The 72089-nt window shown below is 37.3% G+C and overlaps 2 protein-coding genes across 4 annotated transcripts; both read right to left on the bottom strand.

Annotated features, from left to right (window-relative positions):
* Window positions 1–44882: 44882 nt before the first annotated feature.
* LOC140162604 (uncharacterized) lies at window positions 44883–48334 on the bottom strand. The gene is made up of 4 exons (XM_072185870.1): window positions 48130–48334; window positions 47459–47644; window positions 46855–47029; window positions 44883–46584 (listed from the first exon to the last, which is right to left on the bottom strand). The coding sequence occupies exons 1-4, from the start codon at window positions 48212–48214 to the stop codon at window positions 46509–46511; spliced, it is 522 nt and encodes a 173-aa protein (XP_072041971.1). The 5' UTR covers window positions 48215–48334; the 3' UTR covers window positions 44883–46508.
* Window positions 48335–55487: 7153 nt separating this feature from the next.
* Window positions 55488–69992, bottom strand: LOC140162603 (uncharacterized). Of its 3 annotated transcripts, none has more exons than XM_072185868.1 (4): window positions 69788–69992; window positions 58329–58514; window positions 57720–57894; window positions 55488–57449 (listed from the first exon to the last, which is right to left on the bottom strand). In XM_072185868.1, the coding sequence occupies exons 1-4, from the start codon at window positions 69870–69872 to the stop codon at window positions 57374–57376; spliced, it is 522 nt and encodes a 173-aa protein (XP_072041969.1). In that variant the 5' UTR covers window positions 69873–69992; the 3' UTR covers window positions 55488–57373. The 3 variants fall into 3 exon arrangements, with proteins under 3 accessions (XP_072041969.1, XP_072041968.1, XP_072041970.1); XM_072185867.1 differs by lacking the exon at window positions 69788–69992 and adding an exon at window positions 59001–59212; XM_072185869.1 differs by lacking the exons at window positions 55488–57449; window positions 57720–57894; window positions 58329–58514 and adding exons at window positions 65699–67865; window positions 68118–68280; window positions 69018–69203 and having other exon boundaries at window positions 69788–69990.
* Window positions 69993–72089: the final 2097 nt, after the last annotated feature.

The raw sequence follows: 72089 nt of genomic DNA, 5'->3' as shown, positions 1-72089 counted from the left end.
ATGCCAAATGTAGAAATGCATATAAATGCTCTAAAGGTAAATTGGATTCGGAGAGTTGCCTGTGGTGATCAAAAATGGGTTAAGCTATTTCGTTTTTGTTTGAATGTAATAAGTGATGATATTTGTTGCTTTGGTATGAATCGTTTTAATGACATGAAAAACATGATCGATAACAAGTTCTGGTATGATACTCTGCTTTCTTGGTCCTCGCTTATAAACATTGTAAATTATAATAATATGGATTTCAATCGTATTGCAAAACAATACTTGTGGTGGAACGATAAAATAAAGATTGGTGGTAAATCAGTTTGTTATGCCCATTGGAAGAAAAGGGTGTGCTGTTTATAAATGATCTTTTAAAAGTAAACGGATCTTTTTTGTCTAGTGCAGAATTTACAAAACTTTATAAAGTGAAGACCAATTTCTTGGAATACAATGGTATTGTCAGGGCAATCCAATCAAACTTCAATTACAATGGTACTATAGGCTCCAAACTAGCCTCGCCTTTTCAGCCATATAATATGGAATTACTTTTTAAGCAACGGAAAGGGTGCAAAGTGTTCTATGATATTTCTATTGAATCAAAGATGAAGAATACAATGAGTAAGTGGCAAACGGAATTTGGAATGGACAATGATGATTGGAAAAAATATGTACCTTAAATTTTAAATTTTCTACTGATATTAAAATGAGATGGTTTCAATATAGAATTAATCAGAGTATCATAGGCACAAACACTTTGTTGTTGAAAATGAACACGAGAAATGATGACTTATGTACATTTTGTAAGACAAATCCGGAAACAATCAAGCATCTCTTTGTGGATTGCACTATTTCTAGAAATTTTTGGGATAACTTTAAAGATTGGATAAAAGAGAAGCTTAATATAGATCTAGCTATGACCCCTCAATTAATTCTTTTTGGATCAACACATGATTTTATTTTAACACTGATTTTGACTGTGGCAAAACTTCATTTGTATAGAGTAAAGATGACAGAAAAACGACCAAATTTCGATGTTTTAAAAGGGAAGTTAAATGTTATTACAATGTTTTGAAATACCAAGCAAAATGTAGCTTACAGTCACAAAAGTTTAATAAAAGGTGGCAATCCTGGCAACTGTTAATGGCATGATAAAAATTTAATCCCTGTGTATTTTAACCATTGTAAACTTGCTTCACTCTTAATTTTAAAAAATAGTAAAAATTGCTTAATGTTGAGTGAGGGGAGCAGGACAGCGGGTGAGTCAGGTGGAGCTCAGTGTTGATTGTTTGTTTGATAGGCCTACTAAATTTGAGTCGTGATCCAGTAGTTGTCAGCATTGGGCTCTATTCGCTTCATTTTGGTGCTCTGTTTCCCATTTTGCTCTGCATTGATTAGTTTTTATTTAAAGTGTTGCTTTTTTCCAATCCTCTTATAACTCTCTGTTAATGCCTACAAATGCATGTAAATGTACATTAAGGTCACTGATTAGTGGCAGTATTATGTATTAAGAAACTTTTAATAAAATCAGCTGTCTAAAAAAAAAAAAAAAAAAAAAAAAAAAAAAAAAAAAATTAATTTCTGGAATTGCCCATATGATTATACTTGACATAGGCCAACTGAATTTTAGCTTTCTTTGGTGTATTAAGTCTGAATCATTTCCTACTACTGCAGCCCTCCCTTTTCCATCAATCAATGTTGAGTATCCCTAGGGATTATTTCTTGCGATTTTACATTATTCAATGCGATTTTACATTATGTCATGCGATTTTATATATTTTTCAGTGATTTTGAAATTTTGGCTAATTTTTACAATAATTTTCAAAAAAATTTCATAATGTATAAATGATTTTTACTGTTATTTCACATTTCCTGCAACTACATATTTTTTCTTGTGATTTTATATTTTTTCATGTGATTATATATTTTTTCATGTGATTTTATATTTTTTCATGTGATTTTATATTTTTTCATGTGATTTTATATTTTTTCATGTGGTTTTATATTTTTTTATGTAATTTTATATTTTTTCATGTGATTTTATATTTTTTCATGTGATTTTATATTTTTTCTTGTGATTTTTAGTTTTTTTGCCAATATTTTATGCGATTTTGAGTGATTTTACTGAATTTTATAATTTGTACGAGTTTTTACCAATACTTTACAAAATTTTTCTAATTTTGTCAAAATGTTCCGACATGTTAAAAGAGTTTGCTGTTTTAATGTGATTTCCCATTTTCCCCCATGTGACATGGGGCCTACTTAGGCCCATGGGCAGATTTACTATAGAGCAGAGTGGCCCCAGGCCCAGGTGACACGGTCTTAACATGCTTAAGGGGCCAAAACTGGATACCCCATGCCTGTGTGATTTTGACCAACTTTTTTGTGCGGTTCGCGTGCATTTGTACTATCATAATCCCTGGATCATAATAGCCACGGATGCAAATTATGCTACTGTGCTTATGAACCTCAAAGGAGGATTTCGTGATCCTAGCACCCTCATTTTATGACATTTTTCAGTAGATCTCCACGAAAAAAGCTTATTCCAAAAATTTGAGTTTATTCCGATTTTGCGTTTGCGAGTTATGCATGATTTAGTTACTGATTTAATTTCGTCCTGGTATACCAGAATGAAATTCAAATCTGACGATATTTTTGCTTAACGAATTAATCTGCAAGACATTTTGGGTACATATAACATTATGTAGCCAGAGGTTTCTAGTGGTATAAAAATCTCATGATGAGGCTGTGGATCACGAAATGCCCTTAATAAATCCTTTCATTTATAAAATGAAAAAAATAATGTTTGTTATACGATATTAATAAAGGGGTGGGGTCAACAAAGTTTTGTCTGTCAAAAGAGGGGGTCAAAAAGTTTATTAGCCGTCCATGCAAGGGGGGTCAAAAAGTTATCTTGGGAACAATTTGAGGAAAACCAGCCCCCTACCAAAGTATTAATGAACACTCCCTAAATATCCGCTACTGCACTCACTTCCCTGCATAGCACCTTCATCATGTTCATATGTCATATCATGGTAGACCTGACCACATTTTGGGGTGTTTCCATAACCTGACCACCTTTTCTGACTACCTTTTCTGACTACCTTTTCTGACCATCTTTTACAGTGAGCCCTGTGATATTTGATTCTTACACTATAGACCACAATGGCCTTATCCCAATGGCATAGTCCAATAACATTAACTAAACAATCATAGTGCAAAATTTCAAGTTGCAGAGTATGAGGTTTTTGTACCCCAATTTTCAAAGGTCATTCAATGAATGTATTGGAGTTAAAGAACTGTGCACTAACAGATGATAAATGTTTTGGATCCTAGTTTTTTACACCATAATCATAGACAGTCATGCTGGGTGATAATTAGCAAGCTTTTCTCTGGGACTTGTTAATAGATAAACAACATTTTTTAAGGGTACATGGTTGTTATTTCTTTCTCACTTTAGATTATTTATTTTTATCCTTTGATTTTGTTTTGTTTAATACAGTTTTGTTTGTATATTTAATGTCTTGGATGCACCATCGGATCGAGTGCCACTGATGTAAAAGCAATTTCCAAATAAAAACTTGAAACTTAAAAACTACAACACTTTCATGGAAAATGAAATTATTTAAAACAAATAAAATAAAATTTTGCACACACATCCAATTTTCCTGACTTCATTCGAACGAGTGCTCCCTAGTGTTACCCTCAGCACTTCCCTCACCCTGTTCAGACTTTGTCTGTCTGATGGACAATTGTATACGATGTATTGTTGGTCGAAGCAGCAGAAAACAAAGTAGTTCACAGCACCTTGCAAATGGTAGTGAGCTTTAGCAAAAATTGCATTGCTCAATAAGCCCAATCGGCATTGGAAGTTTGCAATGCATTGTGGGACACATTTTGCAGTTTTCGGACACTTTGTCCTTTGACCTATCGGGAAAATTCAGAAAAATTGGGGTTTTGAGCGTACAAAATATAATTTAAAACGTGTTACTAGAATAAAAACAAACCCAAAAATTTGATTATTGTATAAATTAATTATTTTATTATTTATAATGATAACATTATTACAATAATAAATTAATGATTACAGCAATTTTCCAGATATGTCAGAGGTCAAAGTGTCCACAAAAACCTGAACGTTATGGCGATTGGGCTTATTCATAGCGAGCGCGTAGAATAATTCAAATATCACAGATATACTTTTGTAGGTCCTGTGGTTCTTGAGTTATGTTGTAGAGAGGGCTGAGACAACAACACTTTTGTAAAACGTACATAACTCATAAACAATAAATTAAGCAAGTTTTCCAAAGTATATGATTTGTATAATGAACTTGTGCAAAACACCAAAGTGTTATTTTTCAATAATATATTGATTCAGATAAATGAAAATCTGCTTTGACCAACAATACCTCCTATACCCTTAAACCCATATTCACATTCATGCTGCACCCTTAATATATCATTATCAGGGCATGTTTGACCATAGGCCTGAATGTGACCTTGTGAAGTGGTAATTGTGTTTACTCTATTGATTATTGACCCAGCACCTGAAATGATAACTGTCTCCTCTCTAAACTTAGAAGATAACTGCCCTGTGAAAACCATGGAAGTATGGAAAAACAAAACAAATTTCGCTTGATGATTTCAATTTTATGTCACTTAACATCCAGAATGGTACAACATTATTGTGCAAAGTGTAAAGATAATAACAATGAAGCAAACATCAAAATAATGTCAAATAAGATTGTCAAAAAAGATGGTCAGAAAAGGTGGTCAGAAAAGGTAGTCAGAAAAGGTGGTCAGGTTATGGAAATTCCCCACATTTTGTACTTGTAGATTTTTTGGCCTTGAATATTGAGCACTCCCCTGAAACTCAGATTAAAGTGACCACTATCCGGCAGGTGTAAAAGACAGAAAGCAGAAATGACAGAAACGACAGAAACAACAGAAATGACAAAAGACAGAATTTGCAGAAAGTTGAGGAATTTAAGTGAGAGTTCAAAAAATGAGGAGTTACACATAAATAAGGGGTAGGCCTATGATATTAGGTTGTCTTTGGTATAAAGGTTGGTTTTTGATGTAATAGGAATGTTTGTACTTTGAACTGGGCATAAGTATAATCTGCTTTTGTCAGATTCGAGATGTAGGGCTCTAATATCTTCCAAACAGACCTCCTTCTTGCTTGAACATGTTGAAGCATAGGGTCTATGGTTGAAGTCAAGATGAGAAATGGGATGTGAGGTGGATTCTTGTATCAGGACCATCATGCAGGTATACCACACACAGGTACACCTGGGGGCTTCCTGTGTTATGTAATGATGAGGGAGCTAGATGGAACCTTTTCACTCAACAATGACCATGATGACCACCATTAAATGGTCTATGCTTTAAGCAATGTGGGTGTGTAAAATGATCTAATCCCAGAATGCATTGCCTGTTTAACTTTTTTTAACAAACAACAAAACTATTTTTTTGTAGTTCTCACATCAATGAAACTCCAAACAATAAGCAACAAGAATACACAACAAAACATACACAGATTTGATTTGTGCATTTATCCCCAGCATTTTACTTGCCATCAATGTGATATGTGATCACGATCAATTTCAGTAGAGGTATAGACGAATCTAAATCCACGCATTCCTACACCTGACTAGCAGCCTTTAGTTTAGACTGGCCCCCAGTCTCGGTTCGGTTCCATCTCTGGATAATGTAACAATAAATAATTACGTAATGCCCTATGAAAAAAATGCCAACTCCCCCTTATTTTCTTCAATGCCAAAAACCCATTCCTCTTCATCCACAAATCGACGCCACTAATTACACCCACCACAGTCAACCATGCAGCAATATAGAAATATACTCGTATTATTAAAGTGAACGCGAAAGTCCATTGAGCGCTGATTCCGAGACTGGTCCAATCTGTTAGAGATCTCACTTCCAAATATTCGTTCAACGAAGCACGGTGATTCCGATGTCAATTACGAAAGCCCCGCCCCAGTTTCAATTCAAATATGGTAGCACAAAGCTATGCCGCGGGATGTGACGCAAGATCGGATGGGACACTTGTCAACAACTGAGAGGTATTGAGCTCAAGTGGCACGCGTCTGATAGACCCATGGTACGCGCAATAATAAAAGGCAGCCACTCGACTCGGACTTAGGCCTATTGTCCATATTGCGTACATTATCGCGTGCGGTTTGCAAATGTTTGCACATTATTTAGCTAGGAAGCCTTTTCAAATATCCCCGCGCTGCCAAGCTGCGTTGATTGGTCGGATACAATATCGTTGTTTAGTCGCTTACACAAACGTTAATGTAGTGAAAACATGGACGTGGTATATAGAAAGATTGCGTGACTCCAAATCCGTAAAAGTGAACTTCCAGCAGTTTGTGGGAGCTGGAAGTCAAATTGCCTACAGACTGGGAGGGTCCGTGTATTGGGTTGATTTTTAATGCTATGTAATCTACATTACCAGTCGTTCTCCACGGACCCGAGGGAGGGTCTACCTTTAGTTGGGTAGCCGTCGGCTACAATGCACTCAAAATGTGAAATGATTCGGCCTTGGCGGAAATTTTAAACTGCATTCCATCACCCGTTTTACACCTTAATACATAATAATCGGATTAACTACACGCGGTATCTATGCGATGTACTTCTCGTCCTTGCATCTTCTCTAGGTGCTAGGCGGCTTTTATTTGCACAATTGGACGCTCAAAACACTAGGTTGGTGCTAGCGGCTACCCAAAGATGTCCGACCAAATCCTGACCATGACTTGGCTCGTTGGATTCGTCTATATGGGATGTCTTGCTCTTGTCTTGATCATGGAGTGATAATTATGTTCATAGCCAGTTCTGGTTCATAGCTTCAATACCAACATAAATCAGAGGTCATTTTATGGATGTATGGGTATATTCAGGTTAAAGAACTGTGTCTTGATAGATGAGGTTCTATGATATCATATCATCATCACTATGGACCACAATGGCCTCCGGAATGGCCTCAACCCATGGCATAGTCCAATAACCTCAATTAAACAATCATAATTGACCTCAAGTCGCAGAGTATGAGTTTTTGTACCCAAATTTTCAGAGGTCATTTAATGACTGTGCAAATGTATTGGGATTAAAGAACTGTGCCCTGATAGATGTGCATGTCAGGAATCCTAGTGTATGAACCACAATGGCTTCATCCCAATGGAATAGTTCAATAACCTCAATAAAACAATCATAGTGCAAAATGTAACCTCAAGTTGCAGAGGATGAGTTTTTGTGCCCAAATTTTCAAAGGTCATTCAATGAATATACAAATGTATTGGGGGTTAAAGAAATGTGCCTGGATAGATGAGCATGTTGTGGATCCTAGTAAAATCCTTCAGAGTTTAATTAAATATATTAAATATAAAGACATATCTCATATTCCTGTATTAAAAGCACATGTTGTGTTGGGTTCCCCACCCTCTGGGTACAAGCAATCTCTTGTGCTCCCCTCCATGTCAAATACCATCAACCACCGGCCTAAGCACCAGTGGCAAAGGCCTACACCAGAAATTTCCATCATGGGGTGGTGGGGGCATTCGGCACCCACCAGAAATTCCCAGGGGGTAGTGGTGAGCGGGCCATTAGGGGTGTCAAAAATCATGACATTTCACAGAATTGCCACGAAGGTGCCCAAGCCATAGTCCCTCCCTGCCACACACTGTTCTACCGTGTATGATGACCCCCCCTCCCCAGGACCCTCTCTCTAAAAAAATATGCAGCTATTCTATCAATCGCCCTTGGCACCATATCACACTGTACATATACTATATCACAACATTCCCCACTCCGATAATCCTTACCCCCCCCACACACACATCCTAACAGGACCCCTCTATATATTGTGGGCCTGTAACTAAATACCCCCCCCACCACCACGCACCCACACTCGACAGCACCGCACATGCATGATCATGTATGCATGTACATACACTCCAACATTAATAAACATGTATAGGCCTAGTAAAGTTCTGCACAATGACTACAAAACTTTTAGAACTCCCCAAATCAATACTCTGTGTCTTCATTTCTGCATTTTCTGCAATTTCTGTCATTTATGTTGTTTCTGTCATTTCTGCTTTCTGTCTTTTACACCTGCCGGACCACTATCTGTTCCAAGCTTAGATTGGATCACGATGATCCGAAACATCTATGTACCTGCTGTGATTAAAGGCCACATAAAATTAATTTTGTTCTCGTCCGGAGGATTTTGAATTAATGGGAGGATTTTTTTCAATGTAAAGGCAGTATCGGTACATTATAGTTTTCGGTGTTTTCCAACAGTTTACATCTAATAGATATAACAGTGCTCGAAGAAACGTGGAGGCGTTTTGAACGTTTCGACAGTATTTTTTGTGGGACAAGAGAGCACATCAGACATATCGAATTGCATTCTGAATACGAAGAATGTCTTTCTGATATCATATAATTTTCATTTTTTGAAATTCACGATATAATACAAATTTTATGACAAGTTATTAAAATTTGATATTTTTCAAATTTTTGATATACCGTATAACAGTCCTCGAAGTAAATTTTATAAATCTAATGATATATTCTTAAAGCGTATGTAGCTGGGAGGAAAAGCCGACGATTAATTGAAAATTTTGACCTTTCATATTGAAGATATGGATTTTTTTCCCAAAAAGACCTATTTTTTTGTGTGTTTTGGGGAAAAAATTCATATCTTCAATACGAAAGGTCAAAATTTTCAATTGATCGTCGGCTTTTCATCCCACCTACATACACTTTAAGTATAAATCATCAGATTTATAAAGTTTACTTCGAGTACTGTTAAATATCAAAATATCAATTTTAATCATTTGTCATAAAATGTGTATTAGGGGCCTACATTGCGAATTTAAAAAAATCTAAATTATTTGCTATCAGAAGGACATTCTTCGTATTCAGAATGCAATTCGATATGTCTGAGGTGATCTAATGTCCCGAAATAAATACTGTCCAAACGTTCATACCCCAGCCCTTAATGACATAAAATTTGAAAAATATTGTAAAGATTACTCGGGGTTTTGACTTTTAAAACCTACACCTACCTTGGTCAAAAATAGTTTTTCTTTTATCCCGAGTGGAGTAATCTTGGTATTTCTACTCTTTCTGATCTTAATAGAGGTTACAATTTAGTTAAGACTTTTGAGGATCTTGTCATTGAGTATGAAATTCCAATTAGAGATAGACGGAAATACAATTCCCTCATGAATGGAACTATGATTGAATGGTTTGAAAATCCCATGAATGTTGAGGTGAACATTTTTGATAAAATTGTGGAAACTTTGTTTGAAACAAATAAAATGACAAATGTTGCATACAACATTTTAAAGACTCAGGATAGACCAGAAAATGCAGAGGTTTATTGGATTAACACTTTGGGAGTTGAAGAGGAAATTGATTGGACATCCATTCATGAAAATAATTTTAAATGTACCATCGAAACACACCTCAGGGCTTTTTACTTTAAAGTTTTTCATAGAACTATCTGCACAAATAATTTCCTTTATAAAATTGGTAGAACTGATTCGCCTTTGTGTTTCTTTTGTAAGAAATCAAATGAATCTTTAGCTCACATTTTCTGTGAGTGCGATTGTGTGTCTCCTTTGTGGAACAAACTTAAAACTCTATTTTATAATAAAACTGGTGAAAATTTTATTTTTTCTAATTTTGAAAAAATGTTTGGGACCGATACCACTAGTACAAAGCATTACACATCCTTGAACTTTTGTATTCTCTGTCTCAAGTTTTATGTTTACAGGTGTAAGTTTCAACAAATTATTCCAAATTTTCAAGCCTTTTTATATTTGGTCAAAACTAAGTTTAAAACTGAATATAAGATTGCAGAAAAAAATGGTAAATTGGGAAAACACTTTAAAAAATTTTCATTTGATATCTCAGGAGAGTGAATATCAATTTAGTTTTAATCATTTTGCTTTTTTACTTTCGTTTTTCCTGGATTTACTACTCCCATTTATTTTTCATGCTACACATATTCATGTAATCAGCTTGCATAATGTTGACTGTACTATTCACCATGTTCCATGTTTATGTGCCCATTTATGCCCATTTATACAGATAGTAGTACATGTATTCAAGAATACCATCATGAATGTTGTCTTTGTCCTCGGTCTTTGTCTATGTTGTCTCTCTTTGTACCTGTTGCTTTATAAAAAGTATTGATTATAATATTAAAAGTATAAAAATTAATTACATTTATATATATTTAATATATATAAATGTAACTGTTCATGATCGTTGGGAACTGGTGGTTCTTTGTGTATGTTTTTCTCCCTCCACCAGTTCCAAGCACAGGAATAAAAAAAATAAAATAATGTGCGTGAATAGTTCGTTTTCAACAGATTTACCACATTCGCATTGAATTGTGTCATCTGTTGACGTAATAAAAAAGTGTTTTTTTAACGGGAAGTGTTAGCTTTCGTTCGATATAAAAACTTTTCTGCTTGGATGAAGGGAACATTCGTTGTTTTGACAAAAAACACAATCATAGATGCCGTATTTTCCACCAGCTAGAGGCTCACACAGCTCTTATGATGCCATGTACTCAATCGTGTAGTGTAAACACGGGGTGTGTATAGACAAGGCTAACTTGCCGCCGCTTGGACACATTTGTGTATTCAGGTGTATCGAGATTGAAACGATATATTCGTTCGTTTATAGGCGAATGGTTTTGTAGCCAAACCTTTCGATATGGAAAAAAATGTCAAAACTGTCAAATCAGCCGTTTTTAGGTAAAAAAATCCCCAAACATGGGTATAGATATCGGAGTTCCAGCGGCACACCCCTGTGCTAATGTAATTCGAGTCCCCCCCCCCCCCCCAGTGTGCTCTAAACCGTTTATTATTATTAAGCCTATTCTGTATTAAATTTTACCAAAACATTCGAAGGTATTGAATTGATTTTAATCTGTTTTTCTTTCTTTTTTCTTTCTTTTTTATTTTTTGAATACCGAATCCTATAAGTTTTAGGAGCGGAGAAGTTGAGGAAGTACGAGAGCCAGGAAATAATTGTATACGGCCTAAGCAAGGACTGCCCTTCTAATTAAGGCCATGGACGCACTGGAAAGTTCGAGTTCTTCTCATGCAAGGTTCTTGCTATAGTTGCTGGGTTCTTGAAACCATTTATTAATTCCGTCAAATTTTAATTTTGTTATTCCTTACCCAAAATGCTGAAATGATGTTAGTAATAACTGTTGGGAAGACATTCTGTCCAACCAGGAAAAGTGAAAGAAACCCCACTGGCTATTTTGGTCATTTAACATTGAGTTCTATGGCGGACATAAAGTCATAATTATATGTCAAAATCGCTCTGTGTATTGAGCTACTAACACAACCAATTTGGCCGATTCCTTTAGGTGTAAGTTGGGACATGTATAAACATTACCAAAAGTTTCAGGTTTGAAAAAAAAAATAAGATCGTACATTATGGCTTTAAATTAAGACCATTCATGCTATTTGGCATATTATATAAATCAAACACATTGTTAATCATTTTTGTTCGTTTGTTTATGTCCGGTCGGAAATAGGCTTGGGTCCTAATGGGACCAGATTCAAACAAATTGCCAAATGAGCAAACGGGCTTTTATCATGTGTTTAAATACGCAAATATTGAAGAAAGAAAAGGAAAGACCATTTCTCTAGGAATTCTAAGAAATTCGATAAATTACATTTAAAAAATTCGATAAATTACATTGGGTTTATCCCATAGGCTATATCCAGCCTATTTATCATTTTTAAACCAGATGACCATGACCTGATGAGTGAAGCCTTCCATTTAATCAACTATGCATCTGTCACAAGGTCATCACTACATTTATGGCATAACATTTAATCTGACTAACTATATGATCGCGATTACTATTATATTAACACGGCACCATATTATTTCTGCCTAACTTTCCAAGGTTCAGGTTGCATCCAGCACATGCACAGTATCGTCTCATGTTTCATTGCTGGATGTCGCGATTGCTGGATGTCGGCCGCTTTTGCGAGATTGCTGGATGTCGGCCGCTTTTGCGAGATTGCTGGATGTCGGCCGCTTTTGCGAGATTGCTGGACGTCGGTCGCTTTTGCAGGATTGCTGGATGTCGGCCGCTTTTGCGGGATTGCTGGATGTCGGCCGCTTTTGCGGGATTGCTGGATGTCGGCCGCTTTTGCGGGATTGCTGGATGTCGGCCGCTTTTGCGGGATTTCGGGATAGCGGGATTTCAGCATCGCTGAATTTCGGGATAGGATAGCGACATTGCCATTGGCGCACTAATTTATCAGTTTAAGCAGGTGGTGCATTTTAGGCGGGTGGATAAAGTTAGGCGGTGGCACGATTTAGGCGGGGCGCATTTTAGGCGGTTGGCGCATGCAGTGCAGCGCAGCGGCCGCAAAGCGGTGTTTTTTTAGCGGGGTCGGCATTTCAGATGCGGGAGCGGTTAAGAGTTTGTCGGGTGGAAAGAAAACCCGCTTTTTTGAGACACTGTTTACTTTTCTCGGGTATAAAATCAGCGGAGGCGGCCGCAATAAGTGATATATCGGCTTATTTTCTGCATGTCGCTAAGTTACGGATATTGGAAACCGAAAGCCGCAATTTGCATTGAAATTACACGTTAATTTTTTGGCGGGTCGGGGGTCCGCTCTCGCTTTCCGTATTAATAGGAATACCGGCATGATACAGTGTTGCCAGAACTTCAATATAGCAACGAAATTCCCAGGCCTAATAGCGCTCCTATACTGATCATGTTTATAGCACGATGAGGATATTTCATCATCACGTGAGTGATTCGGACCAATGTGTTGAAATTTGCTTCTCCTCAAAACAACTTTGCCCGAAGGCTTACATGCAATTGGGCAATATTTTAAACAATACTTTCTTTTACAAAACATTATATTACGCTGTATGTTTTATGATCAAGCAAACTGTTTGGAACACACTTCCAAAGAAATAACCTTCGTAACGCCCCGGCGTAACGCCCCAGACTTTCGTTATTTAAACGCCAGAAATAGATTGTCCTTATAAGAACCATCAGAGATTGTGGCTTATAAGAACCGTTCATTATCATTGTTAACTTAAACAGGTTTTTGTTTTTAAACATCTTTATAAATTGATTGTTTTTATGTTTGTTTGTAAATTTCGTGCTTTACGCGCTTTGAGTTCCTCATCAGAGATTGTGCCTTATAAGAACCATTCATTTCCATTGTTAACTTAAACAGGTTTTTGTTTTTAAACAAAAACCTGTTCAAGCAATTATTTAAAATTGCTTGCCTAAAAACAGAATAACTTGGATGTTAATACTTGACGTAGTGTTTCAATTGTCATGAAGGTGACTGGGTATGGTGCCTTTTGTTTGTGTTTGTTTGAAACTGCTTTTGGAAACCCACCGAAAATCATAGGCCCTAATGAAACAGCCAAAACAATACCAGGTTAAACATGGAAGTTTATAATAAAAATTCCTTTAAAAAAGGAATGTGGCGCCCAATGTGAGCTGGACGGGATATGGTGAATTCCATGGTGATTAGATTTGGTATTATAATGATTTTTAGGGAAGAGTAGAAGATGATCAAATACGAGAGAAATGCTTCATGGAATGAAGCTTTCGTGTCAATTTGCGATTATGTGGGGTGGGAGTTCTGTTTTGGGGGCCGTTGTAGTGAGGATATTGCTTTGGATATTGAATATTGTTGAATTTCGTTATCAGGGCCTAGGCTATATGATGGATAACTAGAAGACACAAATAAGTAAGCTTCCCCCTAGTCATCTATACACTCATTCTTGTCACACGACGAATTTCGACAAAGTCATGTAAACGTAATTTCGTTTTTCACCCGACCTCCGTCCAGAAACAATCCTGAAATGTTGAAAACTTGGGGTCGGCGCACTCATGCCAGTTTATAAGGTATAGGCTACTCTGTGTCTTTTGTAGCCAACCATGTGGCTAAGAGAGGCTAGGAAATACTTAAACTAATACAAAACAATCATACCCTCCTTTCATATCAAACAATACCAAGAAATTGACAGGCCTGTTAAATCAAGGGTAAGATCGATCGTTATTCTTCATGAAACGGGCACAGCCCATTTTTATGTTATTAATTCTGCTAAAATTAATTAATAAATAACAAAATTACGTCATAATTATGACTTTAAGTCGGCCATAGAACTCTATTTTAAACAGACAAAATAGCCATTGGGGTTTCTTTCACTTTACCTTGCTAGGAACCCATCCCAGCAGTTAGGCATATTACAATAAATATTATTTTTGCAAATAAACTTCTGACCTTCAACACAGTCATGTCTTCCAAATTTATTCCTTTCTCTGCTGACCAGGGTTGATTTTCGTTAATTAATGTTTTGTTTTTTATCAGAGATAGTCACCACAAAGATACTGAGCTGTATTCAAGCACATAAACCATTAGTGATTTCATGTTTGGTCAGTGGTTGTGTTGATCAACTATAATTAATTGGTGTTTGTTTAAGGATTAGGTGCACTGTGTGCAATCACTATATTATCAATAACCTCAATTAAACAATCATAGTGCAAAATTTGACCTTAATTTGCAAAGTATGAGTTTTTGTACTCACATTTTCAAAGGTCATTCAATGAATGCACAAATGTATTGGGGTTAAAGAACTGTGCCCTGATAGATGAGCATGTTGTAGATTCTTCACACTGTAAACAACTAGTTCATGTGCAAACATGTTCAAAACATACATAATTAGAATGGTCAAATGTCACCGTCTATCGGGTTCTAAGAGGCGGTAAACTGGTTTAAACCATACAAAGGTCACGGGTTATTTGGTGTTTTTATAAGTCCATTAATTTTGTATTTTAAACAAAGAATATACACACATCATTTTATCCCGTGCATATCAGAAAACAATAATAAAATAAAATCCTAGCATATTGTGGTTTTATTTCTGAGCTGGGCATAATTTTAGCAAAACAATTAAGGAGTAAATCTAGCAAGACTGAAATTAGAAGATTTCACAAAGTACATGCCTATATGTGGCCCCTCCGTAGAGGGCGCCACAAAAACTTATTAAATAACCGTAAGGAAAAAAAACCATTTGTGGCAACAATAAGCCTTGCATTGAAAGTCATGGTTAAAGTGTGTTGATTACCACACCAAAGTTTCCCTACATACACCCCCACTACCCACCTTACACACCTCTGCACCCACCCCACCCTATAGGCCTACATGTACATGATATTACATAATAATATATAGCATAGCTATACATTTAGGTATAGCGCTTAATTATGACAAATATGGTTAGGCCTATATATAGGCCTACATGTCAAATTAAAAACAAACCCGAACACTGATGAATCTCTACAGAAACCCGAACACAAGTCTGAAGGGTGTAATGAAAATGGCAACCCGCGATGGGGGGGGGGGGGGGGGGGTAGGTCATACAAAATTCACATGGAGATAGGAGGGACAGAAGATTAAAATCCCCTATAATAACACGCTAATTTTTCTAGGTTTGGACCGTGGATTTTCATGAACCTCAAGCGTGCGTCTCTTAATACGGACTAACCTAGGTAAACAAACACACAGACAGACAAAATGGTTTTAATAATCATGGAATGCATATAAATTGAAATTGCAGGCTATCACGGGAGCAAATTTTTAAAATTCACCTCATTTGCCAATTGGGGATTTGGGCTACCAAATCGCTAGTCGGGCAATCTTCATGATCTTTGCTTTTCAATGGAAAATTGCCCTGGATGACAACAATGAAAATATCGACTATTTCTGCTGGTTGCGCACGAGATAAAAGCACCGAGTTTGACATTTTCAGAGCATGAAGGGAAAAAGGGTAAAATAAAAACGGAAATTCTGACAAAACTATAATATATAGACCCACACGATGTGCTTTACAGAGGTGGGAAATATCTTTCTTTAGCAAACTATATTTGTTTGAGACGCTAAAAAATCAATTCCGTAAAAAGCTCGCAGGCGAACTCAAGGCCTATAAAAATCAAAAATATCACACTAAAAGATACAATTTGATGCTTAATTTTAACACCAGGATTTAAAAAAAATGTATATCCAAGCACCAAGTTTTTAACTGACATTACTGAAGAAAAAAAAATTGCTTTATATTTGACCGAGAAAATTAATTTCATAGCAAAAAGGTGTATCTCTGAATTGTGCTGATTTTAACATGTATCGATCGACTTTTAGCGCGACTAAGCATTTCTAAAGAATCGGTTGTCCAGGTAGGTGACTGATAGTATTTTGGTCAAATTAATATTTGCGTGCAATATGATGCTTTTTTTGATCTAATACTTTTTTCCCTATAAATGCAATTTTTGATGTCTTGTAAAAGGTTTCTTAAAGTGTTTAATATTTATATGTATGTTCAAATAAGTAATTTTACATGTAATTTGGCCGTTTGGCCACGATATATGAAAAATAAAATACCGAATATAATAATAATATCTGATTTCTCTACATACTATGTAGAGAAATTACAGATTCATGTAAAATAACTTATTTTGTCTTTAATACAGGGCTTAATGTTTGCACATCGAAACTAACAAAGGTGCTGGGCAAGGTGCTAAAATCTAAATTTTGCTGATTCATGGATTTCTACATTCTCCGGATGAAATTACTGAGCAATTTATGACCCTACTTTTCATACCCCACTTTTCATACCCCACCTGACCCGACTTATTTTTAAAGTTTTGTTAGATATTCGCAGTTTATTCCGTTGGTAATCAAATATTAAGCAAATACCATACACATTTCCTTAATATTATTGATAAAGAACAGCATTTTCAAGCATTTTCTCATCTCAAATTTCAAAGCCTCGTTCAGCCATATTTAGATACAAAATTGTGATTAGTATTGATGAGTTTTGAGCCCTGTGCAATTCTAATCGCCTGGACTAAGGGATTGTTTAGAAATACTTGGGGCTCTAAAAAGGGGGGAGTCAAAAAAGTTTTATGTCTTCAAAAAGGGGAGTCAAAAAGTTTTTGCTCCTGATAGGGCAGGGATCAATCCTCCTCCTCAATTTCTGGGATTTGTCAGATTTTTTTTTTTTTTTTTTAGATTTTTCAATTTTTTAGACTTTGGAATGATTTATGAAATCTTCATACATATAAATAAGTTTATTAGAGAACAAGCATCACTTCCAAGTCTTTTTGTGGTACTCTAGGGGTTTATCCTCAGAATCTCACATTTGAAAAAAAAAAAAAAAGGGCCTCATCGTTTCCTCTAGCACTGTTGGAGAAGACCGAAAACTACTGACAATGCTAATTTTACATTGAAAAAAAAAAAAAAAAAAAACACCTCCCTCCCTCATCAATTCATGAAAATCCTCTGGACGAGAACCAAAACATTAATTCTATACGGCCTTAAGAATGAAACATGAAAAAATTAGAATGCATACAATGAAATTAAACTTCATACAAGTCACCCTATAAAACTTGCATGTTTTAGTGTATGTATAACCATTAAAACTTAGTGTTATAATGTAAATTGGGATTGAGTTCGTTACTGCACAAATCATAAGTTGTTTTTTAAATTCTTGGAAAGGGTTGATCAAAAAGGTTTTGTATATGTCCAAATATGGGGAATCAAAAAAGTTTCAGGTTCTCTGGAAAACTGTGCACGTACGTAAAGCCTGTGCGTTGATACTCAAACTGTTGAGGTAAGCACGCATGGAAGGAAGGAAGAGAGGGGGTCAAAACTTTTTGACTCCAATTTCCAAGTGCTCAGCCCCCCCCCCCCCCCCAATGTTCTGAACACTCCCGATAGTCCCTAAACCTGTGGTTATAAAGTTTGCTCAAGCCAATCAATAAGTGTTTGCTTATATCAAAATGCATTGACCAATTTAATACCTGGATCAGGAGAACAAGGTCAATAACTATGCCTTGATATGCTAACTTGATTGAACTTGCTTGGAGCAACTGAGCGGTACATTGAAGTCAATACTCAATTAATCTCAAATGTTGGTAGCAGTGAAAGGGCTGAATAACATGCAATGACAATATTGACGTTTATAATGTCACCATGCGTAGATCTGAATGTGGCAGACAGATTTATACTTCCTCATGAAAAGCTAACTTATGAACGACTGGTTTGGAGATTATGGCTGCGCACGAGGAAGGGCGATGTTTATAAATAATAATTTCTAAATCATACTTTTCACCAATTACACTGATTTAGCCTTTTCAATTCGGTAGACTTCATTTACACTTTATTTATTATTCATTGAAATATCTAAAATGATTTATCATAACAATAAAAAGTTGGGTAAAGTGGGGTATGAAAAGTCGGGTATGAGAAGTAGGGTCACAAATTGTACCAACCCCTTTTTACAGCCCTACATAGGCCTACTACGCATCAGTCACCTTCGCCATCCTAGAAAATAACGCCACTGAGCTATTTATGGAAGTCCCCCCGGACAAGACAAATTTCAATACCATTTAGGGACGCACCATTAGATTCTCAGGGGGGGGCATGGGAGTTTGGGTCAGGCAGAATTTTTTTTTTTCGCCGCCGAAGGCGGCAGAATTTTTTTTTTTTCGCCTCCAAGAGCACGAAATTTTTTTTTTCGCCGCCTTCGGCGGCGAAGTTATTTTTTTTCAATTTTAATGTAAATTTGTATACAAAGTTGGGTGGGAGAAATTTTTTTTTTTACTCATCAGTGAGGCAAAATTTTTTTTTTTTTCTCACTAGTGGGCAAAGTTTTTTTTTTTTTTTCCTCACTAGTGGGCAAAGTTTTTTTTCAAAAACTCCCATGCCCCCCCCCTGGAAATCTAATGGTGCGCCCCTTAAAGCTCGAGGTACTTGCCCACTGAAGCATGATTAATAGCTGCTAGTATTGCATAATATTGTAAAGCGTTTTCTATCGGAAAAAATATAGTCTGGTCAGTACTAAAAGCGCAGAGTGATTTAAAAATATTACTATAGTCTGGTCAGTACTAAAAGCGCAGAGTGATTTTATTTATTGCATTTTTAATTAAAAGAACCACTTTTTAGGTAAGTTACACAGCTGAACTTGTGATAGTATTGAGATACAACAATATCATGGTATAAACAAGAATATGTTCCTTTGGTAAAAATTTCTATTGTCTCTACCCTTAATATAAACTTGTTGTGTAAACTCAATCACTACAAATTTACCCCATAGAAGACACACAGAACAAAACAAAATGTATTTTAGATTCTTTTTTCAGCAACTTAAATTTTTTCACCAAAATATAAATGTTTAGTTTTATAGTTCCTGAAACTTCAACTCTTTATTTTGTGATATTAAAATATCAAGTATGACTTTGCGTCCATTGCCCAACATTTAATAAGACTTCAAGGGACAAGGAAATTATATTTGTCTGCAAAAACAGACTTTTGCAAAAATATAAATGCTACATAAATTTAACCATATAAGTACTGGTATTCTGATAATAGCAGTCAACATGTTCAAAACACTGTGCTAGACTGTAGAAACCAGAAACTCTTGCTAGAAACTATTACATAATATGGCCTTGACCTGCAGCTATAAGACTCAATGCATACATAGACTCTGAATAGTCTATGATGCATAGTCCATGTTCCAATATCTGTGGTCTATCATATGACCATGGAAGAAAGAGATGAGTTAAGGAAAAATTGGGCTGTTTTCCGAAAAAATTGAGAAAATGTTGAAAAAGGACCCATTCATATACCAAAATAGGCTTTGAAAAAGGGGTCATTGATATACCAGAAGGCTGAAAATGCTACCCATGTTTGCGACACGTCCCCGTATGGTCATTTGTACTGATACCCCCCCCCCCCGGGGTTTCCATACGTTACTAAATTTAGACCTTAATCAACCAACATTTTATGGAGATGGTTTGGCTATATCAGATATATAGGTGAAATGTCAAGAACACTTGATGGACAAATTGAAGATCCGGGCTGAATATTAAAATAATTATACTTTTGAATTGAGTTCTACCTTAAGCAAAAGCCTCAATCTAAAAGACTCAAATGTAAACCAATTGTTGAAATATGAAAAAAATGAACATTTAAAAATTCCACACAAGGGCCTATATGGTGAACTAATTTGTGGGCCTTTCTCAAAATTACGAAATGTAATCATTCATTTCCAGTCAAATTTAATTCAAGATAGGGTGATTACATTCAGGTGAATACATGTAGGTCTACATAAAATGGTCACTAAAATTGACCAAATAAGTCTATTATATTTTGGGTTTTTTTAATTTTGAACCACATGTCATTGTCCCAAGGAAAACGATATTATTAAAGGCGTTTAAAAAAAATTTTTAAAGGCGTTTTAAACATTTTTTTTTTCATGCGATTTTACATTATTTTTCATTTTTATATACTTTTCAGTGATTTAGAAATTTTGGCTAATTTTTACAATGATTTTTCCTATTATTTCACATTATATCCTGCGATTATATATTTTTTCTTGTGATTTCATATTTTTTCATGTGCTTTTAAATTTTTGCCTGTGATTATTTTTTGCCAATATTTATTTAGGTGCTTTTGGGGAAAAAATCTATTATTTTAGTATGAAAGGGCAAAATTTTCATATGATGGACGGCGTTTCATCACAGCTACATACACTTTGAGTACATACAGGACTGTTAAATTTCAAAAATAATTTGACAAATTTTGTCAAAATGTGTCAACATTTTCCCTCATATGACATGTCAAATTTGTATTTGTTTACAAAACTGAGCCTATAATAAATATAAATCATGCATATCACTAACGAAAAATTGGAATCAACTAGAATTTGGGGAATTATTTTTTTGTGAATATCTACTGAAACATACCCGAAGTTAAAATAGCTGAAATGCAAATCTGCTGCACATCTCGGCCCAGCAAACACATAAACGTTTTAAAAACGTTTTAAATAAGTTATATTTTGGCTTTTGGTTTAGGTAAAAACGTTTTAATAACATTAAAATGTCGGGTTATATAAAGGTCATGATAACGTTTTAAAACGTTTTGTATAAAAACACACTACAACATTATTTCTAAATGTTTTCAAAAAACGTTATTGTAAACTATTTTTGCAAACATTTTTACCAAATATTGTGTCAATACTTAAATAACATTATGTTAAAACATTTGAACACAGCAAACACAGAAATGTTCTTAAAATGTTTTTTTCAAAACCTTTTAATAACATTTAAATGTCGGGTTATATAAAGGTCATGAAAACGTTTTAAAACGTTATTGAAAATATTTTGGGCAAACATTTTCGCAAAATATTTTTCAACCCCAAAATAACATTATGTTTAGAATGTTTTGTATATCAAGAATGTTTTTGGAATGTTATTAAAAGTTTTTATACCCTTTATATAACCCGACATTTAAACGTTTTCTGTAAAACATTTTTGTTTGCTGAGCAGTAGATTATCAAAAAATGTTTTTTAAGGTTATGAAAACGTTTTATACTCTTAATATACCCTTTACATAACCCGACATTTAAACGTTTTCTAACAACCTTTTATAACCTTTTGCGAATGATGTCGAAAACGTTTTGTGTTTGCTGGGTACCCACCTTTCCACTAGGGGTCTTAATTCAGAGAGAAAAAAAAAAAAAGGGATCATTCCATGAGACTGGGGAAAATCATACCAAAAACAAACGCAGGGGTCTGGCATTCGGTGAAAGATTATCAAAAATGTGTCCAAAATTCATGAAAAAAAGGAATCTTTTGGTGACAGGCAAACAAAAAGGGGGTAATTGGGTGAGAATGAGTTCAGTTAAACAAATAAGGGGGTCATGTGGGTGAGAGGGAGTTGAAAAATGGGGGTCAATGTAGTCCTGCAAGCAAGACACCCCCCCCCCCCATTTAGGGTGGATTTCAGGTTTTTCGGAATTACTCTGGGCCAAAATTTAATTTTTATTTTGATGTATATGTGGTGTTTCCAATTTTTTTCCTAAAATCTACAAAATTCTTTTATATGTTTTAGCAAATTTTTGCGCAATTTTGTCCATACTACTATAAATAGTTGGGCAAATTTACCATAATTTTAAACAGAAAAAATGTTGGTCACCTCATCAAATTTGGTTTATTTTGTGTGTATTTTAAAATCCCAGCCGCATACCCCAACCCAAATCAAAATCAAGAACTTTCCCCATCCCTTTTGTAAATACTAACTCAGGCGACTATTAGTATTTTAATTTAATTTACTCATTAGTCATTTTTCTTTATTGTTGTGAAGTTTATGCAGTTTCCTTATAAAAAGTCTTGGGATATCTTTTATAGAACCTATACATTTTCTCTTGCTTGAGTGTAATCTTTATTTGTCTGAGCTGAGTATTTGAATGGAAACACTAGGTTATGCTCCCCATCCACAATATTTTTCCGCAGTTAACATTTGCATGGCATACATAATGTACATTAGTATTATGAGGTTAGAGATTCCACATAATGCCATTATTATTTCCCCTTACCTAACAAAAAGAAACAAAATAAAGTCTGCACAAAAAGTAACACAGCTGTTACAAAAATACGTCTATAGCTTCAGAACCAATAACTGTTTTCAAAATATTTTAACACTGAGGAAAGGATGAATTATTTACGCGCATTGTGATGCCCCATTTGTCAAATGCCGTTCAATATTAACAACACAGTAGTGTTTTAAATAAAAATATCCGAATTTAAAAGTTGCCGTTTAGAGCGATCAATGGTTATTATGCCAGCTCTGTAGCACGTAAAGCTCGCCATTATCTTCACGTTTACTTCAAATCAATACAAATAACTGCAATTTTTAAATTCAAATATTTTTCTTTCAAAACACTGCTGTATTGTTAATATTGAACAAAATTGGACAAATTGGGTATCAAATGCGCCTTGCGTGTACATAAGCATGCAGACACGCTAAACTGAGCAACAAAATAAAAATAGGTAAAGTTCAATGGCCAAATATGATCAATTCCAGGACCCACAACAGTGCCAGGTATAAAACAATAAAAAAAAGTACAATGGAACAGTGAAATAAGTGAAGAAAATCACTGTTTGTGCACATAAGCAGACAAACCAATCAGAATTGACTAATATGTGAATGTTGCAATTTTTGCTATCTTCAGTAGATAGCAGATGCCTGTCCCAGTGCTGCGGATGCTAAAGCTTAAACAATTTTCCACAAAATGTCAAGAGTCCCAAAAGATCATGGAAAATTAGTTTTCAAGTTTCCAATATTTGTCTTGGCCCTTCAGAGCCATATTACGCGTAAAATAAAGGAATATGACTGATGATGCAAGTCCTGTTGAAATGACAGCAGTGGCCTTTTTCAGTTCTTCGAATTTCAGAAAATAATTGAAAAAAATGTACCTGCCTGAAAATTCTAAAATATTTTGTTCTCATCATAGCATAATTCATGGGTAATTAGGTGGACACTTAGAGTGAAAATGCCTTCTTTGAGTCACTTTGAAAACAATTATAAGGCTTTGTAGAAATACTAAATTGGTCAATAATATAATTAATATAAATTTTACGAATTTAGAACAAATGGCAATTTATTGTACCTAAAAATGTTAATATTGTCCATGTATAGGCACACTTTATCTCATATTCTATGACTACACCTACATCTCAGTCATTTAAGGAAATGTAGTCGAGCTGAGAAAATGTCATTTATCGAAGCCATTTTACACAGTAAAGGGGATTGTTTTGGGGTGAAAAAATTGGTGTCACTTTAATAAAAACCTATAGCACAGGGTGTCCCAAAAATAATTTTTTTGTAAAGAAACCTTTAATCATTAGCTTTAATAGATTGAAAAAAAATCAATCAGCTCACAACTTTTGAAGATTTGCTGTTTTTTATAGAAATGTACCCTTTTCCCTCTGTCCACGGAGGAGGTTTGGCTACTTCAAAGATTAAAAGAAGCACACGTATCATGCATGAATATCAAACATTACTCCATGATAACTTTATAAAAAACAACTTTATTTGGGGAATGGGCTTTACCGGTGGGCTTATGGGCTATGGAATTGTGGGCAAAATGGATGTGGAGTAGCACTTCTTTTGCTATACTTGCAGTTACTTATTTTTTTGTTTATTTATGCCTTTTGTTTATTATGTTTCTTACTTTGTTGTTTATTGCTTTCTTTTTATTTACAACATAAGTCATTTCTCTTTTGGGATTAAAAGGTAGCTCTGAAAAGGGCTGTTTGGGTTGTCTTTGGTTCTTCTGAAGTGAGTTTACTGTGCTGCTCTGCCCTTAGACTATGCCACAGTCGATTTTTGATAAATAAAAGCACATTATTAATCATGATGAAAGCATTCAGCTGAACTCGAAATTATACTGATATTTATAACATCAAATACTAGTATAAAATTGTTATGAAAAAGTTTATATAAATTTATTAGTGACAGTAAAAGTAAAGTGTAACATATCATAATGTCATAATTATATTGGCACTTCAATACTGAACAATTCTGATTTTAGAATCTACCAGTTTATTAATCGCGAAAGTCCGAGTTAAAAATCGACTATGTACTTTGACTTTGAACGGGCAAAGTCCCTAACCCACACACTGTTTTAAAAATAAGTTTAAAAACTTTTTTTCTTTAACAAATTAATCAATTATCAGGATCAGGGCCTATGCTATACAGAAAGATAGCGGCTTTTCTCACATGGCGAGGAACAACAGAGTCAAACGCACCCTCACCAAAGGAAAATTAAGAAAACATCACGGTGCTCAAGACTAAACCACAAGAACACGCAGAAATTAAAGAAAAACATCAAGAAATAGAGAGAGCCTCGGCTTTCATTACTAACCTATCGGACTATGAGCTTTCGGACGACCAAATCCTAGCTCTATCCAAAGGTCTTGGGTTCATCCCTACTCCCGACAAACCGAGCAAAAACGCCATCATGCGTGATTGTAATGACCTCATAAGAATTATGAGAATAAGGTACCACGCCTCACTCAGTAAATGGCCTAAAAGACACAAGTTCAGACTTCCATCGCAATGGCAACCAGGTCCCACCATGTGCAATGACCTGGTTTTTTTCGAGAATCTTAAAGTGGAACTGTCCGAAATCCCAACCAAGAAAGTCAAACCCAACTATAACCCAAATGAGAAAAGGGCATGGGAAACTCTGAAGAAAAACACTCAGATAATACTCAAACCCTACGACAAAGGTAGAGGTATAGCAGTAATATCTAAGCAACACTACCTAGAAGAGGGATACCGACAACTAAGTAGAAATGACCAGTACCTAAAACTAGATTATAACCCAACAAAGGCTACAGCAGACATGCTACACAGTCTAGCCTGCGAAATGTATGTTGAAAAACAAATCGACATAGCTTTGACAGACTACCTGGACCCATTTAATGGGCAAATGAGAACCCCGGTTTTCTTCATGCTACCTAAAGTCCACAAAACCCCTCCACCAGGAGTACGATTTGTAGGAAGACCAGTTGTCTCCAACTGCTCCTCTCCACTGGAGAGGGCCTCAGAACTCATAGACTTCTACCTTCTACCAGTGGTGAGATCCCAACCCACTTACCTGAAGGATAAAGGGGACACCATCAGGAAGATCGAAAACTTGACTCTACCTTAGCCAGTCTGGATGTGGTTTCGATGTTCACATCGGTCCCACAAGATCAAGCTTTTCGAGTTACTTTGGTGACACTCGCAAATCTGGACCCTTTTGATTACGACCCAATCATTCCAGATATGAAATACATGGTAGAACTCCTACGCCTGGTGTTATACAGGAATTCTTTTGAATTCAATGACGAATACTTCCTACAAACCTCAGGGGTACCTATGGGCCAAAGATCATCAGGTAGCATATGTAACCTTGTAGTCCATGAATTGGAAAACAAGATCTTACAATCGACTACACACATCCACACCTTATACAGGTATATGGATGACACGTTAGTTTTCTGGACGGGAAGTTTAGAAGACCTACAAACTTTCGTCCAGCAGGTGAACACCTTCCACGACACTCTGAAGTTTACATATGAAGCTTCCGAGGACACCATCCAATTCCTAGACCTGGTCATATACAAAGGCAAACGCTTTAAAGAGAAAGGTATCCTGGACATCAAATGTCATACAAAGAAAACAGAGACAGGACAATTCTTACATAGATCATCATGCCACCCACAGCCAGTTTTCGATGGTTTCGTACGCGCTGAAGTCATGCGATACGCAAGAAATAATAACAACTATGAAACATTCTTGGGAAAGAAAGATTTCTTCATGGAGAAACTTTCCACCAGAGGCTACAGCGAAGCTGAACTTCTCAAGGCGGGTTCCTCAATCAACTTTGAAGACCGCCATTTATTCCTCGAGGAGAAACCAAAATCTCGAGAAATACCTTTGGTTTTCAAAACCAAATATGCCCCGCATTTCGCGGGCAAGCGCATAAAACAGGCTATACAGAAACATTGGAATAATATCAGCAACAATCAGAAGCTGAAAATAACATTCCCCAAACCACCAATGATAGCCTACAGCAGAGCTGAGAACCTGCGGGACTCACTAGTAAAGGCCAAACTTCCATCTCCAGAAGAAGATGATCACACTTATGAGGACTTCATGGGGTACGAGGGCACCCTCCCGCCTCACCCACCTTACAACAACTTCAAGAACTGGAAACAGAGAGTAGGGGTTTCAACAAATTTAGTAGCCATCGAGGATTCAGATACTGAATCCACCAACATACAATAGATCTCTCAATCTGAAGATTTTGAAGAGACGAGGTACCCAGCAACTCTTCTTAATTGTAAACATTAAGAAAATATGCACGAAGACATATAGGCCTACGCAACGCCTTGTTAGGTGACAACATGACTCCACCACCAACAAAATAGATAGCCTATAACTTCACGAAGATCTTTCGAATATACACAGGAAGAGGCAACAGATATAGGCCTACGGACCTATACCAAACACAAGGTCACCCAAGCATCCACCTAAACCAGGAATAGACAAGCTCTCCAAAGAGGTTCCAAAGAAATAGGGCCTCCAGCAAGCTACTGATGAAGGACCATCGTATTCCGTTTACATGGTCCAGAAACACGTGTCTAGCAAGCTGCTATATAGCCTGGACCCTGTTAAATATTACAAGGTAACAACCCCTAGTGAATCACATATAATTCATGCTTCACTGAGTAACAGTTTTCAGACTCCAAAACGGAGCCTGAGAGTCGTAGTATCCCGCTATACTCCGGTCACATGTCTCAGGACATGCGACCCACCTTGTCTTAATCATCAAGTGGACACAGAAACCGAAGATCCCCTATCACAAGAAGTCTCGTATAAAAAACTCAAATGACGGGGATTTCCCATCCTATGCGTCTCTTCTATTTCGGAGCTAACTATCATAGTTAATTACTACGTGTTATCTCCGTCTCCGACACTAGCGTGCATGCACGCTGGATTGCGTCTATACGCACCATACGCGAAATACGTGCACATACCTCTCACAAAATGGTCAGAGATGCAGCATCATAACCAAAACCCAACAAGGATGACAACTACACTTTTTTCTTTAATTTCTATGAAATTAACATTTGAAATTTCTGCATGTATACGACACAAAAAGGAGAACAATATGACCGAATCTTCAAGCACATCCATCTATATTACTGCTTTGTACTGATAAACCGGAATATAGAGTTTTTAATGTATATAACCTACGGGTAGGCCTACGTTACGTTACACTCTTTTATGGGATAGAGAGGCAAAATACCGATTTGGACTTTCATCAGTTTGGCTGGACGTTCTGCTACCCCCCTTCACCCCTCTTCCTCAGTAATGTTTAAACCTTTTTTTTTGTGATTAGGGTGAACTTACCCCACCATATGGGCGAACCTGCCCCAATATGGGGCAAGTTCGCCACTTTGCAAAACTTTTTTTTTTTTTTTATCCTGTTGCTATTGTAAGGCCTATAGTTCTGGGATTGTGGTTGTATATAGCTAAGACATATGGCTTTCACATGAGCTAACCAGGTCATCCCTAACCTTAAAATTGACATCGCTAGGCTGGTCAGAAAAAATAGGGCGAACACTCCCCGCTCTCCCCTATGCACAATGGGCAAGTGGACTACGGGGTAGTCTAAGCGAAGAGGGGCTTTTTATTTTTATCGCAAAATCGGTGTAGCCTAAATACCCATAATTAGAGCTATTTTAGCGTGTACAATAATGCCTGGAAAAAGGAGGAGGACTCTTTTATTTGTTGTTCTGAGAGATAGGCCCCTCTAACTATCACAAAACCTTATAAAAGTGTTACTTGTATATTAGCAAGGCTATAGAAAGCATACTATTTCCTAGACATATTTTTTGAAAAGTTATAGGCCTAACTGAATTTCAAAAAATAAAAATAAAATTGAAAAGACCTCAAAAAAGGAAGCGGGAGGGGACGTGAAACATGTTCTATTGTTTTTGGCCTTATCGGTTCCCACTGTGATTCGAATCAGGCCATGGAAGAAGAATAGAGCACGAAGTGTGTGATCAGGCCCCGGAGGGGCCACTTACATTACGTGATGGACACCATGCTCATGTATGGACTCTCAAAACGCACCCTAAACGAGTATTACTCACCTCGTGCAAAACATACCCTAAACAAGTATTTTGCCATTTTTTAACACTAATAAAGTAAAAATTCATGTTCATTTTGTTGTTTAATATAAGTAGTTTGAAGTTCCTTAATGTTTTACCCTACGATTTGTTCTGGTAGAAGCCAAACATAGCCTATTTCACCCATTTTTTATTTTGCCATTAAACTTTGGTACCCTAAAAAAGCCTAATCAAGTATTTTGCATGGAAAAGTATACCCTTTTTTCCCGACTTTGGCAATTCTGGCACCCTTTACACTGTACGCGCGTACATCGCCCGTTCGTGAAAAACTACCCTTTTACGCGTTTTTGTACACGAGCATGGTGTCCACCTTGTAATGGCAGTGCTCCCCCCCCCCCGGGATCAGGCTGAGTGGTGTCCGGTAATCGGTAGGCCTATCCTATCCCCGGGGGGAGGGAGGAACTTCCATACCGGATAGGCCTATTATAGGCCTACATCATGTAGGCCTACCTCGCTCGGGATAGACCCCCTATTTTAAAAACCGGCTTGTACCCAATGACCCAGGGGCGTAGCCAGCTTTTTTGGTCGGGAGGGGGGGGGGGGCAAATAAAATTTCGGGGGCAGACGAAAAAATTAGTTGCATTATACAATAGATGGACGGTGTACGCGTGTAGCGCGCAAAAAATTGGTGTTTTACACTATTTTTGTCCATTATCAGGATTGAAATGGACTTTATATTTACATTGTGCGAGCGTAGCGCGCCAAAATTTCGCATTTTACACTATTTTGGCCCATGATCGGGCTGCGGGAAATTCGGTAGAAAAGGGCTCCTTGCCCCTTTTCTTTTCTTTTGCCCTTTTGATTTACTCTTTTTTGTTTTGTCAGAGGGGCACTTTTTTCCATCATTTTTTGTCAGGGGGGGTACTCTGCCCCCACCTGCCCCACTGCACCGCTGGCTACGCTACTGCAAAAAAATTCAGATACTCAATGACTCCCTTTTTCTATTTCCTGCTACCCAATGACAAAGTTTTGCGAATGGTAGCAAGCTTTGGCAAAAATTGCATTGATCATTAAATTTTCATAGCGAGTGTGTAGAAGAATTCAAATATCACAGATATAATTTTGTAGGTCCTGTGGTTCTTGAGTTATGTTGTAAAGAGGGCTGAAACAACAATACCTTTGTATAACGTACATAACTCATTAACAACAATAAATCAAGCGAGTTTTCAAATGATATGATTTGTAGAATCAACTATTGCAAAACATCGAACTTAGGTGTTATTTTTCAATAATATATTGATTAAGATAATGAAAATAATAATAATAATAATGATAATAATAATAATAAAACACCATCCCAGAGCCCTCGGACCGAGGCTAATGACAATGTTGGAGCATTTAATATAGTATCTACCAAAGATACTTGATCTATCTTTCTTATTTTAATTAGAGGATCGATTGCATTAATTGATAATTTCGAAAGTTTCACTTAAGGGATCTAAAATGAGCGTTTATTGCGTTTCGACAGTATTTTTTGTGGGACATGAGAGCACCTCAGACCTATCGAATTGCATTCTGAATACGAAGCATGTCTTTCTGATATCAAATAATTTTCATTTTTGAAAATCACAATATAATACAAATTTTATGACAAATTATAAACATTTAATATTTTTCAAATTTTTGATATATAACAGTCCTCGAAGTAAATTATATAAATCCAATGATATATTCTTAAAGTGTATGTAGCAGGGAGGAAAAGCCGACGGTCAATTGAAAATTTTGACCTTTCATATTGAAGATATAGATTTTTTTTCCCAAAAAGACCTAATTTTTTTTGGTGTTTTGGGAAAAAAATCCATATCTTCAATACGAAAGGTCAAAATTTTAATTGATCGTCGGCATTTCATCCCACCTACATACACGTTAATATAAGTCATCAGATTTATAAAGTTTCTTCGAGTACTGTTAAATATCAAAAATATCAATTTTAATGATTTGCCATAAAATGTGTATTAAATTGCGAATTTCAAAAACCAAAATTATTTGATATCAGAATGACATTCTTCGTATTCAGAATGCAATTCGATATGTCTGATGTGCTCTAATGTCCCAAAATAAATACTGTCCAAACGTTCATACCCCAGCCCTTAACATGATTAAGAAAAAAATGTTTAATCTAATAAACGAGAGACAGGACGGAATTTGGCACCTTATATTTTGAATCATGAATGGTTTTTGTTAAAACATCTAGCCAAAATGATTTAAAATCAAGTTCGTCTTTGACTAAATTTGGACCAGGGAGATAAATAACATAGTTAACTGGGTGGGCAAATGCCCACCCAGTAAATTAATTTGCCCACCCAGTAAATTCAACTTGCCCATTGCCCAAAAGTGCTCACCCAGTAAATTATTTTGCCCACAAGAAATTGGGCACCATAATAATTATCATAAAACTAGTACCAACGTGCATATCTTGAAATCAACTTGCATTTTGAAATTAATGTTGAATAATGAAAGTGATGCATCTATTCTTAACATTTGCCAATTTATTCATTTACCATCACTGCAAAAAGCGTGTTTAGGAATTAAACACCTTTCTTGCACCACATTTCTAAACATGCTTGATTCCTAAACCCTATAGTGGCAGCCAGCCCTGATATATAGCTACTAACCGCTCCATCTCGGGGGCACTTGACGTGATGGGGGTGTGCAGACAGCGCACTGCAAAAAGTGTGTTTAGGAATTAAACACTTTTCTAAACACTATCTTGCACCATGTTTTTAAACATGTTTAAATGCTACACATGTTTAGGAATTTGATGGGTATGTGTTTAGGAATTTAACACATGATGTTATGGAATTTGACATTGGTTTTTAGGAATAAAACACTTTTCTTGCACCACGTTTCTAAACATGTTTGATTCCTAAACACCAATGTCAAATTTCCTAAACACAGCCCATCAAATTCCTAAACATGTGTAGCATTTAAACATGATTAAAAACATGGTGCAAGATAGTGTTTAATTCCTAAACACACTTTTTGCAGTGATGTTTACAACTTCGGAGTAAGAATAATTATCACACAGTACAAAATGGTATATAAGAAGCCAAAAAGTAATATACTTTTGAGCAATTTCAACACAAAACCTCAAAACATTCTTATCAAATCATGCTTATGAGCCCAGTAATATGAATATTCATGAATAAGGTGTGTTTTTAATAGACTTGGAGCATTATAATTATTTGAAACTTAGATCCAGATATACCGTATGCATTGTTCATTTCAAGTCTTTGAGATTGCACAAATAGGTAATAGCATTATGAAAATTGACTGAAATCAATCTAAATTTTAAATGTTGAAAAAATGCATGTTATTTTACATTATCATCTTTTTACACCTTTTGACTGTGATTCTGCATCCGTCTTTATTATTATTTTGTGCAACATTGGGGCCTATGTTATAAGAATTAAGAATTATAAAAATTTAAGGGGGCACAACACCCCTGGTCAATTTTTTGTCTATTTTTCTCAAAATTATAGCACAAGGACTACAACTACTATACTGAAAATTCAGCATCCCCAAGTTAGTAGTTATTGATGTATTGATCAAAAATTGTTTTTCCTTATTTTTAACTGTAACTCCACAACTGTTGTCTGTGCTGAAATAAAATTTCCAGTGCAGTAGTTGTAGTCCTTGCCCCTATAATATACATATCTTACTTGTCCCCAATGCGCTAAATTTTTTTAAGAAAAATGCAAAAATAGGCACAAATTCGGGCAGGGGTGTAGTACCCCCATAAGGTTATCAATTATTTTAAACTGTTGTGATTTGGTAGTTCACAGCATCTTACGAATGGTAGTGAGTTTTGGCAAAACTGCATTGCTCAATTCATAGCGAGCGTGTAGAAGAATTGAAATAAAACAAATTAATAGGTACTGCGGTTCTTGAGTTACATTGTAAAGAGGGCTGAAACAACAACACTTTTGTAAAACGTACATAACTTATTAACAACAATAAATTAAGCAAGTTTGCAAAGTATACGATTTGTAGAATGAACTTTTGCAAAACATCAAGGTATTAAGTTTCAATAATATATTGATCTAGATAATGAAAATCGATTAGGAAGAGGTGAGCGAATATGAAAAGGGCCTGTTGATCAAACTTGGAATGAACTGCATTGACGCATGCATTATTTAAACGCTCATTTCTTCGCAATTGGTCAATTGATTCAAGTAAAATTGACATATAAGATGCAAAATAAGATGGGCTATACGCTGCTTTTAAATTTTTGATTTGGTTGCTTAATTTTCAACTTACGGCCAAATTAGTTTGCCCGGTAATTTTTTCTGGGACACCCTGTACAACTTTAATGTTTACACGTTTAAACTTTATCAAAACAACTTGTTCCAGGTCCACCTGTTTTCTTTACGAATTCTATCTTATTCATTCTAGAAACAGCAATTTTTTATTTCCGACTAATAAGTACCGGGCCAGCTCATCCTGGCCCAGTCCAAAAAAGGTCTTTGGGTAGCCGCGCCTAAAAAAAGGGTCATCAGGGTGATCATCATCGTCATCATCATCATCAAATCATCCGAAGCATCATCATTATATCCAAGTCATCATCCGAGTCAGTGACTGAATCTGATGCATCGGCATCTTGTCATCCTCATTGTCACCATGATCATCTAAGTCCTCATTATCCTAGGCATCATCATCATTCTTATCTAGTACATCATCACCACCATCATCATCATCATCTGAGTCATCACTGAGTCATTATATGAGTCACCATATGAGTCATCTGAGAAATCATCATCATCTGAGTCATCATCATTATCTGAATCGTTATCATTATCATCATCATCATCATCATCATTTGAGTAATCCTCCTCATCCGAAACATCGGCAACATCAGGGTCATCATCCTCAGGTACATCATTATTTTTGGTGATACAATACACACTAATTTTTACAATTGTTTGAATTGTAGGCCTAATGATTCTAAATTTTATTTGCCCATATGTGACCGTACACCACGAATGAGCCGTAAATGTCCTCAATTGTATTCTGAGTTACAGTGTAAAATGGGCATGAAGGTCATATTCATAGGTATTTCAATTTGGTGCTACGTGTATCTCATTAAATGAGGTACACGTAGCACCAAATTGAGGTACCTATGAATACGACCTTCATGCCCATTTTACACTGTAACTCAGAATACAATTGAGGACATTTACGGCTCATTCGTTCGTGTGTCACATATTAACGATAGGCCTACTGATACATGGTTAGACCAGAGAAGATGTCATCTTCTCTGGTTAGACGGACGTGGTATATTGTGTCTCTTCGCATCGAATAAATGAAACCCGTGGTTCCCCTGGTTGGCGCAAATTCCCCGATTAACGAGAAAATTGCTACCGCAATTTACATTAGAAATACGTTATAATTGTTCTGGCGCATCGGCACCTCTTGACTGGTTGGCCAAGCCGGAAATCGACCCGTATCATTCATTGAACGGCGGAATTTCCACAGAAATTTGTCCATTGGCTTTTACGCAAACAAAAGACCTTGACCGGTCTTTGGGCAAAAACAATTATTTCAAAAACGCATAGGTTAAGGTGATACAGATATGCAAGGGAATAAAAAATTAGATCATTGGGATAAAATCATCGTGCTACACGGATAAACATAAACCAGTAAGCCGGTGGGGGGGGGGGGGGGACTCCCATATATTGGTACGCATCATGTGCCTGTCAATAGATCCCCATTTTTGAGGCAAATCTGCCACCCGATGACCCCCTTTTTCAGCAGAATACACCCAATGACCCCCTTTTTGTTTCAGAAATAGGACATTTTTTACATTTTAGTAGCAATTTTTGTTTAAAATGACCCAGTGTCCGTACTCCGGATCCGGTAGGCACAGATATGTCATTTTCATATTCGAATGCCCCCCAGGAATCTTTAGAGGATATTTAGGCTGAGGAAAGAGCCTGTCCAATTATTATAAGCCCTAATAAAATTGGAGGAGTCAATAAATATGTTTGCCCTCCACCTTTTGGGGCCAGTTCAAAAGGGGAGGGGAAGGGTTTGATGGCAGGCAGGGAGGAGGGAAAAGCAATTGAATATATGAATACAAAACCCACCCAAGTCCACAGTTTGGCCAAATTGAGTTAAGCATGGGAAATTGTTGCTATACATAGGCCTGTTATATGTATGAAAGAACAACTCCAGTTCTCAAATCCTGGACTTGGGTGGTTCTTTCATACATGCTATTTTTCACATGCTCAATAGACACAGAGGATGAATTTTTACGGAGATGTGCCACGCAGACTTTTTGATGCTGAATTTCTCTATAGGCCTACTTACTTTTTTGTTGGGTTTTTTTTAAAACCCAAAACCGTGGCACATCCCCGTATACCTTCAACCAGGGAGAACCCCCTCTGGGGAGGGGGCATGGGAGGGGGAAATTCAACCGGTCAGAACCCTTGTCTCTCTTCAAGCTAGCTTTCGCAGATAGTTATTTTTCATAAGAACTACAATAAACATTGACAGAGAAAATCATCGCAGGGCACACGGATGATCACCTTAAACCATGGACTGTAGAACATGTTCCGTTATATGCAAATGTATTAACCCATGCAATCACGACAGCCATACGGTAGCAGGACGCTAAGAACAGTAATACACAAATAAATAAATAAATATAATTAATAACAATTATAAGTATAAAATGCATGATAATGACCATGACGAACACACGACAAGAACATGAATACCAAACCATTAACGAAGAACTGGAATTAGTAATAAAGAAAATAAATATTTATAGATGTTCGAGAGCTTCGATCCCTGGCTTCGATATTCAGAATCCGGTTCAGAATATGGTGGGTTAATATCCAATCTATTACGATAATTCTGTGAGTAAACACCATCACTAGCATGCTAGGATCCACGACATGCTCATCTATCAGGGGCACAGTTCTTTAATCCCAATACATCTGTACACTCATTGAATGACCTTTAAAATTGGGGTACAAAAACTCATACGCTGCAACTTGAGGTTAAATTTTGCACTATGGATGTTTAATTGAGCTTATTGAACTATGTTATTTGGGATGAGGCTATTGTGGTCCATAGTGCATGCAGTTTTATATCAAGAAGGTTCAGGTTGCATACAGTATCTTCTCATGTTTATCTCGGCGCAGTCGGCATTGCTGGATAGCGGCCGCTTTTGAGCAGTTGCTGGATGTCGGCCGCCTTATCTTCTCTATTTCGGCGCAGTCGGCATTGCTGGATAGCGGCCGCTTTTGAGCAATTGCTGGATGTCGGCCGCTTTTCAGGGATTACTTGATGGATAGCGGCCGCTTATGAGCAATTGCTGGATGTCGGCCGCTTTTCACGGATTGCTTGCTGGATATCGGCCGCTTTTGCGCAATTGCTGGATGTCGGCCGCTTTTCAGGCATTGCCAGATAGCGGCCGCTTTTGCGGGATTTCGGGATAGCGGGATTTCAGCATTGCGGGATTTATATTTAGGCGGGCGGGTATTTAGGCGGGCGGATATCTAGGCGGGGCGGATATTTAGGCGGGCGGGTATTTAAACTTGCAGACGGCTGCATACACTAGGCGGGCGGGTGTTTTAGTTGTCGGGGTCGGCATATTTATTAAATAATTTTGTCGGGGTCGGCATAATTTGGGCGCAGGCGGCACAAATTTAAGCGGGTCGGTGCTAGAAACAAAAAGTAAAAGCACTCTTCAAATGGTCGGCTTTTTTTTGTCGGGTCGGCATATTATTTGGCGCAGTCGGGTGAAACTTCGTCGGGTCGGGGGTCCGCTCTCGCTTTCCGTACAAGGTAGAGAAGCGACACTCCGTACAATTAACGTGCAGACGGCCTATACCGATGTGAGGACAGAAAATGTGACTCTCCTGCTAGTCTCGGGCGCGGGCCAGACTGTATGCGGTATGAACAAAAACATAATTAACTGGTTGTGTAGGAGACTAGCAGGAGAGTCACATTTTTCTGTCCTCTGCTGTCCTCCGGAGAGTGTCGCGGTCCTGGTCGTGTTGATTTCAGGTTCAGGTCACTGCGCATGCGCTAAATGATCCCGATTGTGAAACGCCCTCTGTTGTTAAAAAGTTTAAGTAAAAACGTTAGCAGATTGCCACATTGCAGAGAGCGCTATCATCTGGTTGCCGTGTGGTCCATCCAGGAAGGTGTTCCATGTCAGTGTATTTTGCTGTTACAGGAAATACACTGATATAGTGCTGTTGTCAGTTGGACAACTGTTTGGTTACTGACCAGTGTTTAGAGTAAAGTATTGAAGTAAACCTGTATGCAATTGTTTTTTATGGAGAGGATTTCAAAATATGACCTTGTACAAAAATTATAAATTTCTTTTGAGGCCAGTTTATATCTGTGGAGGCGCAATAGATTACGAAACGCATTGTTCCTTTGTGCCGATTTGATTCACCGACAAGCTATTCATCGAGCTTCATCGAGAGGTATCTTTTGTTCAGAACAAGGGTACCACGATTAAATCGGTAACTAACCTGACAGCGTGACAAATTGACGAAATACTTGTAAATAATGTGCTTCAAACAACATCAAAAGATATTGTCTTGAAGTCTTTTACGAAGATCTTTTCTCAAGTAAAGAAGATGGTGAAGGTTATGACCAAGATATTGAGGAATAATTATTGAAATCAAATTGAAATTCCAAAGCTTTCTCCACAACAGCAAGAGCTTTGTGAAAAACGTTTGACTTTAGACGAATGTTACAAAACCTTAAAAGATATGTCTAAATATAATTCTCCTGGGACCGCGGGAGTGATGGTTTCTCTGGTGAGTTTGAAACGGGGGGCACTCACATAAATGGTCTGTACGCATACGTGACCAAAAAAACAAGGAAAGGAGGTGTTTTTTAGGCAAGGCAAGTTACGCGAAAAACACTGATTTTCAAGAATAAGGCCAAGGGTGGTTTTCTGAAACTGAACAACTTGTTTAGGGTACCTTTTCAAATTTTTGGTAAATTACGAGTCTAAAAAGGGTACACTTTTTCATTTTTACTAGTCAAAAAACTCATTAGGGGGTAAATTTTATATGAAATTACCTTATTAAGGGCGTAAATTTGCTGGTGGGGTAAAACTCGTTTAGGGGGTGTTTTGGTCACGCATGCACACATTATCGTACTTGAGTGCCCCCCCCAGCCTATGTTTCTGGCATATGCCTGGAAATGTTTTTAGTTGACTCTTTAAATTTTGTTACTTGAATGGTTAACTTTTAACAAAGCAATCACAAGCAATAATTTCTCTTCTACCTAAACCTGGAAAAGATCCAAAGCTTATCAAAAATTGGCTTCCAATATCATTATTAAATATCGATTACAAAATAGAAGGCAATTACCAAACGAACGGAAAGTGTACTACCAAGTATAGGTAATCATCAAACAGAATTATTTGTCAAAGGTGTATATATTGGCGAAAACATTCGGTTAGTTGAAGATATGCCGCTGCAGTACACAAATGACAACCACATTCCTGTTATGTTGCCGATTTGGAGAAAGCTTTTGATTCCGTTGAATGGAGTTTTCTTATTGCAACCTTGAAAAAATTTAATTTTGGTCCAAACTTGCTTTCATGGGTAAAATGTTTTTATTCAAATATTAAAAGTTGTATAATAAATAAGGGGTTTTCGACTGCTTGATTTGATCTGACGCGAGGTGTTCGTCAAGGATGCCCGTTATCAACAGCATTATTCGTGTGTGTGATAGAAATGTTGGCTTTAATAACTGGTCATAAGTGATCAAAAGAATGTCATGTGAAAGCACCAAATTGAGTGAGAGGTACCTTTTGTTCTCATACATCCCACAGGTGTGACTGAGTCTTCGCCATCACACAAAAGCACACTTTACCGTCGATGTACATTATGTACTACCCACCTTAATAGCTTTTAATTTAGGCATATGACTTTCTTGTGTTGACTTTCAAGATGTGTCTTTTTCAGAAAAAGAGATGAGGTTGTTGAAGAGAGTTTACGCAGATATGAAATGTGCTGTATGAAGGTTTTTTGTTCATGGATGAAATTTGCTTTAATCAACAATATCTGGTGAATGATTTTTCAGTCCAAATTGACACCTAACACATTCAAATCGGTTAAACTTTGACGAAAATAGGATATTTTCTTTTGAATTGATACATGTCCTACTTGTTCAATCATGGCTGTACGGAAAGCAATGGTACGGATGAAGCATGGAAAATACTCTGTTGTTTTGCTGTTGTTAGCCTCATCAATATATATCACAGGGGTTGATGTACATAGACTGCTCGATCACTTGTTCAAAAAAGTTTTTAAAAAGATAACTAAGTCGAAGCCAACCAATTTGCATGTACTATATGAACGATAATTGTACAAGGATTACTTGGCGACTTCAAAATTTGAAGAAAAAAATCGCCTTCGGCTTAAAAATCCGGTAAAACTTGAAAATTTATGAAAATTCAGCTCAAAATCCAAGATGGCGGCCGTAATGTGAAAATTGTCAGAAGAAGAAAACTAAATCGAAGCCAAGCCATTAACATGTCTCACATAATAGGTAATTGCATACAGATTAATTGGGGACTTTAAAAAATGAAGAAAAATTTGGTCAATTTGCTGTGCTTTGCCACGTGGTACAAGGACAGGTACAAAATGAGACTGTGCTTACGACCACCTTGGATCTTCCGAAAATAACTGAAGAAATTTATATTCTCGAAAAACGGTCGAGTTTCTTCAAGAAAACACGGTGAAGCAGAGAGATATGAACGCGCTGGAGAAATACGTAGAAAAATTTGGACTACTGGACAGGATCCGCGAAATCATGTAATTTATTTTTACAGGGTCGCAGGCGTCTCGGCGACGGAGCACGCGGTTCGATGCCCTCGCGACGGATCTTTCGTTCCGCTCGCTGGGTCTGTCATTCCTTTTCCAGATCTTGCGTGCTTCGCTCGCTTTTTGTTTTCTCGACAGGCGTTGAGATGGCCTGAAATACCCATTGTAAACCTTTGATTTTGAACGTGTCGACCCCGATTCTCTCTTGAATTTCGTGCACGGTCGCTGACCATTTGGGAGCGCTGCCCTCTGTTGGTAATGCGTCTAACCTTGGTGCCCGGAGTAAGAGCGAGTTTGTCGACACGATCAGCCACTCGCATCGCTCTCGGGCTCGGTCTTCCAATCGCGCCTGCTCGATGTCCTTTGGTTTGGTTTCGGCCGGTGCCATCCCTATGGCTCTGTTCTCGCGTTTGCTGTAAGACTCGATAATCTCGGGCAGGAGTCTACCCAGCTATTTTTCCCGCTGTGAAGGAACCAACGTTCGAGAATTGTACGATGGGTAAGGTGAAACCGATCGATTCTACCAAAGGACGCGTGATTTTGGGGCACACGGCGCAGTTGCAAGCCCTGCGCTAGAATTTTTTCTTTAGCCCAGTGTTCGGTGACATAGTCTTTCGAGTCGAACGGTCTACCCTTTCTTTCGTCCACTCTCACGTGATTGCCTATCCTGCTCTGCATTATCTTGGAGGACATATGGCACTGGTTCTGATGCGTGACCAAAATGATGTCCAAAGTTTTGCATCTGGTGATTGCCGTACGCAACCATCTTGCCATGGCCATGAAACTATCGGGATCGTGTATGTACAGTTTATCGCCAATGGTCTGGCCTTGAATCGAGTGACCCGTTCTGCACCAGGGTCTCTTGAAAAGTGTAGCCTGACACCCGATCTCTTTTCAAAGTCCGCAAGATCCCATCTTGGCCCTTCACGGTTATCTCTTTTGTGTAATTTCCGCCACGAGGTACTCGGAATTGGAGTTGATCTTATGCTTGCCGACCTTCGCCCAGGTTTTACCGACGGCCACGTCTCCAACCTGCACTCGTTAGTGCCGCGCAGCTTGAGCTGGGCCCAGTGATTCACTCTGCTCGACCGAATTGTTGGTAAAAGCAACATGGGGGTATCTCGTGGCATCCAAGGTCAGATCCTGCCAGGCTACGACCCGGAGATATTCTCTAGCAACGAGGAACGGATGTGCTCGCTCTCGAAGCAGTTCGACGTTTTCGAATTTGCCAATCGAGTCTTCGAGTAAACAGCTGTGGCATCACGTTATCGTTGTAGGCGTCAAAATCGACGTCAGGACAAGGGGTAAATAAATATGGAGACATGGCAGCCGAATGTGAGAACAGAGGATGGACTGTGTTTTACTTCCCAGTAGAAGTGGGAAGCAGAGGCTGCTATAACACATCACTAACCATGTGTTTAGCTGCCTTAGGAGTCCCAAATGTGAAAAGAAAACCAATCCTAGACACTCCCAGTGCACACTTTACTGTGAAAATAGGCTTCATTGGTGACAGTGTTGATGTTTTACCAATGGCTATTCCCCAACGACACTTTTCATATATAGCTATACACTAGTCCTGCCTGCTGCATTACATCATGATCACCCCGGGTGGACCGTTGCAACGGTGTGGCACTTGCTAGTGTAGCTTAAGCCCTGTTATTCCGAGGCGAAAGTACAAGCTGATTTTGTTTGTAACTGCAACAAGGTGATTTTCATTCCAAGGAAGAACTACACAAGGAGTACTCATCTTAAGAAGGTTGAAATTAGACTCCGAAGATGACCGCGCTGGTGATCTACCAATAAACTACCCCACTACACATTTAATTCAGACGTGTAACAAAAAGCTCAATGGAAATCACATCCACCGAGTTACATGACAATCCAACAATCTATATTCAGACCACCTTAAGAAATAAGAATGTTTGCTGACAATCTGACAATCTATACTCAATTCACCTCGGATAACCTTGACCTGACCTTCAAAATTTTTTGCGCCTCCACCCATCATGTCCATAATAGGGTAGCTGCAGGTAATATGGGACAGCAGGTAATATGGGACACCTGTTTTCATTTTAACAAAAAGTAGCTTAGAGAAGGTAAACACTTTAAGTTGATTTGTTAAGTGTTTAGAGACATCAATTGTGCTTCTAGAAATGCAGTTTTGGAGTCTGTGTATCAAACTCTTGGAAATCAATGCCAAAAAGAGTGAAATTGCCCAAAAAATTATGTCGTTTTTTTGGCCTGATATCAAATCAATGACGTCACATTTTATGATTGTGTATCCAAAAACTCTGGTACTGAGGGGGCATTTGTCATTTTTTATGATCTTTAGGTGATGGGTTAAGCTTATCAGCAGGTAAAATTCCACTGACAAGTGGCACTTTCCTTTCATAAATGATTATTTTCTCTGATTTTCAACTGAATGGATGCAGGTAATATGGGACACATAGGAAATTGTGTGCATTGTCAATGCGAAAAGCAAAACTATTTAGAAAATTGAATTTTCTTGTAGAAATTTGCATTTAACATTCAAAATCATGTAAAAAAAATGTTTTTAGAACAAAAGAGTGATTTTCTGACCTTTTTGATTTTCACCATAGAGATAACACAGTGTCCCATATTACCTGCACATGCAGGTAATATGGGACACTTGACGATGACGTCAATTTGACGTCATAGCGTCCAAACAAACATAAAAACAAGGTAACATTGCCTGTTTTATTAATCTTAAAGGACAGGTTGTTCATCATAACAATCTCTTGTGGGCATATCTTCTTTAGTTTTTATGCAAATAAGCTAAACGTCCTTAATGGTCCCATATTCCCTGCAAGGTACCCTAATTTAACTCCTACAACTTTCTGTCAACTCTCTCATACATAACGTCTGTCTTTTTGCCTTTTCTGTCTTTTACCATTTACCAATATTTAGAACACTAATTAAATGGTTAAAACTAAAACAAACCCTTAAAAGCAAGGCATTTTATTCAAAATATATTTATTCGCATGGTATAGTTTACTGTTACAAGCAAATTATAATCAAAATGACTGCATGATTACTCAATCCAATCTTCCATTTTCTGAATGAATTGATTATTCTATTACCCCCACAAAAGTGGTATATTTGATTGGTGGGGAGGTATCATATTAACTACTGCGTTACAGTGTTAACGGTTGGGATTCAGAAACACTTCGCCGAAGGGAAGCACAGAACGGCCCCCACGTGGCCAAGGAACTGGAACGGGCCGACGTAGAGCTAGACGATTTTCTCATCACAAAATACGGGCTTTGGTTGGACATGCGTAGTTCCGAGCTCCACGGATCAGGCAGGCGCCTCGAAGGAGCCAGTCAAAGCATTCACGTTGCATTTGAGAAGTCAGCAATCCAATGTCCGCAATATTTACGATATGATACGTCATATGCACAACCTCTGTACGTAAAAATTCGGCTAATTCAGAGAGAAAATCTTGTTTGTCGTATAGGGCCTACTATTAATACACAATTACTTTGTTTTTCACTGATGCAGGCCTATGCATTCTTAAATAAGTTTATATACTTCATAACGTGTTACCATGTTGAAAGTTGAAAATCTATACTTGCTTTAAATGTTTAAAGAGAAGTATATACGATTGAATCAAGACGATTTATTTGTACTAGGATTTCATTTTAATATAACTATTATATATCTCATAATGTAAAGGCCATAAATATACGCACTTGTGCAGTGCATAGGGATACAAACATGATAAAGTTAATCTGTTCTTTTCATTCTCAATCGTTACCTTTGGGACATTCCACATGCATGCTGTCCATGCTGTCTGTCCCAATGCCTTCTCCGACCATTATAATAGCAATTTATATCGTGAAACCGTAGAACGATCTGTCGGTCAGCATAGATATTGAAAACTAATCCCATCGCATCAATTCAAAGCTACACCTTTTTTTGAAATACTGGTTACCATTGATTACCAACAATTCAGGGACTTTACTGCTTCAAGAGCGCACACGCTAGACATTCCACAAATGACATTCGCAACCAGGATCAGCTCCCCGAGTTTCGTACGGGTTACTACGAGACAAATTAGCAGTAAGTTCCTTGTCCAGGGGAATTTCAACCTAACTCAATTTTTCCACGAGAGCGTACTAGACACTGTCAGGGTTCGAACCTGCAACCTCTCGCACCATAGTCGAACGCCTTGTCGATTGATCTAACTTGACTGCTTAACTTAAACCCAACAAACACAAAATGTTTTCGAAAAGGTTAGAAAACGTTTAAATGTCGCGTTATACCGGGTGTCCGAAAAAAAGGTTACATGTAGATTTTTAAAATTAATGTCAGTTAAGGGGTACTACACCCCTGCCCAATTTTGTGCCTATTTTTGCATTTTTCTCAAAAATTATAGCGCATTGGTGACAAGTAAGATATGTATATTATAGGGGCAAGGACTACAACTACAGCACTGGAAATTTTATTTCAACACAGACAACAGTTGTGGAGTTACAGTAAAAAATGAGGGAAAACCAGTATTTGATCAATAAATCAATAACTACTTGCCTCGAATTGCTGAATTTTCAGTGCAGTAGTTGTAGTCCTTGCCCTATAATATACTTATCTTACTTGAAACCAATGCACTATAATGTTTGAGAAAAAAATGCAAAAATAGGCATAATCTATGTACCCTCTTCTAGTACCCATGTGAATGTCAAGTTCGCATTAACCTACATACTTAGTCCGTATTCCAAGCATTCCTGAGCAAGCTCTATGTGACATAATGTAACACGAGGTTCATTATTCCACCGTCACAGTCACCGTCAATTTGGCGGAGCACTTGAGTAGGCCGGCCTTATCATGGCAGATGCAGTATTTTATTCTCATAAACAAAGAATAAAACTTGTTGAGTTTTATTTCAAGAGTTCGGTAGCAGCGATTTCAAGTCAACAAAATTCAAGGCCTTAAGGGTAGACGAGGTATTGTTGGTCGAAGCAACCTAAAATCGATTTTCATTATCTAGATCAATATATTATTGAAAATTAACACCTTGGTGTTTTGCAAAAGTTTATTCTACAAATCGTATACTCTACAAACTTTCTTAATTTATTGTTGTTAATTAGTTATGTACGTTTTACAAGTGTTGTTGTTTCAGCCCTCTTCACAGCGTAACTCAAGAACCGCAGCACCTATATAAGTATATATGTGGTATTTTAATTCTTCTACACGCTCGCTATGTATTGAGCAATGCAATTTTTGCCAAAGCTCACTACTATTCGTAAGATGCTGTGAACTACCAAATCACAACAGTTTAAAATAATTAATAACCTTAATGCAACAGATTGTTTTTCATTTCACTATGTTGATGACAGGAGATACAGCGTGCAGAACTGCTTTCACCTAAAACGTGTTCTTCTCTAATAACAACCATCTTCCTTTATTTCTTACCACCAAGAGTCAAGAAGTTCTAAAAGTGATTTATTTTCAGTGTACAACATTTAATGTTTCAATGTTTTTCTTTTGTGCAATAAGTTCAACAATGAAAATTAAGAGAAACATAAAAAGTAATTAAGTAATAAAGAAAAAATCTGAAAACAAAGGTGTGCGTGTGTTCAACTTACGTTGTGCGATTTTGATGGTTAGTCACTCTTTACACCCCTGTCAGCTTGCCCTCATAAGTTAAGTTACTTTAAAGATACGGAATTGAAACTTTGCAAATTTTGCAAGAAAGATTGACAAATAATATCTGAAAAAATGGCATTGTTTTGTTGTACCATCACAAAATGCGGTCCATTTTATACATGTAATCTTTTTATGGGACACCTTGTATATAAATTGGCAATTAACTGCAAATATTCTAATAACCTAGTGTTGGCAAAATATTTGCAAAATATATTTGCAAAATATATTCTACAATAACATTTTGACAACATTGTAAAAATCTTGTTTTTGTGTTTTTCATACAAAACGTTTTCATGACCTTTAAATAACCCGACATTTAATGTTATTAAAATTAAGGTTTTACCAACACCAAAACCCAATATGTAACCTGTTTAAGGTACTACATCCCTGGCCTTGATGCCTATTTTTGCATTTTTCTCACAAATTATAGCGCATTGGTGACAAGTAACATATGTATATTATAGGGGCAAGGACTACAACTACTGCACTGAAAATTCAGCAACTCAAGGCAAGTAGTTATTGATTTATTGATCAAATATTGGTTTTCCCTCATTTTTGACTTTAACTCCACAACTGTTGTCTGTGCCGAAATAAAATTTCCAGTGCAATAGTTGTAGTCCTTGTCCCTATAATATACATATCTTACTTCTCATCAATGCTGTATAATTTTTGAGTAAAATGCAAAATAGGCGCAAAATTGGGCAGGGGTGTAGTACCACCTTAAAACGGTTAAAAGCTATAGACGAATCCAACGAGCCCCGTCATGGTCAGGATTTGGTCGGCCATTATTGGCACCAAACAGGTGTTGTGAGTGCCCAATTGGGTGGATTAATCCCGCTTAAAATTCGATGTTAGATTCTTTTGTGTTGTAAACTGTCATCATTCTTTTGTCTACGTGTAACACGGGTACCGGGTGATCAAATGCAGTTTAAAATACCCTTCAAGGCCACATCATTTCACATTTTAGGTGAGATAGCTGGGTCCCCGTGGCAGCTATGGCTGCCATTGAGGAGTAGGAATGCGTGAAATTGGATTCGTCTATATGCCTATCTACGAGCTTATGATGCCAAAAGATGGCAAAAGCGAAAGTTGTGAGATTAATTTCTGGATTTACCGGGTAATTACTTAATATTTGTATGTCTATTAATGATGTTATTTCCAGTGCTTTATATGTGTTTATATTGTATTTGTCCACCCTGGATGATTATACGATCTGTCCTGGGCTTATTGTATTCCTTTATTGTTCAATGTTTTTTATACCATATATGTATTTTGATAATAAAGTGATATGATTTCAGTAGAAAGAAACATCTAGCAAAATAGCAAATCAATTTGACTTTTTATAAACTAGTTTTAAAAGATCTTTAATCTGATATATTGTGTTACTGAAAAGCCTGAACAATTAAACGTTGTCGCGGTATTTATTCAGTGAACGTGAATTCAGTCTTTTGATATGTTTGAAATCCATCTTCCACGGGCTTCAAAGTAACGAGAATTCTGAAAAATACAATCAAAGAAAAACGCAATAATTATTAGTTCCACGGTAACTCCAATACCACTTCCAAAGAAAATCTTATTTTATTATTTGAATATTGGCTCTGCCCAAGAAGACTTAAATATTTTTGGGCGAGAAGCGTACGCGCCTCCGCCCTGCTTTAGTTTCACATTTGACATTTTCATGACATCTAGTATAATCACATTTGATGAAAAGCTCTATTTTAATAAAGGGTTAAGGGAATATGTCCGGGCCAGACCAAGGTGACTTACCTAGACACACCCATGCTGTTGTTGTCTTTGTCAAAATAACGTACGTCGGCTTTGACTTGCATGTAACCATGATAACCACCAGTTTCCAGGACCAGCAGTTCCAAATAATCATCCTTTAGTATCTCCACGCTATATTTCCCGGAATCAAACATTTCTTGATATGCTTCTCGAACAGCTAATACGTAACAAAATTAGGCAGTAATAATATAAGGGCTGTGCAATAATTATGAGCCACCCCGGCGTAAAATTTCCAAACGGCTCGCCAAAATCGCTTGCCCCCTCTAAGCCCGTCAAAATCGCTAACCCCTCCCTCTCTCGGCCTACCAAAATCTTTGCCACCCACCCCCTTGCACATGCCAAATTTTTAGGTCATGTGTATTAGTGTGATAGCTGTTGCGATTGTTTGGTCTATGATAATTTTGTTAGAAAAATTAATAAATGATCATATCAAACAACCGTGTTTAGAGTTCAAAAGAAACTGATGAACTTTTCAGATTCGTTTCTAAATTAGACATTTAGTGTGTTTTATTTATACAATTGTTTTTTTAATTTGATTTTGCCGAGTACGTACTGGGCAACATAAACAACACCATGTGAAACTTACCCTCTCTACCTTCTATGATCCCTATGTCTTGATGCATGTACACACAATCTTCTGTGTATTTCTCTGCCATTGCTGCAGCATCGTGAAGCATAAATAGGTCTTCGTATTTCTTTAACCCTTCATTAACAAACAGCTTTGCATCTTCCTTGCCATTAGGCAGCGTGCCGTCTTCAAACCAGTGATTACCTGTAATATTCATACCAATGAGTTAGAATCAAAGAGTAGGCCTACTGACTCTGACATATTTGCGTGTCGCTCATGGACGCCAATTAATGAACGGGACGGCTTCAAAACTCGACCGCCGGAGGTTGAACCACATTCTATTGTTTAGAACAATAGGAAACGGCTCCAACCGGACGGAACCCGGCGGGCAACTGGCGGTTGAGTTTTGAAGCTGCCCCAAGTGTTTTTTTCTTCTTCTGAGTCTTCGTCTTCGTCTCCGTCTTTGTCTTCGCATTTTCGATCACACGAATGCTTACAATGTGAACCACATTCCATTGCTTAGAACAATAGAAAACGACTCCAACCAACCGGACGGAACCCGGCGGGCAACCGGCGGTTGAGTTTGAAGCCGCCCCTAACTATTTTTTTTTTCTATTTCTTCTTCTCCTGGCCGAAGTTTCGTCCACGTCATCTCCTCAGTAGATTTGTTTAACCCGATTTTTTCTTACCTTGTTTCCTGTACTTTGCATTGACATTGCAAGATGTCAAGATGGCAGCCGAAATTATTAGGGCAAATAGTGTGCTCTTCATCATAAACAAGTATTGTTCTTGACTGATTGGGATGAGTATACAATATGATGATTATACAGGTGCTTGCCGACTCATTGAAAGGTTCAATAACTGTGTGCAATTGACAGATGGTGCACATCACCAACACCAAGTCAATAATTATATTTGTACAGACGGAAACGAACCAATAGAAATACGTCCTGTAGCGAATCACGTGGAAATATAAACGCACCATCAACAACATCCCGGGATCAAGTGCGTAATATCAAGGGTCATGCTACAAATAAACTGAATTAATAAAATATTCCATTCAATAGCGTCATTAGACTATGCCATAGTCGATTTTTGATAAATAAAAACGTTATTATTAATCATGATGAACGCATGCAGTTGAACTTGAAATTAAACTGATATTTATTACAAACATCAAAATATTAGTAAACGGTTATGAAAAAAAGTTTATATAATTATATTAGTGACAGTAAAAGTAAACTATAAGAAGGCTTATAATTATTTAATGCAACATTATATATTATAATGGCATCGCTTGATAATCCATCTGACTACTGGGACAAGATCGACAACATATTTAGTGTAGTTGATCTGGACCTCTTCTTTTAGATCCATTTATTACCCAAATTTCCTTTAATTATAAACAAATTGGTGTGAAAGAGGCGTAAAAGCTCGGTTTTCTTCAACATGCTAAACTAAACACATTTTAAAACTATATAATTTATTTATTGGCAAACAATAATCATGGTATTTAGTAAAAAAAACGTGACATGTTCGCGCGCTTCACGTTTATTCCAATAAAGGTACACATAATAGTCTGTTTAAGACGCGAAATTTACCTTGATTATTGCCATTATTAGTATTACTAGCGGGATACCCGTGCTTCGCGCGTATGGGGTTATATCAGATGAGAAATTGTTTTTAGGTACCGCACAGCTCCCCGCAGCCCCGCACCGCAGTCCCGCACAGCAGAGGCTTGGCTATAATAGTCGTCCATTGGCTAATTTTGAAATTTGAAATTTGAAATTTTTTAAATTTAGAAGCCCATTGGGTTATGGTTATGGTTAAAGTTAGTGTTTATTATGAATATTTATAAGTACATGGTGTCCTAAAATTCCTTTACCATTGAAGTGATCTCTTCTACAAATTATCATGATATGGATGGATTCGTGCAAAGAGGAAACTTGAACAATTGCTTTGATACCTTTACTTGACCAGTTTCCTTGTGAATGTTGAAGCATATCAAATCACGTGTAATGTTTTACTGGTTCGCTCAAACATTTTGGCTTGGCTCCCTCTCCCTTACAATAATAGACTTTGCTTTAATAGACTGTGTTTAACAGTGTTGATCACAAAACGATGCATAGGCCTACAATGTTTAAAAATGCTTTACGATATCGACACCTTTTCCTAATTTCATGTTGGTGTTTCTATCGCTGCTGAAGTTCAAGATTGTATAAATTAACAGAGCAGCTTTTTATTGCCGGTAAAAACACATCATATCATGAGTAAAATTAAATCATTTTCTTTAATAAATTATTATATGCCTTTTCCTTGGTCTCAAATGAAATTGCTTTAAATATAAATGATAAACGCAGTACCTCAACTTTGAAGTGTATGTAGGATGAGGGTCCAACATGAAAATATACACAAAGAGCTTGCCATATCAACCATTTAGCTCTTCATTTAGCTATTCAAAACCATAGTTTAACCATGGGGTGTTTTTTGTGGGATTTTTAAAAACCTCCTTTTTCCAACCTCCCCTCTTCCACACTCCTACACTGTAAATTGGCCAGAACACATGGAACGCGTTCATTAATGTAACGGTTTTTTAACACATGACACGTGTTCAACTTATTTAGAGAACACTAGTGTTAATGTAGAGAACACAGGTGTTATTACCTTAGAACACTAGTGTTCTAATCCTTTAAACTCTGGTGTTCAAAATTACTATCTATGAACACCTCGGACACATGAAAGAAATGTAACGGTTTTTTAACACATGACACGTGTTCAAACATTGATTTTCAGAATGCTGGTGTTCTCAGACATTTTCAAAATCTCATTACTCGACAATAAACAAATGCATAGTAGTATAAACAAGATAATGGCGGTGTTCCGAAGAATTCCGATGAAATCAGAGAGTTTTCACCTAAGGCAAGCCCAAGGCTCGAACCCTCGCCGATCGTATCTCCCGGCTGACAGCGCAACGCATTTGAATGCGATTAAAATCGCTCGGCCATAGTCACCCGCTTGTGTCTCTCCTATGCTTGTTCATCTCTGTCAACAGATATACGGGCTCCGAGTCGCTCCCAAAGTTGCCCTGAATTTCATTCTTTTTTAAATCCTTTGAATTTACTCTCACTATCATCCCATTTGTCTTGGAAAAGACAGTTTGTTATAGCGTTTCCCGGAAGCGTTTCCACGTTGCATCGCCACGCCATTGTTGTTGTTGTTGTTACTTATATCCCTCCTTCAAAGGAGCACCGTGTATTTCTCGCTGACACGTCGCAGCTCTCCAACGCCTCTATCTGCTCATGCGTTCCATTTTTGAACACCAGTATTCAATATAATCATTCAGAACACTTGTGACACGTCTGATCAATACTATGTGTTCTACATTATACTAAAAGAACACTAATATGCAAGGCTTATCATATTTTCAAATACACTAGTGTTCTAAAGAGACAATTATGAACACCTCGGACGCGTCTGAGAGGCGTCACGTGTTCGGGAACATTTGCAGTGTAGAATAATGAATACATTATGTAGTGTCAAAAATAGCTCTACGATGACCTTGACGGACGGTGTACATAACTTTTAGCGGTGCGGGCTGCGGTGCGGGGCTGCGGTGCGGGGCTGCGGTGCGGGCTGCGGGGAACGGTGCGGTACCTAAAAACAATTTCTCATCTGATATAACCCGCGCGGGTCCCCGCTAGATGAGTAAATGGGAGCGTTCACTATAACAGGAAGAATTACTGAACAGGTAGAATCATTGAAAAGGGTACATTTTATTTATCTAAATATATCTCTTCTTACATTTTCTTTTTTAGTTTCTTCTGCTTAAGCTTATGATTTTTCGTTTCCATGTTATTTATTTATTTAACCCCGTTCCCATTATTTTCTAAATCTGTTCTTTCTTATATTTCCCTTTTGGTTTCTTTTTTTTTTTGCTTGTGATTTCCCGTTTCCGTGTTTTTTTTTTAATCCTGTTCTCATTATTTTAGCTTCTTTTTTTCTTACATTTCCTGACCAGTTTATTTCCTTCAATTCTTTGATTCTTTATTACGTCCTCTCATAGCGTGTCTGCGGACGTGTTCACCCGTTATCATAATCCCGTGACCAGTCCATGTACATTTTTGTCCTTTATTTTTCCTTCTTTCCGTATTATCATGTCCACTGGTCTCTGGCTCGCAAGCCGCGTGGCTCTGCGCCGTTTACGCGCGCATTGGCGTAGTGCGTATTACGCAGGCGGCGCCAACGCGCTGCCGGCCAGCTGCAGTGACGCGTAGTCTGGCTACCGATTTTCATAACAAAATCCCCGTTTTTACCCATATTTTCACTGTTTTTGCAGCCAATTCTTGACCGTTTTCAACCAAATAAAGTTTAAACACGTTCCCGTATATTCTCCAATCTCCCGTATGAATTTGGTGACATTTGGATCGAAACTGACGGAACTTTACAGCTACAAAACAGAGTTGATAGTTGTGTCTTAATCATTGAGAGACATATACACTGCAAAATTCCTGGCGACAGAGTGACTACATCGCACTGGAACTCTGAAGTCACTACCGCCGTCACTCCCGAATAACCTACCCTATGGTGGCCGACAGAGTCACTACAGGAGAGTGACTACATCGGAAACAAGGCAGTAGGGTACTATGCAGCAGTGTCATCACGTAGTGACTACAACTGCTAGCCTCCGATGTGTTACCTGCTCGATGCCGCATCGGCGACTCATGATGTACACCACCGACTAGATTCCGACAGTGGTCCACATCTTGTAGTCACATCAAAGTGACTTCCGTAGCCAGTGCCCCATGCGTCGCCTGCTTGGTGCCCAGTCGGCGAACTTCAAGGTGACTACGCTGCCGAAAGGTCGTTGACCGAACCCTGTTATGAGTTCGAACACTCTGGGGACGCGCGCGTATATCTACCAAATACGCGCTGATGATGACAAATACGCGTATCATGCTTGTTTACTGCTTGTATACGCTCATGAATGGAAGGAGCTGGTTTTATAATTAATTGATTGATGCATGCTGTACAGTGGGTCTGTGGTTCTACTGCCGTCTTTGTTTTGGTTTTGTTTTTATCGTGCTTTTGCATTCTTTATCATTTATATTTCAACTGTGAGACTTCCGATTCATTTTGTTTCATTTATTTATTGTTCTCTTTTATAATATTTTAATTCTTTTCGTGCTGCCTGCTTAATAACCTCATCAACTGTGTGTTTTATTTGCAGTTCTTGTTCTTGGGTTATTTGTTGTTTGTTTCATTTCAAACATTTTTATTTTGTTTATTTGTTTGCTTGTTTTCCCACAAAACTTATATCATTGCTTTGTTTACTTCAGTGGTTAGATGACATGTTTTGCTATCAAATTATGCCTATTTTTTCATATTTTGCATGATAACGTTATTTAGGCCTATTGAAACTTTTTTATATTTAAGACGAATTGTGTTTTAAAAGAGATATTAATTTTCAGCCGAAGTTCGCAAAGTATGCCTATTATAGGCCTAGCATTTTCAATTTATACATTTTGATTTGCCAAAACTTTACTTATTTTGAAGCAAGAATTTTTCTGTTATATTTAAAATTGATTTATAGGCCTAGCATGCATTTTGTTTTACTTCTTGTCACTTTCCTGAAAGGTCTACTGCAAATTTATACTTTTACTGCCGTAAGTTTATGCAAAACTTTGGCTTGTGCTATTTTCTTTTTCCGTTTTTCAAAATGGTGTTTTTATAGGCCTATGTTAGTTTGATTTGTTTTTCATGTTGATTTTTTTTACGTTATCAAAGTAGGCCTATGCCTATAAATCGGTGTCACATCAATATAGGCCTGTTGCAATGTTTGTTTGAAATTGTCTTATTTTTTATCACGCAAATATTAATGCTTGTTATGAATTATTATTGTTATAATTATTTATTTATTTTACACATTTAATATTTTAATTCATCAATAGGCCTACATGCTTCTTATAATATTCCTACTTTTAACTTCTTTATTTGCAATTTTTTTTGAAAAAGTTGTTTTCTTTCGAAGTGTTTCTTTGTTTCTTCCATTCTTCGTTTATTGGTTTCTTCCTGTTTATTTATTTCTTAACTTTTTATTTATTTAGTTATTCAAATAACCACCAATTAACAAAAATGTATTTTATTCATCATATTAGTTTATTGAATTATACTTTGTTTACTGATCATGTTTATTTCTTTTACTAACACATTTATTTTATTCATCTAATATTTCCCTTATTTTTAAAGTCCAGTTTGCAATTTCCCTCCTAATCCCCTAAAAAAGCAAGAAATTAAGAATATTATTTGACTAAATCAAGAGAATATAAAAAATATGGCAATAAAAGCAAAACCGGCAACCCAAAACGCCGGTACTGAGCACCCAGGCCCATTCGCGTAGTCACACCGGTGTGACTCTCCTGCGAAGTCACCGCGCCGCGAAGTCACTCTGTAGAAACCTAGGAAGCTGGCTACCCGGCTATTTCGGACCGGCGATATGGAAAACCGAGGTGTAGTTTCCGATGGAGTGACATTCTGGTGACATCGGCGTCACACAGATGAGAATCTTGCAGTGTATCGTATAGTAGTTTGAAAGGTCAGGACAAGTATTATAGGTAACGGGCGTTGGGTAATTAGAGATAGGCCTATCACGAGAACCGCCCAACCCGAGAACCGCAAAATCTAGTCTTAATACTAATAACGGCGTGTCCGTCCGTCCGTGCGTCCGTCCGTCCGTCCGTCCGCGCGCTATCGCGTTCGCGTCCGCGCGGTTCGCGTTCACGCGGTGCACTATCGCGTGCTCGCGGTTCGCTATCGCGGAGTATTAACGGGAGTGTGCGCGGAGTACAGTGCACGCATCGGAAAAGCATTTACAGTGTGACTAACAGGTGCATCTCATCGGACCAATAATTATAGGCCTTTATTTTCAACACGTATGTCAATACCGAACACGTGCACACGCCAAACACGTGCACACACCAAACACGTGCATATAGGCCTATTTCAGCCCCGATTTCAGCAGAACATGTCTGTTTCCGAAATCCTCCAGATTGGTTAACGTTATCCGTTGTGGTAAGGCCTATACACGTTTTGCGTTCACGTTTTTCATTACTTTAGTAACAGCCTATATCCACGTCCAGATACTAATTTCGGTTTCTCTAAATGTGGTAACAGGGCAGGGCTTGGAAGAGGCAAATGATGGGTTTCCAGATTATGGGTAGGCCTACCGAACTACCGAAGTAAGCATCACACCTATAAAACAAACAGAGTTGATTAAGTTGTGTCAAGTTGGTCTTGATCATTGAGAGACGCATTTCATAGTAGTTTAAAAAGTCAGGGCAGGTATATGGGTAACGGGTTTGGGTAATTAGAAATAGGCCTATCACGAGAAGCGCCCGACCCGAGAACCGCGCGCAATTTAAAAAAAATCATGGGAGCAAATCAGCTGGCCAACTTTGCCAGTATAGGGCGTATTGCTTATATAAGTATTGAGTATTTGTTTAGTAATTATTATAAGGGCATAACCAGAGGTGCACTTTAATTCAACACATATCTAAACTTCGATATGTTTTACTTGTAACATTTTTAAAACTCTTCTTGATGTTTACACAGTTTAGCCCAAGAGGTAAATGACTAAATGAAAAACGATTCATATCATTTTGGGTACATTTTTGCGTTTTTATAAACTAAACATCTTTAGTGGTTGGCGTTAAGCATTATGTAGACATTTAGTTCATAAACAGTGTGTTTGATCTTTTTTGAATAAACTTTGTATGCAACTTTTCTGAATTGTATACAATTTGCCAATATCTTATACACCTTTACGTTGTTTAAGTTGCGCAATTGAGTGACATTTAACAAATTGTAGGCATCTGTGTGCATTTTAAGCAACTATGCAGAGTTTTTATGTGTTTTTGTATTATGATTTTTAAACATAATACGGTATAACTTTATATCAATAAACCAGCTGTGCACTTTTATCGAGCTGCGTGCTAGGTAAAAAATGTCAATTCCATAAAATTAACATTTTGAATTAAAATCTACCCTTGTAAATAGATCCAAATATTTTATTTTCTGATAAACATGTTACAGAGATTGTAATTTTATGACATTGTAGGCACCTGTGTGCATTTTATGCAACTTTTTATTCGTTTTCATAATTGATTTTTTAGACATACATGTAATACCACTAGCTTGACATTAATCAGGCGAACCAGGTGTGTACTTCTTTGTATGGCAATAAACAATTGACAATGACAAATCAAAATATGAAATTAAAGTCGAGTCATGTACACTTTCAAAATCTATATACACTACGCAAAAAAGTTTCTTTATGGTTAGGAAATTTACCCACTTTATTAATATCTATATAGCAACTACGTTTTTTGGTACGTTTGCTAAATAATCGCATGCGGGTGATTGTCCTGCGCATTTTGACACCTCAATCACTACCCTACGACACTCCTGAGAAAAGATATGAATGTTTAAGTAACATGAGGTCGAAAAAAAAAATTGCAAAGAAGCCTATTCAATGGTTTTAGAGCTGATTCGCTGATCGAAGACGGTTTCATTATTCCCGCCTTTTCAATTTGAATTTAAAGCATTTTTCTTGATGCATGTTGGATAATCCTTTGCTTATTGTGCAGATGAATTATCAAACACAAAGATTCAAAACAGGTCATGGTTACAGCAGTTTGGAAAATACTGTATGTTCAATATGTTACCAAAACAGAAGGAATTGAGACACTTGAGTGGCCCTCCAGAAGCCTTGATCTTAACCCTTTGGAGAACCTTTGGGTTAAATACCACTAATTATGTATTACACGGGTTTCAATGGGAAAATGTCTAATTTCGGGTGGAATTTTCTCATATTCAGAACTCTCACAGTTCAATGCCACTAATATCAGGTGAAACTATATGATTTAGATGCCAAATGATCAAAAATTCAACATAGGTTGACCTGAGACTTTTCTTGTTTTAACGCACTGAACTGTAAACACCTTAAAATGACAGTGCGCCCTCGAAGCTGAAAGTTATAATATGATAGGGCGAATAATTACTAAAAACCGAAGCCGTGCGTATGAATTTTGGTACTATTACAACAAAAATGTCATATAATGAGAGAAAATGTAGCATTTTGAAGCATCAAACTCTAAAAAGTACTTTTTTGGCTATATAACTTGATCAATTTCAGCGATTTTAATGCAGTCTTTTCGAATGCCATGAAAACAAATAGTTACTCGTTGTATTTCAATGTATCGCCCAGGCCTATTGGTATTTAACCTATAAGCACAAAGGTGCTCCAATCTCGGGTAAATGCCATGAATGTAAACAGTGACATTTGCAATACATGTTTTAACAAGAAAATTTATGGAAAACAGCATGACGAGTAAAATATCAATGATTTTCGGACACCCTGTATGATGACTGTTTCGCTGTTTTTGCTTCAACCTAGGACTATATCTGGAGATTCGTATCTGTAGCCTGTCCTAGCACGATCAGATCAGATTAAGATTGATTTAGGGTTAGTGTTCCGATTTAGGCTTGGTGATTAGCGTTAGAATTGTTGATTAGGGTCAGGTTCGCATTAGGAATAGGGGTTTTATAGGAGATTAATTTCTGGATTTACCGGGTAATTACAAAATATTTGTATGTCTATTAATGATGTTATTTCCAGTGCTTTATATGTGTTTATATTGTATTTGTCCACCCTGGATGATCTTTTATACGATCTGCCCTGGGCTTATTGTATTCCTTTATTGTTCAATGTTTTTATACCATATGTATTTTGATAATAAAGTGATATGATTTCAGTAGAAAGAAACATCTAGCAAAATAGCAAATCAATTTGACTTTTTATAAACTAGTTTTAAAAGATCTTTAATCTGATATATTGTGTTACTGAAAAGCCTGAACAATTAAACGTTGTCGCGGTATTTATTCAGTGAACGTGAATTCAGTCTTTTGATATGTTTGAAATCCATCTTCCACGGGCTTTAAAGTAACGAGAATTCTGAATAATACAATCAAAGAAAAACGCAATAATTATTAGTTCCACGGTAACTCCAATACCACTTCCAAAGAAAATCTTATTTTATGATTTGAATATTGGCTCTGCCCAAGAAAACTTAAATATTTTTGGGCGAGAAGCGTACGCGCCTCCGCCCTGCTTTAGTTTCACATTTGACATTTTCATGACATCTAGTATAATCACATTTGATGAAAAGCTCTATTTTAATAAAGGGTTAAGGGAATATGTCCGGGCCAGACCAAGGTGACTTACCTAGACACACCCATGCTGTTGTTGTCTTTGTCAAAATAACGTACGTCGGCTTTGACTTGCATGTAACCATGATAACCACCAGTTTCCAGGACCAGCAGTTCCAAATAATCATCCTTTAGTATCTCCACGCTATATTTCCCGGAATCAAACATTTCTTGATATGCTTCTCGAACAGCTAATACGTAACAAAATTAGGCAGTAATAATATAAGGGCTGTGCAATAATTATGAGCCACCCCGGCGTAAAATTTCCAAACGGCTCGCCAAAATCGCTTGCCCCCTCTAAGCCCGTCAAAAATCGCTAACCCCTCCCCTCTCTCGGCCTACCAAAAATCTTTGCCACCCACCCCCCTTGCACATGCCAAATTTTTAGGTCATGTGTATTAGTGTGATAGCTGTTGCGATTGTTTGGTCTATGATAATTTTGTTAGAAAAATTAATAAATGATCATATCAAACAACCGTGTTTAGAGTTCAAAAAGAAACTGATGAACTTTTCAGATTCGTTTCTAAATTAGACATTTAGTGTGTTTTATTTATACAATTGTTTTTTTAATTTGATTTTGCCGAGTACGTACTGGGCAACATAAACAACACCATGTGAAACTTACCCTCTCTACCTTCTATGATCCCTATGTCTTGATGCATGTACACACAATCTTCTGTGTATTTCTCTGCCATTGCTGCAGCATCGTGAAGCATAAATAGGTCTTCGTATTTCTTTAACCCTTCATTAACAAACAGCTTTGCATCTTCCTTGCCATTAGGCAGCGTTCCGTCTTCAAACCAGTGATTACCTATAATATTCATACCAATGAGTTAGAATAAAAGAGTAGGCCTACTGAATCCGACATATTTGCGTGTCGCTCATGGACGCCAATTAATGTACGGGACGGCTTCAAAATTCGACCGCCGGAGGTTGAACCACATTCTATTGTTTAGAACAATAGGAAACGGCTCCAACCGGACGGAACCCGGCGGGCAACTGGCGGTTGAGTTTTGAAGCTGCCCCAAGTGTTTTTTTTCTTCTTCTGAGTCTTCGTCTTCGTCTCCGTCTTTGTCTTCGCATTTTCGATCACACGAATGCTTACAATGTGAACCACATTCCATTGCTTAGAACAATAGAAAACGACTCCAACCAACCGGACGGAACCCGGCGGGCAACCGGCGGTTGAGTTTGAAGCCGCCCCTAACTATTTTTTTTTTTCTATTTCTTCTTCTCCTGGCCGAAGTTTCGTCCACGTCATCTCCTCAGTAGATTTGTTTAACCCGATTTTTCTTACCTTGTTTCCTGTACTTTGCATTGACATTGCAAGATGTCAAGATGGCAGCCGAAATTATTAGGGCAAATAGTGTGCTCTTCATCATAAACAAGTATTGTTCTTGACTGATTGGGATGAGTATACAATATGATGATTATACAGGTGCTTGCCGACTCATTGAAAGGTTCAATAACTGTGTGCAATTGACAGATGGTGCACATCACCAACACCAAGTCAATAATTATATTTGTACAGACGGAAACGAACCAATAGAAATACGTCCTGTAGCGAATCACGTGGAAATATAAACGCACCATCAACATGATCAAGTCCCGGGATCAAGTGCGTAATATCAAGGGTCATGCTACAAATAAACTGAATTAATATAAAAATTCCCTTTAAAAGGGAAAGCCAGCCTCAATGTAGAAGAGGTCTTGTAATTAGTTTTGGTCAATGTGAAAGGCATTTTTAGGATCACGCTTACATCTACATGACAGTCCACCAAACCATCAACGATGAGAACATGCACACTGAAACAGCAGAAAACATTAATTCCTAATCTCATGTCAACTCTTTTAATTCATTACATGTACTCCAAATTGTTCTGGTCTGTTTGTTTTGTTGTTGTTGTTGTTGTTGTTGTCGTTGGTTTTTTTTGTCTTTTCAGCTTTTTACCCACGATATCTCAATTTCCAATTTTGTAATACCAGAACTTACGAACTCAATATCTTCGCTTAGGAATGTCCGATTTCACTGCTTTCGATATATACACTGCCGGTTTGAGTTAACTTACATGTACATTTTATTTTAAAATAACTTAATTAATTCGCAATGTATAGTTTAAGCCTACTATATTATAATAGATAGTGGCCAGCACATTTATAAAGGACTGGTTACTCACTACAATCTTCACTCTTAAACTGTGTTTTTCTGAATGTGCTGATCATGTTGATTGCTAGTCGGAAACTCCTGCGAAGCTATGGACATGGCATCTTACATACTCCATTCTATAACAGTCTGCCTAGTGCCTTGTGTGTTTTCTCTTCAATCATTTTGTTGAATGTAATTTTATGAATCAAATAGTTATGTGTCATTTTATTTATAATAAAGAAGTTATTAAATTAATAAAGTAAGACAATTTATTTATCTATAAGTGCATGTCAAATGGGGTACATTGTTCAATACTATATGCATAAATTATGCCCATATTATAGCTAGGCCCTAAAAACTTTATTTTGCATCGGATTTTTTCCCGTTGAAAAGACAAAACTGATGTTTATGATAGCAACCATTTCATCAATAACATTTTGAGTCATTTTTATCCATAAAACGACACAGGATATGATAGATAACTACTTTCACATCAATATGGTCCATATGATCACAGATTGTTGAGAATCTGTGATATGATCCGAGGATATGATGAAGATTTTGATTCTATAGATCTGTTATCAACATGATATCACGCTGTTCAGTGGTCAAGGAGTAAGGACCCCGGTCAAGGACACTGATATGACATCATAGGTGATGTCAGATTTTCTTCTGCTGACCATATGATGCTATATATATTAACTATTATTGTTACATTTAGGCCTTTAAACTTTTAAAGTCATAATTAATTAGTTCAAACATAACTTTGGTAATACTCACTCGTTTTCGTTCGTTGAAACGGCAAAACATACTTACTTTTCCTAACAAATCGAATTAAAATATTTTAAAAAAAATTTAAAAAAAAAAAAAAAAAAAAAAATCATTCCAATACCACTAAAATATAATCTCTTGAGTAAACTGACCCCAAACCTGAAACAGGTACCAGCCCCGAATGGGCTGGCGAAAATATTCCATTCAATAGCGTCATTAGACTATGCCATAGTCGATTTTTGATAAATAAAACGTTATTATTAATCATGATGAACGCATGCAGTTGAACTTGAAATTAAACTGATATTTATTACAAACATCAAAATATTAGTAAACGGTTATGAAAAAAGTTTATATAATTATATTAGTGACAGTAAAAGTAAACTATAAGAAGGCTTATAATTATTTAATGCAACATTATATATTATAATGGCATCGCTTGATAATCCATCTGACTACTGGGACAAGATCGACAACATATTTAGTGTAGTTGATCTGGACCTCTTCTTTTAGATCCATTTATTACCCAAATTTCCTTTAATTATAAACAAATTGGTGTGAAAGAGGCGTAAAAGCTCGGTTTTCTTCAACATGCTAAACTAAACACATTTTAAAACTATATAATTTATTTATTGGCAAACAATAATCATGGTATTTAGTAAAAAAAACCTGACATTTTCGCGCGCTTCACGTTTATTCCAATAAAGGTACACATAATAGTCTGTTTAAGACGCGAAATTTACCTTGATTATTGCCATTATTAGTATTACTAGCGGGATACCCGTGCTTCGCGCGTATGGGGTTATATCAGATGAGAAATTGTTTTTAGGTACCGCACCGCTCCCCGCAGCCCCGCACCGCAGTCCCGCACAGCAGAGGCTTGGCTATAATAGTCGTCCATTGGCTAATTTTGAAATTTGAAATTTGAAATTTTTTAAATTTAGAAGCCCATTGGGTTATGGTTATGGTTAAAGTTAGTGTTTATTATGAATATTTATAAGTACATGGTGTCCTAAAAATTCCTTTACCATTGAAGTGATCTCTTCTACAAATTATCATGATATGGATGGATTCGTGCAAAGAGGAAACTTGAACAATTGCTTTGATACCTTTACTTGACCAGTTTCCTTGTGAATGTTGAAGCATATCAAATCACGTGTAATGTTTTACTGGTTCTCTCAAACATTTTGGCTTGGCTTCCTCTCCCTTACAATAATAGACTTTGTTTTAATAGACTGTGTTTTAACAGTGTTGATCACAAAACGATGCATAGGCCTACAATGTTTAAAAATGCTTTACGATATCGACACCTTTTCCTAATTTCATGTTGGTGTTTCTATCGCTGCTGAAGTTCAAGATTGTATAAATTAACAGAGCAGCTTTTTATTACAGGGAAAAACACATCATGTCATGAGTAAAATTAAATCATTTACTTGAATAAATTATTATATGCCTTTTCCTTGGTCTCAAATGAAATTGCTTTAAATATAAATGATAAACGCAGTACCTCAACTTTGAAGTGTATGTAGGATGAGGGTCCAACATGAAAATATACACAAAGAGCTTGCCATATCAAATGTAACGGTTTTTTAACACATGACACGTGTTCAAACATTGATTTTCAGAATGCTGGTGTTCTCAGACATTTTCAAAATCTCATTACTCGACAATAAACAAATGCATAGTAGTATAAACAAGATAATGGCGGTGTTCCGAAGAATTCCGATGAAATCAGAGAGTTTTCACCTAAGGCAAGCCCAAGGCTCGAACCCTCGCCGATCGTATCTCCCGGCTGACAGCGCAACGCATTTGAATGCGATTAAAATCGCTCGGCCATAGTCACCCGCTTGTGTCTCTCCTATGCTTGTTCATCTCTGTCAACAGATATACGGGCTCCGAGTCGCTCCCAAAGTTGCCCTGAATTTCATTCTTCTCTAAATCCTTTGAATTTACTCTCACTATCATCCCATTTGTCTTGGAAAAGACAGTTTGTTATAGCGTTTCCCGGAAGCGTTTCCACGTTGCATCGCCACGCCATTGTTGTTGTTGTTGTTACTTATATCCCTCCTTCAAAGGAGCACCGTGTATTTCTCGCTGACACGTCGCAGCTCTCCAACGCCTCTATCTGCTCATGCGTTCCATTTTTGAACACCAGTATTCAATATAATCATTCAGAACACTTGTGACACGTCTGATCAATACTATGTGTTCTACATTATACTAAAAGAACACTAATATGCAAGGCTTATCATATTTTCAAATACACTAGTGTTCTAAAGAGACAATTATGAACACTTCGGACGCGTCTGAGAGGCGTCACGTGTTCGGGAACATTTGCAGTGTAGAATAATGAATACATTATGTAGTGTCAAAAATAGCTCTACGATGACCTTGACGGACGGTGTACATAACTTTTAGCGGTGCGGGCTGCGGTGCGGGGCTGCGGTGCGGGGCTGCGGTGCGGGCTGCGGGGAACGGTGCGGTACCTAAAAACAATTTCTCATCTGATATAACCCGCGCGGGTCCCCGCTAGATGAGTAAATGGGAGCGTTCACTATAACAGGAAGAATTACTGAACAGGTAGAATCATTGAAAAGGGTACATTTTATTTATCTAAATATCTCTTCTTACATTTTCTTTTTTAGTTTCTTCTGCTTAAGCTTATGATTTTTCGTTTCCATGTTATTTATTTATTTAACCCCGTTCCCATTATTTTCTAAATCTGTTCTTTCTTATATTTCCCTTTTGGTTTCTTTTTTTATTTGCTGCTTGTGATTTCCCGTTATTTATTTAATCCTGTTCTCATTATTTTAGCTTCTTTTTTTCTTACATTTCCTGACCAGTTTATTTCCTTCAATTCTTTGATTCTTTATTACGTCCTCTCATAGCGTGTCTGCGGACGTGTTCACCCGTTATCATAATCCCGTGACCAGTCCATGTACCTTTTTGTCCTTTATTTTTCCTTCTTTCCGTATTATCATGTCCACTGGTCTCTGGCTCGCAAGCCGCGTGGCTCTGCGCCGTTTACGCGCGCATTGGCGTAGTGCGTATTACGCAGGCGGCGCCAACGCGCTGCCGGCCAGCTGCAGTGACGCGTAGTCTGGCTACCGATTTTCATAACAAAATCCCCGTTTTTACCCATATTTTCACTGTTTTTGCAGCCAATTCTTGACCGTTTTCAACCAAATAAAGTTTAAACCCGTTTCACGTATATTCTCCAATCTCCCGTATGAATTTGGTGACATTTGGATCGAAACTGACGGAACTTTTACGTGGAACCCGCCACAAACTCACAAACTCACAACATTACCCTATCTTAATACTAATTATGGTGTGTCCGTCCTCTGTCCGCGCGCTATCGCGTGCGCGTGGCTCGCTAACGCGTGCTCGCGGTGCGTATAACGCGAGCGCGAGGTGCGTATCGCGTGTGCGCTGTGCGCTATCGCGTAGTGCTGCGGAGTACCGACGGGCGCAGTGCGAGCATCGGAAAGCATTACAGTGACTAACAGGTGCATCTGATCGGACCAATAGGCCTATTTTAAAGACATGATTAACATACCCGTTTGCGTTCACATTTCTCCCAATTGAATTGACGGCCTACATCCAGACACTACTAAAATTTCGGGGTATTTTTGGGTCCTCCGATGTGGTTGCAGGACAGGGTTTGGAAGAGGCGAACGATGGGTTTTCAGATTATAGGTTCCGAAGTAAGCGTCACAGCTACAAAACAGAGTTGATAGTTGTGTCTTAATCATTGAGAGACATATATCGTATAGTAGTTTGAAAGGTCAGGACAAGTATTATAGGTAACGGGCGTTGGGTAATTAGAGATAGGCCTATCACGAGAACCGCCCAACCGAGAACCGCAAAATCTAGTCTTAATACTAATAACGGCGTGTCCGTCCGTCCGTGCGTCCGTCCGTCCGTCCGCGCGCTATCGCGTTCGCGTCCGCGCGGTTCGCGTTCACGCGGTGCACTATCGCGTGCTCGCGGTTCGCTATCGCGGAGTATTAACGGGAGTGTGCGCGGAGTACAGTGCACGCATCGGAAAAGCATTTACAGTGTGACTAACAGGTGCATCTCATCGGACCAATAATTATAGGCCTTTATTTTCAACACATATTTCAATACCGAACACGTGCACACGCCAAACACGTGCACACACCAAACACGTGCATATAGGCCTATTTCAGCCCCGATTTCAGCAGAACATGTCTGTTTCCGAAATCCTCCAGATTGGTTAACGTTATCCGTTGTGGTAAGGCCTATACACGTTTTGCGTTCACGTTTTTCATTACTTTAGTAACAGCCTATATCCACGTCCAGATACTAATTTCGGTTTCTCTAAATGTGGTAACAGGGCAGGGCTTGGAAGAGGCAAATGATGGGTTGCCAGATTATGGGTAGGCCTACCGAACTACCGAAGTAAGCATCACACCTATAAAACAAACAGAGTTGATTAAGTTGTGTCAAGTTGGTCTTGATCATTGAGAGACGCATTTCATAGTAGTTTAAAAAGTCAGGGCAGGTATATGGGTAACGGGTTTGGGTAATTAGAAATAGGCCTATCACGAGAAGCGCCCGACCGAGAACCGCGAAATCTAGTTTATAGTAAGATGTGGAAATTTTCGCTCGCTCCGCGCGCAATTAAAAAAAAATCATGGGAGCAAATCAGCTGGCCAACTTTGCCAGTATAGGGCGTATTGCTTATATGTATTGAGTATTTGTTTAGTAATTATTATAAGGGCATAACCAGAGGTGCACTTTAATTCAACACATATCTAAACTTCGATATGTTTTACTTGTAACATTTTTAAAACTCTTCTTGATGTTTACACAGTTTAGCCCAAGAGGTAAATGACTAAATGAAAAACGATTCATATCATTTTGGGTACATTTTGCGTTTTATAAACTAAACATCTTTAGTGGTTGGCGTTAAGCATTATGTAGACATTTAGTTCATAAACAGTGTGTTTGATCTTTTTTGAATAAACTTTGTATGCAACTTTTCTGAATTGTATACAATTTGCCAATATTTATACACCTTTACGTCGTTTAAGTTGCGCAATTGAGTGACATTTAACAAATTGTAGGCATCTGTGTGCATTTTAAGCAACTATGCAGAGTTTTTATGTGTTTTTGTATTATGATTTTTAAACATAATACGGTATAACTTTATATCAATAAACCAGCTGTGCACTTTTATCGAGCTGCGTGCTAGGTAAAAAATGTCAATTCCATAAAATTAACATTTTTGAATTAAAATCTACCCTTGTAAATAGATCCAAATATTTTATTTTCTGATAAACATGTTACAGAGATTGTAATTTTATGACATTGTAGGCACCTGTGTGCATTTTATGCAACTTTTTATTCGTTTTCATAATTGATTTTTTAGACATACATGTAATACCACTAGCTTGACATTAATCAGGCGAACCAGGCGTGTACTTCATTGTATGGCAATAAACAATTGACAATGACAAATCAAAATATGAAATTAAAGTCGAGTCATGTACACTTTCAAAATCTATATACACTACGCAAAAAAGTTTCTTTATGGTTAGGAAATTTACCCACTATATTAATATCTATATAGCAACTACGTTTTTTGGTACGTTTGCTAAATAATCGCATGCGGGTGATTGTCCTGCGCATTTTGACACCTCAATCACTACCCTACGACACTCCTGAGAAAAGATATGAATGTTTAAGTAACATGAGGTCGAAAAAAAAAATTGCAAAGAAGCCTATTCAATGGTTTTAGAGCTGATTCGCTGATCGAAGACGGTTTCATTATTCCCGCCTTTTCAATTTGAATTTAAAGCGTTTTTCTTGATGCATGTTGGATAATCCTTTGCTTATTGTGCAGATGAATTATCAAACACAAAGATTCAAAACAGGTCATGGTTACAGCAGTTTGGAAAATACTGTATGTTCAATATGTTACCAAAACAGAAGGAATTGAGACACTTGAGTGGCCCTCCAGAAGCCTTGATCTTAACCCTTTGGAGAACCTTTGGGTTAAATACCACAAATTATGTATTACACGGGTTTCAATGGGAAAATGTCTAATTTCGGGTGGAATTTTCTCATATTCAGAACTCTCACAGTTCAATGCCACTAATATCAGGTGAAACTATATGATTTAGATGCCAAATGATCAAAAATTCAACATAGGTTGACCTGAGACTTTTCTTGTTTTAACGCACTGAACTGTAAACACCTTAAAATGACAGTGCGCCCTCGAAGCTGAAAGTTATAATATGATAGGGCGAATAATTACTAAAACCGAAGCCGTGCGTATGAATTTTGGTACTATTACAACAAAAATGTCATATAATGAGAGAAAATGTAGCATTTTGAAGCATCAAACTCTAAAAAGTACTTTTTTGGCTATATAACTTGATCAATTTCAGCGATTTTAATGCAGTCTTTTCGAATGCCATGAAAACAAATAGTTACTCGTTGTATTTCAATGTATCGCCCAGGCCTATTGGTATTTAACCTATAAGCACAAAGGTGCTCCAATCTCGGGTAAAATGCCATGAATGTAAACAGTGACATTTGCAATACATGTTTTAACAAGAAAATTTATGGAAAACAGCATGACGAGTAAAATATCAATGATTTTCGGACACCCTGTATGATGACTGTTTCGCTGTTTTTGCTTCAACCTAGGACTATATCTGGATATTCGTATCTGTAGCCTGTCCTAGCACGATCAGATCAGATTAAGATTGATTTAGGGTTAGTGTTCCGATTTAGGCTTGCTGATTAGAGTTAGAATTGTTGATTAGGGTCAGGTTCGCATTAGGAATAGGGGTTTTATAGGAGATTAATTTCTGGATTTACCGGGTAATTACAAAATATTTGTATGTCTATTAATGATGTTATTTCCAGTGCTTTATATGTGTTTATATTGTATTTGTCCACCCTGGATGATCTTTTATACGATCTGTCCTGGGCATATTGTATTCATTTATTGTTCAATGTTTTTATACCATATGTATTTTGATAATAAAGTGATATGATTTCAGTAGAAAGAAACATCTAGCAAAATAGCAAATCAATTTGACTTTTTATAAACTAGTTTTAAAAGATCTTTAATCTGATATATTGTATTACTGAAAAGCCTGAACAATATACGTTGTCGCGGTATTTATTCAGTGAATTCATGCAGTGAATTCAGTCTTCTGATATGTTTGATATCCATCTTCCACGGGCTTCAAAGTAACGAGAAGTCTGAAAAATACAATCAAAGAAAAACTCAATTATTAGTTCCACGGTAACTCCAATACCACTTCCAAAGAAAATCTTATTTTATGATTTGAATATTGGCTCTGCCCAAGAAGACTTGAATATTTTTGGGCGAGAAGCGTACGCGCCTCCGCCCTGCATGCTTTAGTTTCACATCTAGTATAACACATTTGATGAAAAGCTCTATTTTAATAAAGGGTTAAGGGAATATGTCCGGGCCAGACCAAGGTGACTTACCTAGACACACCCATGCTGTTGTTGTCTTTGTCAAAATAACGTACGTCAGCTTTGACTTGCATGTCACCAGTTTTCAGGACCAGCAGTTCCAAATAATCATCCTTTAGTATCTTCAAGCTATACTTCCCGGAATCAAACATTTCTTGATATGCTTCTCGAACAGCTAATACGTAACAAAATTAGGCAGTAATAATATAAGGGGCTGTGCAATAATTATGAGCCCAGCTTCGGGGGTAAAATTTCAAACGGCTCGCCAAAATCGCTTGCCTCCCTCTAAGCCCGCCAAAAATCGCTAACCCCTCCCCTCTCTCGGCCTACCAAAAATCTTTGCCACCCACCTCCTTGCACATGCCAAATTTTTAGGTCATGTGTATTAGTGTGATAGCTGTTGGTATTGTTTCGTCTATATAATAATTTTGTTAGAAAAATTAATAAATGATCATATCAAAAAAAAAAAAAAAGGAAGGTTTTATTTCAAACTCTAAATGGTGACCCGCAGGTCAAATTGCTAGAATTGTACATTAAACACAACTAAACAGACACAATGCAATTTTGCAGGCAGCAGCTTAATCAGCGCCAATATTGCAACATTGAAACAAACAACTATACAAACATCCAATTCAACCCAACCACAATCCCCCAGTAGGCAATGAGGATAAAGTGCCTTGCCCAAGGACACAACACCTTTTGCACGAGCGGGGCTCGAACTCGCAACCTATAGATTATGAGTCGGGCGCCTTATCCACTCGGCCACACGTGCTCCCACGAACCGTGTTTAGAGTGCAAAAGGAAACTGATGAACTTGTCAGATTCTTGGTGTTTTATTTATACTTTTGTTTTTTGAATTTGATTTTGCCGAGTACGTACTGGGCAAGATAAACAACGCCATGTGAAACTTACCCTCTCTACCTTCTATGATCCCAATATCTTGATGCATATACACACAATCTTGTGTGTATTTTTCTGCCATCGCTGCAGCATCGTGATCCTTAAAGAGCTCTTCGTATTCCTTTAACCCATCATTAATATACAGTTTTTCATCTTCCTTGTCATTAGGCACCTTGCAGTCTTCAAACCAGTGATTACCTGTAATATTCATACCAATGAGTCAGAATCAAAGAGTAGGCTAGTGACTCCGACATATTTGCGTGTCGCTCATGGACGCCAATTAATGTACGGGGTGGCTTCAAAATCCGACCGCCGGCGGTTGAACCACATTCTATTGTTTAGAACAATAGAAAACGGCTCCAACCGGACGGAACCCGGCGGGCAACCGGCGGTTGAGTTTTGAAGCCGCCCCAAGTGTCTTCTTCTTCTTCTTCTTCTGAGTCTTCTTCTTCTGAGTCTTCTTCTTCTGAGTCTCCTTCTTCTGAGTCTTCTTCTTCTGAGTCTTCTTCTGACGGTCTTCGTCTTCTTCTGACGGTCTTCGTCTTCGTCTCCGTCTTTGTCTTCTTCTTCTTCGTCTTCGCATTTTCGATCACACGAATGCTTACAATGTGAACCACATTCCATTGCTTAGAACAATAGAAAACGACTCCACGGCGGGCAACCGGCGGTTGAGTTTGAAGCCGCCCCTAACTATTTTTTTCTATTTCTTCTTCTTCTGGCCGAAGTTTCGTCCACGTCATCTTCTAGATTTCAGCTGTTTAATTAACCCGATTTATTCTTACCTTGTTTCCTGTACTTTGCATTGACATTGCAAGATGTCAAGATTCCAGCCGAAATTATTAGGGCAAATAGTGTGATCTTCATCATAAACAAGTATTCTACGCGACTGATTGGGAAGAGTATACAATATGATGATTATACAGGTGCTTGCCGATTCATTGAAAGGTTCAATAACTGTGTGCAATTGACAGATGGTGCACATCACCAACACCAAGTCAATAATTATATTTGTACAGACGGAAACGAACCAATACGAAATACGTCCTGTACCGGGGTCCTGTAACGAATCACGTGGACATATAAACGCACCATCAAGTGCTAGTTTATAACATGAAGCGTCAGGTTACAAATAAGCTGAATTAATCAAATATTCCATTCAACAGAGTCATTAGACTATGTCTTTGTCGATTTTTGATAAATGAAAATATGTTATCATTAAAAGGGCATTTCGTGATCCACAGCCTCATCCCCCCACTTTTCTAAAAAAAAAGTTGAAATATTTGTATCACTGGAAACCTCTGGCTACATAATGTTTATGTACAAAATATTTCTTGCAGATTAATTCGTTTAGCCAGAGGATGATTTAAGGAAGCCCCATCATGCACTGTAAAAGTGTTATCACGCGAGTTTCAACTGCCACTTAACTTCTCAAATCCCATTGAAGTCTGTGCAAAAGATGTTGTTTTTGAATTACCCGTGTGTCATTATTACTTGGTCGATTTCAGATCTAAAGTGATGAATGCATGAAGGATAATTCACACCTTCTGTAGATAACATAAAATGTGAAATCGACCAACATTTTGAATGTGTTTTTTATTGTAAATATATCAGTCCAAATTCAAATTTAACCATACACGTTTAATGCAGTGGTCCCGGGCAGCGGTGTCATGTTCACTCACACAGCTGCTAACCGCAAGTTGACACCAGTGGAGTGCTGGGAAGTGCTTAAATCATCCTCTGTCGTTTAGCTAAGATATCGTTAAATTTGAATTTCGTTCTGGTGCACCCCGAACGAAATTACAACGTATTGTCTATGGAGCAGTGTAATACACATAATCATGCATAACTTGCAAACGCAAAATCGGAATCAACTGAAATTTTGGGAATATGCTTTTTTCGTGGATATGTACTGAAAAATGTCTTAAAAAGAGGATGCTAGGATCACGAACGCATGCAATTGAACTCGAAATTATACTGATATTTGTTACATCAACCTATTGGTAAATGGTTATGAAAAAGTTTATATAATTATATTAGTGACAGTAAAAGTAAAGTATAAGAAGGCTTATAATTATTGAATGCAACATATTATAATGGCATCGTTTGATAATCCATCTGACTACTGCGGACAAGATCGACAACATAATAGTGTAATTGATCTGGACCTTTTCTTTTAGATCCATTTATGAACCAAATTTCTTTAATTATAAACAAATTGGTGTGAAAGAGGCGTAAAAGCTCGATTTTCTTCAACATGCTTAACTAATAAGACTATATAATTTATGTATTGGTGAACAAAGCGCTGCATAATTAATCATGGTATTTAGTTTAAAAAAACTGACATTTTCGCGCGCTTCACGCTTATTCTAAGAAAGGTACACATTATAATAGTCTGTTTTAAGACGCGAAATTTACAATGATTATTGCCATTAGTATTATGTGGAAATTTTTCGCTCGCTCCGCGCGCAATTAAAAAAATCATGGGAGCAAATCAGCTGGCCAACTTTGCCAGTGTAGGGCTTAGGCGCATTGCTATTATAAGTATTATATGTTGAGTATTTGTTAGTAATTATTATAATGGCGTAACCAGGGGTGCACTTTAAACACATATCTAAACTTCGATGTGTTTTACTGGTAACCTTTTTAAAACTCTTCTTGGTGTTTACACAGTTTAGCCCAAGAGGTAAATGACTAAATGAAAAACAATAATTATCATTTTGGGTCCATTTTTGCGTTTTTATGAACTAAACATCTTTAGTGGTTGACGTTAAACATTATATAAACATTTAGTTCATAAACAGTGTGTTTAATCTTTTTTTAAATAAAATTTGTATGCAACTTTTCCGAATTGTATACAATTTGGCAATATCTTTTACACCTAAGGGGTACTACACCCCTCGATAAATTTGTGTCTATTTTTGCATTTTTCTCACAAACTAATAACACAGTGGTAACAAAAGTTATGTATATTATAGGGGCAAGGAGTCCAATTACTACACTGGCATTTTAGTGACCCAAGACAAGCGGTTTGTTATTTATGATAAGAAATAAGGTACCACTAGGATATACCTCGTTTCCTATCAT

Source organism: Amphiura filiformis, chromosome 10 (genome assembly GCF_039555335.1).
Source record: "Amphiura filiformis chromosome 10, Afil_fr2py, whole genome shotgun sequence".
NCBI lineage: Eukaryota > Metazoa > Echinodermata > Ophiuroidea > Amphilepidida > Amphiuridae > Amphiura > Amphiura filiformis.
This window is presented reverse-complemented; position numbering and strand designations above follow the sequence as displayed.

What these genes read in the sequence shown, in the direction of transcription:
- LOC140162603 (XM_072185868.1), bottom strand. Translation starts at nt 69,872, where the DNA reads ATGATGAAGATCACACTATTTGCCCTAATAATTTCGGCTGGAATCTTG. An exon ending in GATCATAGAAGGTAGAGAGG is followed by an intron (nt 57,895 to 58,328) that starts GTAAGTTTCACA and finishes GTTACGTATTAG; the next exon opens with CTGTTCGAGAAGCATATCAA. An exon ending in AACAGCATGGGTGTGTCTAG is followed by an intron (nt 57,450 to 57,719) that starts GTAAGTCACCTT and finishes TGTATTATTCAG; the next exon opens with AATTCTCGTTACTTTAAAGC.
- LOC140162604 (XM_072185870.1), bottom strand. Translation starts at nt 48,214, where the DNA reads ATGATGAAGAGCACACTATTTGCCCTAATAATTTCGGCTGCCATCTTG. An exon ending in TGCAAAGTACAGGAAACAAG is followed by an intron (nt 47,645 to 48,129) that starts GTAAGAAAAAAT and finishes TGAATATTACAG; the next exon opens with GTAATCACTGGTTTGAAGAC. An exon ending in AACAGCATGGGTGTGTCTAG is followed by an intron (nt 46,585 to 46,854) that starts GTAAGTCACCTT and finishes TGTATTTTTCAG; the next exon opens with AATTCTCGTTACTTTGAAGC.